Source organism: Anguilla rostrata, chromosome 11 (assembly GCF_018555375.3).
Source record: "Anguilla rostrata isolate EN2019 chromosome 11, ASM1855537v3, whole genome shotgun sequence".
Lineage (NCBI taxonomy): Eukaryota > Metazoa > Chordata > Actinopteri > Anguilliformes > Anguillidae > Anguilla > Anguilla rostrata.
The window spans coordinates 11,763,143-11,814,126 of record NC_057943.1 but is presented as its reverse complement, the minus strand read 5'-3'; the positions used below and the strand labels follow the sequence as shown (position 1 = coordinate 11,814,126).

Sequence of the window (50,984 nt, the reverse complement as noted above, 5' to 3'; positions counted from 1 at the left end):
CAGCAGTGACTGCTTTGGCCTGTATCAGTCTGTTGTGAGCAGAGCCATAATGCAAAGGATTATGGCACTTGCATAATACAAAGATTCAATGCTTTCCCAAACAACCAAAGAGATATCCAACAAATCAAGCTGCTTTTATGCAACTTGTATACTTCCCCATGGCCATCCTGGTAACTCTTCAAAATAAACCTTGCTAGGGCTCTTACCCTGACTTTGCATTAAAAATGCAAGGCTATATACATATTGAGTTCCAAGAAGGCAATATGACTATTCTCAAAACACTCATGATAAACACTTCAAGTATAAGATTGGTAATACTGATTGGTGAGTTAGGCTTAGATGTGCAGGGCCAAGTAAACATTGTGGCGAGAAAGTTATTCCCAGTGAGAAATCGCAAAGAAGCTTAAAACTTTAAGGTGCAGTATTCAGTACACACTCAGAAGGTTCCAGCGGATGGGAAGTGATGTTAACGGGAGAAGACCAGCAAGATCAAGAGGCAGAAGAAACAGGGAGAACTCAATGCAACTAGAGAGAAATCAGTTTCCCTGACTACCGTGAAATGGTAGAACTCATCTTTTTTGTGTTATTGTAGGTAGAAATAAAAAAAAATGTTTATAATTTGGTTTGTTACTATTATTAATATTATTATTATTTACCAACAATTCGTTTAAACAGCAGGATATGTACTAAAGCAATTCAGGTTAAGTCCCTTACTGAAGTATCCAAAACTTGAGTGCTACCTGTGAATTTAACCAACGACCTTAGAGTAGCAAGGCTTGATTTATTTATTTTAAACCAATGCAGTACTCGTTGCCGCATGGTCACTCTTGGTGTGGGGTCAGACTGAGGGAGATTTTACAATCACTGCCAGTGCAGTAATGGCTTATTATGGGAAGACAGCAGGTGGGCATCTGTCATGATTTGTCATTAACGAGGACTGAAAGCACATCAGAGGTAATTAGCAGAGTCACGGTGACCCCAATAGAAAGTGTGGCCGGCACGCTCTCACTGGGAGCTCTGCTGTGATCACTGACAGACAGGTGGGACACGTGGCAGTCAAACCTGACTCCTTCTTCCCTTCTTCCCGATCCACTCCAGTGCACACACACACACACACAGACGCTCCAACACATGCACAAACACACACACACATACGCACATGCTCCCACATACACACACACATGCACAACACACATACGCACACACACACTCCCACACCCCACACACGCACAACACACACATGCATACACACACACACACAAACACATACACACACAGAGTACAGACACATGCGGACAAGCATGCATATATACACAGGCATAGACACAGATAAATGCACACACACACACTCAGGCACATGGACATGCATATGCATACACATAGAGAGGTGTACAGGCTGTATCTGAGCCCTTGCTATGGAAACAGCTGGCATGTGGGTCATTCTTCCCCGTGGTTTTTCCTCTTCACTTTGATGTTTTCAAACCACACGCAGGTCGTTGAATTATGGAGCTGTAGCTCTGGATCACAGTACACAGGGATTTAAAATTCATGCTCAGCAGGTCCGGTGCTTCTGAATTCTGTATAAATGTATGAAATAAGCATAAATCTGTATCGATGATAGGAAAGAGATGACCCTCTTCACAGTACTGTCAATTTTGCCTCAATTTCTGTCTAACCAACCTGACCAGCTGAAATAAATTTTGTGATAAGTCCTCCCTGCTGATCGTCCATGATTTCTAAAGCATATTTGCTTAGATATAATTCAAGATCATTAAGGAGTTTGATGCTGGTGCAGCAGGATGGGTTTTTACTCATTTGAGATATAGTTCTGAAGGGAGTACCACACCCAAAGGAACCTGACAGTCTGAGGAGCATCTGGAGATGCTTTCCCCTCACAGTCAGGATGCACACGGGGACGTCTGTCACCATGGTTCTCCGCTCCACTGTGACATTTTCAAAACACAGGCCGGTCCCAAGGCACAGTTCCCAAGCGGTGCAGTCTGTGCAGGTGGACACCGTGAGCACAGGCTAGATATTGTATGCTTTGACAACAGGGAGAGTCACAGCCAGAATCAGTGATTCTGGGTGGGGAGAAAATACTGCACCATCCATGGTTTTGTTTCAGGAAAGATTTGTCATCACCACTGTGTGGGTCAATAGGGTGGGTTGTGGAGGACTTACACATTGAAAAGGTCATTTTTACAACGAAAGTATGATTATATACTGTATAGAGCATGGAGAAAATATTAGGTCACTCTCCCAAGCCCCCTCTAATTTCTTACCTCTCTCTTTCATTTTTATGCTCAACGGTTGTTTTATCATCAACTGTTCCTGCGTCAATGCCTCTGTCCATTAATATCTGTGGTCCAAAGACAAAATCAGCTAAATCCATCAGTACATAATGTACCAGAAGAATATAGTTTTACTCTGTCATCAATCTTGACTTTGTTTGTGCATCCATGTTCCGCTTCCTCTGCACTCATCCTTAACAGCGTCATATCATTCTGTGCTGATGAACCCCTCATAATTAGTCACCAAAAGTATAATTATTCTGTTTTTTTGGAGTGTCTACAGCAGGGTCAGTCAACAATATGGCATTCCAGTTCATATGAAAATATGGAAAAACAAATGAAAAGAATTGGGGTTTGCATTTTTAAGCTCTTGTGTGCTTGTGCATTAAAGCAGACACAGGAAGATAAGCCATTTTTATGACAACAACACTTCTTTACAGCTTAATTGAATTATATAACTTTATTTTGTAGACTTTTCAATGGGCAAACGACATATATAACAGTCAGTTCTTTAAACAGACAGCTTTTTATACCTTTGATTGCAGAACACAAGATACACAGTGGTAAAAAAAAAAAAAGCTAAAACTGCTTTGACAAAGCCATCTCACATCATCAAATTGTAATTCACCAGGAATAATACAAAACATAATCTGGTAGTATTTAATTATAATTTTATAATTATCACAATACATCATGAAAATATACACATTGCTTTATCTGTAAACAATCAATGGGCAGACCTCCTAGCCAGTGTTCTGTGATGATAAAAGTGATGAGAGCAACAGGATACTGTAATCTGAACACCAAACAGCAAATTTAACCCATATCAACAACCAAAACATTTACGTATTTGCATTTGCAATGCGAAGACCAGAAGAAGAAAAAAAAAACATTAATGAATAAATTTGGTTTTAACTTAATAATTTCAGGCTATGATGTGTCTTACTTGTGTTTTATTTGTCTCTGTTAGTAGAAACGTTGTGATTACTAATTTTTTTATACCACCCCCCCCCCCGACCCCCACCCCAGCAGCAAGCTTAACAGGCTGTGCTGAGTTCCACTTGTGCACAATCGTGTTCTGATTAGAGTGCAGCCCTGGCACCTCTTCTATTATCACAGAGAACAACAGAGAGCTCTCAGTCTGCCCGCAGGAGATAAAGCGCTTCAGCCGCGAGAGGATACTCACATTCATCCGTTCTGTACAGTTTATCAAGAGCTCGAGGGACAGACGCTATCAAGGTTTTGAAGGGGGCTTCACCCTTTTGCTCGAACGCAACAAGACTTTTTTTGCGGCATCACTGGTCTACAGTGATCGTGTATCTTTTAAAGAACACGTGATTTTTTTTTCATTGTCTGTTCACTGTTCAGGTTTCCGATTATGTTTCAGCTTTCAATTCCCACGTTAGTCAGTCGAGCTGTTAAAATCTAAAGAACATTCCCTGTCTTTTCCTGATCTCCTCATGTTCTACCCAGCAATGAATGCCGAGCATTCTCTGAGAAAGCACAAACGTCCAGTGTCCTTACATGCGCTTAACAGTAAAAGCCATTGTCACAGGTAGAGAGGAAAATTGAGACGAAGAGCAACGTGAGAGAGACAGGGCATGCAAGTACATTCAATCAGCTGGAGTCTCAGTAATGAGAGATAACAGTCTTGTTCCAAGGCCCATAGCAACCAGGCGTTCTCAGTGACTGCACCAAGCTTTTAAAAAATTAGCAGAATAACTATTCTTATTAATCAATATATATTTGCTGTGCGGCTCTTCAAACCCTGCATTTGTTCTGGTCACTCTGTCATTTTTCATGTTTGACCTCTATTCTTTTTCCTTCTGTTTATTCTGTTAAAATGGTTTGAACTCACAGGCCTGCTCCAAACCAGCATGCTAACAAGCCATTCTTTTGCTAACTTTCCTCTTTAAATCACCTTAAAAAAATATTCATACATTTCTTCTCATGTACATGTACACTGTTTTTTCAATATGTAGATTTATTTTACAAAACTCACATTTGTAGTTACTGATGTTTCCATATATAACTAAAATTAAATAATTGTGAGCAAATATAATTTCATTTAATGTTGTTGTTGAAATAGATTTTACAAGTTATGGAAACACATTATATAAATGAAATTCATGAAATTATATATTTCCTGATGCATTCCTATGCTGAGCAATTCAAAATATTATTCCCTTACATATTTTTCTTTCATGTTTTAACATAGGATATACTGCTTTATAATGGGGACATTTTTACCAGTAAAATCTAAGCAAAATAGCCTCCACTCAAATAGTTCATTAAAAATAGGTGTTAAGATGTATCATCAGGCTACTGACAGCGGCACAAGTCCTGATCTCTTGTTTACAACTGCTCTGAGAGTAACAGGCAGCATAGCGCACAAGAAAAATTCATTTGTGGCCCTCCGCTTGTTTTGAGGGTTGAACTGTCCACTGTCCTTTCAGACGCAGTCCTGCCCTTAGGTGTTTACCATTATTAATGGGGTACCAGGATCAAAGTGCCCAGTGTTACTTCTTTTTTCTTCCTCGTGTGCTTGCGTTTCCTAATTGTGCAGGAACACTTTTTGGTTCCATGCATCTGTCAAATTGGTGCTTCTGTTAAGAAACCGGGGTTAAATTTGTTTTCCTCAAAAATAATTACGGAGTTGTATTTCTTTCTATCTTTTTTCAAAGGATCAAAGGGCTTATTGACTAGCCATCTATAAGGGCTTGCAGCACTGCATCTTCCTCTCATTATATGAAATGTGACTGATTTTCTACCTGTGAAAGAAGTGAATCCCTCAGTGCACCTATGGGCAGCCACCATGCAGGCCGGGAGCAGGTCTGAAATGCTCGTTGCAGATAGCACAACATAAAACTGCCTCATAAACTCATCTGGATGCCGAAGGAAAAAGAAATGGAGTTTGATTGTGCATTATGAATGTCAGCTCTACTTTCAGTGACAGAGTAGTTACTGGTTCAAACGATATACTGTAAGGTAATTCCTATGGAAGTCCTTATGGGTGCTGAAGCTAGGTGTATCAGACTGGTGATCTGGAAGATAGCGGATATCATCCAGATGAGCGAGGAGCAAACTGAGGAAGGAGGTTCAGGTATGTGTCAAACGAGAGCTGGGACAGCGCTCAGTAAACAAGGGCCGCAGGACGTGGCTTCTGTGGTATTTTTACAAACTGCCGCCGTTATTTTTAACGGGAGGCTTCCTTCCTACCGTGGCAAAGGCTCTGTTATGCTGTCATCTGGGCAGACTGTTCCTGCCTGTGTTGCGTAGGAGGCGCAGCTACACTCCCAATCTAGCCCCCCCCCCCCCCCCCCCCCCGTTCCCCTGGGATCCACGCCTCGCATATGCCAGCAACGGCACACAAGACCCTGACGCGCAGGTGAAGAGGCCATCCAGCTCACCTTTCCAAACACAACCTGTGGATGTTGACTTTAAGCACTTCCAAAATCAACACAATGGGCGGTGAACATTGTGAATTTGGCTGTAAACAAAAGGGGCTTGAAGGCTGCATTATCTGAATGGGGCGGGGGGGGGGGTGAAGATACAGTTCTTGTCAATCATTGTGCGTTTACAGTTCAACCCTTAAGTCCTTTGTGTTGCGCGACTGCTTCAGTTTTATTTATTCATGCACAGGCGGATGTATGGATAGCAGATTGACAGGTGGGGCTGTATATGGGAGGGGGGGTGGGAGGGTGGGTGTGTGGGACAGAAGTGTTGGAGCAGTGGAGCGCTTCTCAAAATGAGGGAGGACAGCTGCAGGGTTGTCATAAACAGCCAGAATAACAGAATGCAGAGCAGATCACATCCACCAATCAGAAAATTTCAGGTGCTAATGGCAACAAGCTTGTAAACTCATATATATGTTTATACTCATATGTAGGATTATTAATACATCCTTGCTTTGCTACCAAATAAATCCTCTCAGCATTCACAGGTGATATTAATGGTTACAAACCCAATCAGAGGTTTTTCTTTCTTGGATATATGCATAATTTCCCTGTATTTATCTATTACTTGTCTAAAAATGATTCATGATCTGTCCAAAAATCAGGAAGAAAAAACAAGTTAAACCAATGTTTGACTGCCAGCTGGGTAGGGAGACAGAGGTAAAGTGAAACAGAAATACATAATAGCTTAGACACACAAACAGCTGAAATACAGTAATACACAAAAATCCCTGTGTGCAAGAAAGCCATTGAACCTCACCAAAAACAAACGTGATTTACCTGTCAACATTAGATTATACAGTGGCCTCTGGAAATACCATGTCAAAAAGCCCTTGGCAATCAGTCACAAACTGAGTTTACATATTAAGTATACAAATAGACATTACAGTTAATCTTCTCAATTTACAAATACATATATGACCAGTAATACATGTGGCTTAAAGAGAGAAGCTAAATAAGACTGTTTTTCTCCATGGTGTAAATCTTCAGAAGGATATTGTAAATTGTCATGAAGAAAAAAATAGAAACTGATTAGGGAAATAGCATTAAAAGGTCACAAAATTTCCCCCTAAGTGTGATTGTGCACCGATCAGCCAGAACATTAAAACCACCTACCCAATATTGTGTAGGTCCCCCTTGTGCCGCCTCTGAAGGTGTCCTCTGGTATATTTGGATTTCTGTATATATTTGTATCGACTGTATATTTGTATCTGATATTTTGTATCTACTGTAAATTTGTATCTGATTGTGTTACTTTGTTGTCTTTGATGCTGCAACAGTGCAAATTCCCCCCGGGGTCAATAAAGTACACTACTACTACTATTACTACTTAATACATTATTGGTTTTTATTACATAAAAAATTATAAATGGATTACATTGTTAGAGGGTGAATTATTTCCACATGATTTTAAAAACTCTTGACGGGTCAGAGCTGTTTTGGCGGCACAAGGGGGACCTACAAAATATTAGGTAGGCGGTTTTAATTTTGTGGCTGATCGGTGTATATTAACAATAAAATTCAAACCACACCCAAAAAAATAGCATTTTCGCTAAACGAGTAAATATATTACTTATAGATTATATTATCTGACATAAATATTTGTATTGGTAACAATATATATTCATTTATAACAGTACTATAGTTTCTTGGCATACTTCTAAAAAGGCATTTTTTTATCGTGACACCATTTGATGCCATCCTATATTTTATCATGTAAACTGTACATAAAACACATTAAAGCTAGCTTTCAACAGTCTTAAAGTCATTTGTCTTCACTTAATAGCAGTGCCTCACGTAATTCCAGCAAACAGTGAGTTAAAAAAATCTTACACAAATCCAATAAAATATGCTGTGACCTTCAGAGGTGTAGTTCAGTATGATAAAAGTCAAGCGGTTTCATTTCTTATTTGATCGGTTCGCAAGCCATGAACATGTCGTTGTTCATTAACTTATTGGCATAAACATCGTTGAGAGTCAGAAGTTCTTTCTCAGCTAAACTCTAAAGGCCGTTTCAAGTAAAGCAAAGGGTTTTTTTTCTTTCTATTTTTGCCAGCATAGCTTTTTCGGCATGAAAATACAATCAAAAGACAATCAAAGCCATTGCTCTGTTAACAACTTGTAAATTATCCTTTGTAGTGTTGATTGTGTGAATATTACAAAATGTACTCAAACATATTAAAACAAGCAAAAAACTTTTATGAAGGAGCAACAATGCCTATAATTGTTTTTTCCATAGGAATTGGAAACTGACATTAAGCAATTTTTGTGTTTTTGTTTGCTTATTTTCTGTTTTGTTTCTTTCCCTGCATGCACTGGGGCCGGCTATCTTTGTGTTCTGTGGATGAGACACAAGGTATGGGCCAAGTCCAGTTCCAATCAGGATATAACCTCAGTGTAGGTAGGTGTGCCCCCCCTCTCTCGGCTACCATACCCGACATTTCACCTTGGGGTTCATTGGGGTACCTTTCTTGCAGTGGAACGCCTTTGAAAATTCCTCAAAGTTTTGTAGAGAGCCCATAACTCTGTGAGAGGACAGAAACAAGAAAGATTTGGGAATATTTCAGATATGGATGGAACTTCTCGTGATGGAACTTTTCATTAACACATGAGGCCTGTTGCAAGCCGTAACACACTGGTATTGACAGGTCATAAAGTCACAATTACCAAAGCATTATGCAGGCTTAATGCTCAATATTTCAAGTCAAGTGTTACCTTGTATTCTATAATATTCTATTATATTGTGGGCATTCCCATGTAAGGTGATTCTCACTTCTGCTGTAATACCTTACCTGTACTCCAGGGGGCTATGCGAGTCTGTCTTGATGGACTGGCTAGCATATTCAGGTCGATATGAGCCACACCACACCTGGAAATGCAAGAGATCCAGACACACATTCAAATTTTAGACACTCCAGTTGGTCGGCACTATTCATAAGTGAAAGTAATCCCATTCACTGAACTCTCACCGCTGGCTGTCAAAGCCAACCTCTGTTAAAGTTATATTAACAAACAGAAACCATAATGAACGCTGTCCCAGCCCAGTGAGGGTCTAATGCGCTGCTGCTGGTTCTGAAGAGCAGATCAAATTTATAATCACTTCAGAAAAGCCAAAGGCATTGAACGTCACCTGAATTTGCTTAATGCTCATGCCAGGCAAAGCACAAATGTATTATGCATGAATCCTTAGTTGACTGTTTGCTATGTTGAGTCCTCATTTTGCAATTTAATTGTTTGGTTGTAGTGCATTTCTGCATGCAAGCCAGACATCTGATATGACCCGTGGTTTTAGCGCCTGGGTCAGGTGCCAAATCAGCTGCCAAACCAACAAAGACTTTTTCTCTATGGTGCCCCCAGCTCACCCCACATACACACACATATACAGGCGCGTGCATGTGTACACCTCACGTCCACTAACCCAGAAAATGTAAATACTTTTAATTAGGCACAGCATGTCTGCTGTCCATATAGTACATAGATCGGCCCAGGCTGCATCAAAATAGTTCTCTTTAATATTATCAGAGAAATGCATACTTTCTACATCATCCTGCCCTGACTTCTGACCTCTGACCTGGGCAAAGTTGAGGAAGAAAAGCTGTTTGTGGTTCAGGTCCAGTCCAGGTAGATGAGGCTCCTCCCCCTCTCGCTCCACCCACTTTAGGTATGCCTGTTCAACACACACACACACACACACACACAAGCTTGAGTCAGCAGTCTGACACCTTTCATTGGTAGAACAGGAACATATAATTACCGGAATAGGCTATATTGCAGATGGGCTGAACCATCAGAGTCATTAAAACACATAATCCGCAGAAAATCCTTTTTTGTTACCATGGTTTCTTTACTCGCCTTGTACGCTTGCCGAACTCCTCCGTTATCTGCAATGTTTTCCCCTAAAGTGCTGATGCCGCTAACCTGCAAATCACGGTGAGTAATAATACATCAATGCAAACACTGAGACAAACACAACCTACGCGTCACCCATACTTCCCTTTTTTAATCTATGAGACAGAAACAAACCGTGTATCAGACACAATTTATCACATACAGCATGCCGTATTTACTTTAGCAGTGTTTTTTTAAAAATTCCAGGAGGATCTGGAGTGGCCCATTTATGTGAGTAATAAATATTTTTTTGTCTGTCTCTTACATTCTGTTCTCCTGCCAGCTTCCAGGTGAAGTTGCCGTACTGGTGGACCATGCACTGTGATTGGTCTTTGAAGTGCTCAGCAGAATAGGTGCTCCACCAGTTGTACATATTCCCGTCTTTGTCAAAATTCCTCCCTGTGGTAGTGAAGTGAAAAAGCAGTGAGGTAGGCTTAACTGGGTTAAAATCATTTGAGCTGTGTGATTAATGATGACTTAATAATTTAACTTAATTTTTTTCCTCCAGTTTTGTTATCTTGGACTGGCAATACTGTGTTTTCAGTGATATTGGGCAGCACACCAGTCTCTGTACCGTTATCATCAAAGCCATGGGTGATCTCGTGCCCGATCACCATCCCAATGCCCCCAAAGTTCAGAGCCTGGGGCTGATGTTTGCTGAAGAAAGGAGGCTGCAGGATACCAGCAGGGAAGACTGGAGTGAAACAGAAAGACAGACAGGTTGGGACATGCATGCAAACACACAGTGGAAAGTACAGACATGGATGCGATCATCACTGCACTGTGGTTACTATGGTGACTACAGGTATCTCCCTCACCTATCTGGTTCCTGTTGGGAGAGTAGAAAGCATTGACGACAGCAGCTCCAATAATCCACCTGCAACAACATAAATGCAGAAAAATTGCATGGATGGACTCCTTTTACTGCAGGATTTGACAAACAGGAGAAAAAATAGGTTAATTCAAACACTCAGTAGTTAAAAAATACAGTATATTCAGACATGGGATTCGTAAGGTCACAGAATGGGATTCCTCAGAGCTGTACAGAATAACAAATACACAAGCAAGGAAGAAATTACATTACAGGCATTTAGCAGACACTCTTATTCAGAGCGACTTACACAACGTTTTACATTGAATCCATTTATACAGCTGGATATATACTGAAGCAATGCAGGTTAAGTACCTTGCTCAAGGGTACAATGACAGTGCCCCATCTGGGAATTGAACCTGTGACCTTTAGTTTAGAAGCACAACTCCTTACCCATTATACTACACTGCCATGTCAGTGGATATGTTTGTAGTAACGTGTATTACTCACAGGTCGGGGTCGACTCGCTCCCGTAGCTTCCGCAAACTCTTCTGGGCCCCCGCATGCAGGTTCTGCAGAATGTTCTCGAAGTAGTACTCCTCACTAAAGTTCAGCTGCAGGGGGGTAGGGGAGGTAGTTGGCAAAGGTGTTGGCAAAGGTCAATAGAATCAGCCAATGCTAATGACTGAAATCAACAAAGGTGTTGGCAAAGGTCAACAGAATCAGCCAATGCTAATGACTAAAAACAAAAAATCTGCCTGCATTGCTTATTATGTTCTGTAGCTATTAGCTAACGTGTATTATTATGTATTCATGAAAAAATTACTAATAACATCTCTCACACTGTACTAAAACAGCCATTTGGATTTTTCATTTAAAGCACATGGAGGCATACAATATTGTAGCTCTTTCATAATCAAATATTTATTACACTCTCTGAAACATAAGTAGAATTATGAAACTTAAACATCAGCCAGTAAGTTGTTTGTCAAGGCAGAACCTTTTCTTCTATTTGAATAACAGGGTAAAAAAAACAACAATGATTTAACACCGTTTTTTCCCCCCAAAAGAGCATGCTCGCAAACAAAGCAGTGGTACTGTATTATAAGAATCCAGTTTGAAATGGCCCGCATATTAGGGGCAAGCGTCTTACGTGTGCGTACTCCTGGTCCAGTTTCAGGTTGGTCTCCTCCAGGATGTGGTCAGGGTAGCCAATCTGCTCCCTTATGGCCATAACCTGGGAGACCCAGCATACAGGTGAGATCAGGATGTGCTGAGCAGTGCATTTATGTCATTCCCATGAGCAATCAATGGCCAATGATTATGGTCTATATTCAATCAACATTTGTCCTTAACTATTACTTACAAAATAAATACAATTTCTTCACAAACTCAGTTTGACAAGCTTGTTTTAGCAATTGCAGAATGTCCCAAACTGCATTTGTGAAGAAATTTTTTTTAAATAATTTATTAAATTTCATTTTAAATGTAGTTGTTAGTCAGTGTCAAGGACAAAAGTTGATTGAAACTCAAGCAGTACCTTTCAATCCAGAAATGATTATGCCAATAGATAATAATGAATGAAATGAACACGTGGTTTGGCTTACCAGGGAATGTAGTGACCATTTTGCTTGACTTAGTGAAAACGTAATCCCTTACATGTCGAAATGTTGCATTTTGGCATATATTTTGTTCATGGGAGAAAGTGTTTTATCAATATCATTATCCCAGAGGTGCGGATCTTTTTCAGATGAAGGACATATTATTTCAGATCCCTGGCACAGTACTCAAAGGTGCTTGTGACAGATTACTCATTGTTTCAGTGAATGTCCAGGGGGACAGATGTATGTCATAAAAAAAAATGGGGCCTCTTGAATGAAGAGGTTAGGGTGGTCTATATGCAGGCTGATCTGTGTGAGAGCACTGACCTTCTCCTTGGCCTTCTCCTTAGACTGGGCATCCATCCAGCTCAGTTCCTCGAGAGTCTCTACATAGGCCTCTTGGATCTTACTAATGAGATTGCTCACCTGTCAGAATATAGAATATACACTTACTTATATAATGATATAAGTGCATAAGTGTGTAACCTCTATATACACTCTCCCTATCGCAGCAGTGCAGTCCCACACATACACACATACACACACACACACACACACATATATATATATATATATATATATATATATATATATATATATATATAAAAGGATGAGGGAACTACTATGTCTCCTCTTTTGGGGTTTTTGAGACTGGAAATCATTTTTTCATTTGTTCTATTACTGTGGAGTCATAACTAACCGTCTAACAGACTAAATTACTCATGGTTGCTGTACCTGATTGACTGCCTGTCTTGTGTTTATAGGGAGCTACTCACCATGCGCTTGCTCTCTCCAGCAAAGGTTTCCCTGACATAGAGAGCTCCCACCGCATTCTCCATGCTGCTCTGCACATAACGAACACAGTCCCGCCAACGGGCCTCCTCCACGGTTGTCCCATACAGTGCCTGACCAAAAAGCACACAATATTTCACAGCTATATCGGTATTTCAAATCCAGTTTCATACACTTTCAGAGCCATTTACGAATCTTGTTATCTCCAAAAAACTGGACTGCCCCCATTTTACATTTTCTAATAAGCATTTTTTTTATCATTTGGAGTTTTGAACCAACTTCATTAGGTTTTGGGTTTTGAGCTCTGACGGTACATAAAGCACATACAGCAGAACATATATAACTTTCAATGCACTGTATAAAGCACATAGAACATTATACAACTTTCAATGTACTGTATATTTAAAAAACACTGAAAAAAACTGATAGGAGGTATCTGCCTGATGGAAACAAAATGAACTATTCTCAAGAACACAGCAGTAATGCTAATCCTTGAATGATGTGAAATGTTTTCTGAAAAAGTTTTCTGATTTTGTACCAAAATCATTAATCCAGAAAAAGAAGGGAAAGGCAGTTAAAGTTGTTGAGGTAGCACATCAGCAGCTTCAGAAGCAAGATTCAGACAACCTTCTGGCCACAAGAACAGTTGTTACACCTCTACGACATACTGGTGATAAACACCATGCTACACTATAAAGTTATAGGGGGAAAAAAAACAAGAAAGATGAGTTCCACACCGTCTCCGCAGTCAACTGCCTGCCTCACCTTCCTGTAATGAGCCCTGGCCTCTTTGAAGCGACGGCTGAGACTGCTGACTCGGTCAATAATCAGGTGCCAGGTCACGTAGTTCTGCAGGGTCCTATCAGAGGGGGCAAAGTTGACAGTAAGAAGAACTACGTTAGTCGTATAATGGATAAGGAACTGGTCTTGTAACCTAAAGGTCACAGATTTGTTTCCTGGGTAAGACACTGTCGCTGCACCCTTGAGCAAGGTACTTGTACCTAATGTACCTAATTTAAAAAAATTAGGTACAGCAATGATGAACTCAATTAATAATGAGATTAGATTTATGAGCCATTATATTCCTATTGTAAATCATTCTCATCCACTTTGGAAAACTGGACATTTTTCATTTGTGCTGCATATTTGTTTGCTGTGCAGATACACACATACACAGCAGCTTGGCGAAAACATTATTCGCTGAGGCCTCCATGTGGATCTGACCTGGTGTTGTACTTGGCGAGCACATCACCCAGCCTCTGCAGGTAGGGGGCGCCGTATACAACAACTTCTTCTTGCGGGTGGAGGTCAATGGCCACGCTGGACAGCACACCTCTCACAAACTGCGTCCAGTTGAACCCCTATCAATTTGAATATGCAAATTAACAACACCCGAGAAAGAATATGAGGAAAACACACACAGACATGCACACATACACAAACACACAGGACCAGCACCACCAGCACACACACACACAATAACTCTCCCTCCTCTGCCATAAACACATAATCCACATTTATGAATTTTAACTAAATTTAAGAACCCACTGTCTCATTCCTAAGACAGAAATGCCTTACCAACATAAGACATTGTGTAGCCCAAACCTTCTCTTAAATTGTGGGGGACAGAGACATACTGAGCTGCCACCCCTGTGATGGCAGGGTATCTCTCTCTCTCTCTCTCTCTCTCTCTCTCTCCTCACCTCAGTTTCAGGCATGCTGCAGTGCATGCTGGGAGATCACTCACATTTAGGAAGAAGGCTTCCTGTACTTCACTCAGGGTCATCTTGTTGTAGAGCAGAGTGACGTCCTGGCGCTCTTCAGCAGGAGATGTGGCCTGTACACAGTGGGGGGGGGGGGGGTGACTGCTGTCCATATCATCATGCCATATCTCAGTCATCACCTAGCAACCGTCTGTGATAACATCTTGAGTGTGTCCATCATCTTCTGTGATGGGTGTTTGTGGAATACACACATTAATCGCGCTATACAATGAACACGGCTGTGGCTGGAATTAGAAAAGCATGCTCTCGATACTGAGTCACTTTCTCTCTGTATGATAAGATCGACAGCTGACAGTTCCTCTGAACACACACACACACACAAAGGGTGTCTGGTACAGTACATTATTGCAATGGAAAGTTCCAAATGCCAATCACAGCAGACTGTCATCATGGGGGCTTCAACAAGTATTCACATTGCACTGTCAGAGCTGACAGCTGCTGCACACAGTTGCAGTGGTCTACAGCACTAGAAAGAGACAGAAAACAGGTGCAGCGGATGCATGCGGTGGCCAGTCACAGTGCAGTGTTGCAGAGAGTAACAGTGAAATATCCGCAGGAGTGGCCAGTCACAGTGCAGTGTTGCAGAGAGTAACAGTGAAATATCCGCAGGAGTGGGCAGTCTCAGTGCAGTGTTGTAAAGTACAGTGTCTGCAGCAGCGCACACTCACATTGGCGATGTCAGTTTCCAGCTGCATCACTTGCATCACTTCTTCCCAGACGCGGTCTTCGTCCCTAGTTAGATTCCGGTCCTCACGCGCCATGAGCACAATGGAAAACATGAACTGCAAGTATGCCTCCCGCACCTATCAGGGAAACACACACGCACACATACACACACACATGCACACACACACATGCACATGCAAACACACATACATACATATATACACACACACGCACACACACACACAGGCCAAATAAAAACACAAACACATGGACCAAGAGCAAATACACATGCACACACACACACACACACAAACAAGTGCACATAAAACACACAGAGTTCAATGTCATTGAGACATATCATACTATTGAATCACAAAGGACAGTGGACACACTCATTATGATGTGTACCTGAGGATTAACTACCTTTTTGTAGTTCCCATCATTGAAATAATAGTCCCTGGAAGGCATTCCCAGCCCCGGCTGGTCAATCTGTCCAAACAACAGAGACTCACAGCGTTCCTGCTCCATAGAATCATTTCAGGATAATATAGGATGTTATTTCCAAAAACAGCATTATCCTAATCAAAAATGAGGTGCATGTTCAAACAGCCAAGATTTGCTTCTCTAAATGTTTAAAAACAAATAACTTATGTGAAACACTCACACCTGAAAACAAGTTTTTCTCTGAACCAGTGCTCCACCACAGACTTCAATAAAATGCAGAAAAAGTGCAGGTGTCCTTACGTAGATTATGTGGTGGCTGGAATCGCGATCGTCTGTCCAGACAAAAATGTCCAGCAGTACTTTCTTGTGGAAACGTGAGGTGAGAGTGGCCAGCGCATCCTCCATGCTCCACTCCTTCCCTGTTAGAACAGGATGACCTTGAGATGCGCACTTGTGCTTTTTTATCCACTGATTTGACTGCCTCATTCAGGCAGCTCTGATGGACAGAACATTAGCTTTGCTTCATCTCTCAGCCGATTTGAGTTAGAGCTACATTACACGTACATTGCACCTTGTTAATAACAGCGGTTGCCGATTAGACTTTTCTGGATTATTACAACTAATATGCTGTGATGCATCTCATGCCACTGTACCAACTCATGATGATTAGCACTGAAATGGCTGGATGTAGTTGAACATAAACTTGAAATGCAAAGTGCTTGATGTTTCCTTGGATACAGCCATCCACTAATTGAGCAAACAGTGGGAAGTAAAATTGCCTTGCGCAACAGCATTAGCAAAGCTAACAGAAACTCAAGCAAATGCAATTGTCATTGTTTAGGTGTTATTGCCAGGGTACATAGGCTACCAGCTAACAGGGAAGCAGTCTAGTCCAAAAAGGCTGCTCACCCCTCACCCAGGGGTCTGCAACCCTGGTCCTGGAGAGCCCCAGGGTCTGCTAGTGCTTCTTTTCAGCTTAAACAGAACAACCATTTCAGACCCAAATATCAGGGTGAGATGAGTTGACTGTGTCCGTTGTTTTTAATTGATCATTTAAGTGCTGAATAAAAACAAAAACTTGAAGAGCTTGCGTTGTGCCTCTCCAGGACGAATGCTGCATGCCAAAGCACCAGCCTCACTGCAGAAAGTGATCATGCAGCTGTCAGCATCAGGACATTTTTATGGCTTTCATTATGTGAATAGCCATCACATTCTATTGCAGTTGTATTCAGTTATACTTAGTTTGGTGCCGAAAGGTGGGAGATGCCGTCAATGCGGAGGCGGAACATCTGACAGACCATGCTCGTAATGACATTGCTCATCATCGACCATTAACTCACTTCTCATTTAGCCCTACCACCTCTCAAATTATGGAGGCAGCACCACTTCGGCTGTCCAGGGCGTGGTGATCCATTTTATTTTAGTTACATTCGCTCGGCCCGGTACTGTAGCCCTCCTTCACGGAGTCGAGTCTGGACGTTCCCTACCTGCAGCAGTGCCGTTCCAGTCTTCCGATGCCACGGGCCAACCTCCAACGGTGTCGATGAGCTCGATCAGGGGCTGAGAGTCACGTTGCTCAATCAGACCTACAGGGGGCGCCGCAGTCATAACACGGAAGCAGGCAGCACAGGAGCCGTTTGTCTGAGGCTCGATCTAATCTGTCTTCCCGTTGTTGTCAGTGACTTAATCTTCAGCAATGTTTAATTGATCCACCCTCAGGTGGCCTTTGCATACTTGAGGTGAGGCTGTTAGCCTAACATTTTTTTTTATTGTGTCATTAATCATTTTTCCCATATACGGCCCAGTAATTTTGAAATGTAATTGCAGAAGATAGCTCAGGTAAATGCCATTTTACTGATTGATTGGTACGTCTCTCTTAGCACAGCTAGCGGCGTGGGTGACTTACTCTCATTCATACAGGAGTTGTACAGGGTCTTCGCTTTGCAGAAGGCCTCCCTATCCTGCTCATTCTTGGTCTCCAGAACTCCTAACAGAAAAAAAATTTGAAACAAGTAGCAAAACGGGTCAATGTGAAACAAAACACAATTTTTTTAACATATTATCCTTTTTTTATTCTTCTAAATAAGCACTTATGCCTATTTACTCAGGAGCCAAAATTCCTTCCTCCCACACTGGAGCCCCTCACCCTTCAGGATAATCTCCAGCTCATCTCTCAGTATGTCAAAGACACTGTAGCGGGAGCTGGTCTCTGGGATCACGTGCCGGTCCAGCCAGCCTCCACAGGCGTACTGGTAAAAGTTCTGGCACGGCTCAACCATTGAGTCCATGTTCTGGATCAGCCGTGCAGCTGTCAGACAAGAGAAGGCACAGCGGAAATTATGGATACATTTAAACAGGGAATTAAGAAACTACTTACACTGTGTCAGTGTTATATGACAACGAGGGGCAGGGGAAAAATGTGATGTACAAGTTCTGAAAAAACGCTGGAACAACCAGTAACCCCCATGATTCTGAAACAACTCGTAACCCCTATGATTCTGAAACAACCAGTAGCACCATATGATTCTGAAACAGCTGGTAACCCATATGACTGAAACAACTGGAACCCATATGACTGAAACAACTGGTACCCTGGATGACTGCAGGGTTCATATCCAAGAGGGCCAGGAGGATTCAGAGGCTCAGTGCAGTCAGTGTTCTGTCACTCACCCGCAGTGACACACCCAGGTGTAGTGCACACAGCGTTGCTGTTGGGCCGATACAGGGGCTCTGAAAGGGGCAAAGACACAGAATTAGGCCTTTAATTCTATGTACTAGCACACATACAAATGCACAGCACATACACACAGACATACGCACTCACACGCACAACACATACACACACACACATGCACTCATGCACGCACATATGCACACACATGTGCGGCATTTATGCTATCTCTATTACCTTTATATGAACTTAAACAAATAGAAAAAACATGCAATAAATGTAAATATTAAACAAAAATTAATGAACTGAAAAACAGAAAAGGTTCCCGCCAAAAAAACAAGGCCCTCTTCTATGCTGAAGAAATAATAAAATGTCTTTATTATAAGGAATGTCCTAATGAACTTCAAAAACTTGATATAATGGTTCATTAGAACCTGTTTATTTGACGGGTCAGTTCATAACTCTGTGGTTTGTATCTCTGGGGTTCTACACTGCAAATCAAAGTTGTGAATGTCAGACTTCCCATTTTGTTTTTGGTCAAATCAATTTGGGGGCATAGACTGAGGAGGGTTACATGTTTTTTTATGATTACAGCTTTATGAATCACAGCTTTAAAGACTATGGTGTGACACTGCGCCACCTGGCGGACAATCTGACAAGGACATGGACGGACGGTGCGGTACAGAACAGCCTTGAACACAGCAGGCAGTGGGCAAGAGCGAGAGGGGGCATTTCTGGGTATCGAGGCGTGATGGGAATTGGGTCTGTCAGCTATGCCATTGTTTTCTTGTGCTCTAACTGCATTGCTGATGAGGCAGTAGATGAGATCTGTGCTGGTGAGAGGTTTGAGTGAGGGGGGGGGAGAGACTGAGGTGACCCCCAGCGAGGCAACAGGCTGTTTGTGTGCCCCCACTGTGCTACAATAACAATATCAAACTTTACAACCATCTTCACCTCAGTTCATAATGCCTGGGCCCAGCTACAGCAAAATGTGTTTATTAGTACTACGCTTTGTACACAGTACGCTAACAGCGAAGTCCGGCACACAACATTCACCTTCAATCGCTCCGGCATTCCTTGGGGTTCCGGTTCTGCTGGATCGCTCTGCACGGGCAGGGGAAAAAGGAAAAAAAAAAGAGCAGGACTTCCTGTTGGCCCCTGGGGTTGCGTTTCCTAAACAACGTTCAAATGTTCTGTAGTATAAAATGAAGAATTCTTCGGGAAACTAATGCTATAATGCAGCCAGTGGTCATCTGTGCTGCCAGTGGTCCACTCTGCAGCTCTGAAATGCCTGTTATCAACATGTTGTCCAGATTAGGTCTGTTGGAATCACTTGAGTGCAGGGGACTAGCAGTGCCCTGTGTCGCCAAGACAGGCAGAAATAATTTCTCTGCAGATGTTTTTCTCTGATACCTCGATTACCCAACCGTCCAACAGTAAATAGGAGCATGTGCCACAGCAGAAAACTCCTTATTCTGTTACAGGTGCTAAAAAAATTAAATCTCTTAGCCTTGATGTTTCCTTGTCAAAGGCAAATTAGCACATGCTTGGTGCTATACACATGAGAAGAGATGACCCTCAGACATAACACCATTGGCATCTTACTTATTTAGGCGGTTATTAATTTATCAACACGTCTCAAACTCAAAAGAAATTTTTTCATGTTGACTTGGTTCATACCACATACAATAGAGTCAGCTTGTTTTACACATCTGACCAATGTTTAACAGCACATATTTAAAAATGCAAGGGGCTGCACCCTACAACTTGCAGCAAACATTTACTGGAATAAGAACAAATGTATGCGTCACCACTTCTCAGGAAACAGGACACAGTTATAATTCCTTAGCGTTTTCGCATTTTATATAATTAATTTCACGTTAAATTCACATTAGATTTACTTGACTTTATAACAATTAATTGAAAGGTAAATGCGTAATAGAAACGAATAAATGTTACATTAACATGAAATAAACTCGTAACCGTGGTGAAATTTGTATCGTGCATTGTATGTTGTGCATACTTATATTTGTATATCAGTGTCTGATTTATGAAGATAAAAAGTCAAACTAATACAGTCAGTCCTTTCGTTTATTTTTTAACGTTTTCACATGCACAGTTATTAGCAGTGATAGTCAGAATATCAATTGGATTTGCATGTTCGCGTCGTAGTCTCTTCATCAAAGATCATTAGTATTAAAAAGCTTTTGGATAGGTCACTGCGGTAAAGCAGTCGGAAATGTAAACTTATTTTACCACTAAGATGGTGTTAATTGTTGTGATGTTCAACATTTCATAACCTGTCAGCGGCATTTTACGTCAGAAGCTTCCTCAAACAATAGACGCGTAGAAAGTACAACTATTAAACCAACGTTTGATTAGGGTGGCAGCCTGAAACCTCTGAAATTCAAAGGATTTGTTCTCTTACCCTTCAGAGCCGATGCATAAAGCACGATGAGTCCGGCCAAAGCGCAGCTCACCAGCAGCAGGAGGACGGACAATCCGATCTCCGTCACGCTCCATCGCCGCTTACCTGGCTTGGTTGATTTCTCCACAATGTCCATTTGGCTTTCCGATTTACCCATTCTTGTCGCTCTGAAAAGTTGTATGGAGGGGAAACGGGCAGGTTTAGTGTTTGTGTGGTGCCTGAGGGCGAAACGCAAGCTACATCACTTGTACCTAGTCTACCTATCAACCTTTAGACCTATTTGGATAGCCTATAATACAACTAGATTTGAAAATCACACCAAGAAAGGTTCTTTAAAAATATCGAAAGCATGTTACATGAATAAAAACTATTTTATAGCACATTGCGTAAAATTGTTGGCTATTTGCAAATCTGTGTAATTAAACGCATCGGGTGCAGTGTTTCATCTCGTACCCGGCTATGACTGGAGGCTGTGTGCGAGGAGCACAGTTGCAGGACAGAGCTTCACTGTTGTGTTCCCGTCGTGAGGCTCTTCTTAGAGGAAACCAAAACTGTCAGGTTTATGATGAGAGGTCAAAATTAGCAATGGGTTGAAAGAGGTAGTTATAACTATACAACATTAATATATATGTACATACGCTATATTATTAATCACAATTTATTTTTGTTGTTAATAGTTATTCATTTAAAAAAAAACTCAAAATACGGCGGAATCGAACCTACGTTTGGGCTAGGTACAGGCGTTTCAACTTTTTGAAATGCCTTTTCTTATCAAACTGCTGCTGCGCGCTCTCTCGTGTTAAAACTATTTTATTACAGTCTATCAAATATAGGATTTTGTTAGTCAAAATGTTTCCCACACTTTTTGAAGTGTACGTTAAACAGCCGCAGGAGGAATGACAACTGCACTAGACCAGAATTATTTTAACGTGAAAATTGAAAATTGAAAGAAAAAAAAAAAAAAAACATAAGAGGACGTGATCCACAATGTTGGCCGTATCAGCAACACGTACGCTTATATTTAAGAGATTATATTTATTGTATGCATAGTTTAAGTTAAGTGATAGTTAACGCATTTTTTAAAATAAAGTAGGCCTTTTCCTCCAGGAGGTACACCACTCGAGGTGACATTGTTTCCCGGGACATACAAACAAGCTATAGGAATTAATGAGGAGTAATATTTCTTTGGGTGAACACGCATTACTGCCATAATATGTTGGCCTATACACTGTTAAAAATCAACTGACTTTTAGAGGATTTAACTAACGTGTAACAGTAAAATATTGTAATTGGCATTTTTCTCTGAAATCAGTGGTTACCTGGATTTTACCATTTTTAACAGTAGACCTACAATTTCACCAATATTGCAATCAGAATTTTACTGTGAAATCAGATTTACCTGTATTTTACCTTATTTAACCGTATTATTTCACAATGTAATCGTAATATTACTGTAACATGCAGGCCACAGCAATATTACAGCAAAACACGGTGAATTTTGAATTGAACTGGACCGCGCAAAATTATGGGATATGGCGGCTGTGATAAGCCAGTGAACCGGCCGCGATGGCAAATTCGGAGTCGGCTACCAGGCAGATACAGTCAATATTGAGCTGTATTAAGTTTGATTTCAGTGTTCAGATCAATCTCACTAACAGTTGCTTCCCATTTATGACTTTGTAAGCGACCGACATCCAATCAAAGCGCTAATGTAAAACTATTTGGGAAGCGGGCATTGTGTGGTTTTGCGTTATTTTATTCTGAAATTATTAGCCAACGTGTCGCGTTTTGCCACAAAAATGCTTCTGAAGAGCCATGTTTATTGGGGTGTGTTGTTGCGTGATGAAATGAATATGGCATCAGATTCACTTGGCTTTCAGTAATTTTATTTGTTGTATTCCGTGTTTGAAGGAAAGAGGCATTATTGCATGTGCCCTACAGAAACAATGCCAAAAATGTGTTTTAAACAGAAAGCTTTTGTCTTGGCCTTTTGTTTACATGTGCTTCTTGGGCATCAACCCAGAGAGGGGTTAAAATCACAGAGGGTGGGCTTCAACTGGAGAGTTTGCACTTTTCTGAGAAAACTAGTTGATTTTGAGTGGACGTCAGAATAGACATAATTTAATGCATGGAGTGTATACTGTGTTTACATTGGAGGTTTTATAGCTGCATTATGGACTATTTTGGTGTTAGTAAACTTTGATTATGTATTTTGTGGGTGGAGCACTGGAGCCAAGCTGGTGTGGTCTCCTGTCTGGCCTCCCAACCTGGCTCTCTGAACTTGCTTCGTAATCATCCCCTGATTTAACTGGCTAAAAAACTATTCTCTCTCTCTCTCCACTTCAGTTGATGTGTGGTGAATGTTCTGTTGCAAAATGGCGGCCATGCATCACCCTGGTGGGTGATGCACATTGGTGGTGGTTGAAGTGAGTTTCCCCCTCATCACTGAAGTGTGAGAAAAGGGCTATATAAATGCAATTAAATATTAATGTTATAATAAATGGCATGAAATGGCCATATTTGCAGTATTTAACAATATTAACAATCATTTTGCAGTAAATTACTGGATACTGAGTTGCAATACTTTTACAGTTCATACATGAAAGTACAGTTGATTACTGTAATTTAGAAACAGCATATTTTCTGTAATACTACAGTAGCATACAGCTATATCACAGTAATCCAATCACGGTATATAGTTGTCATTTAATTGTAATTTACTGTGAATATGCTACAGAAAATTACTGTGAATAGGTGAACAGTAAATTACGGTGATGCTAATAGCCAGTAATTTACTGTTTTCTTTTTTATTTAATGCTGGTGTATGAATTACAGCCAGCATTTAATCAGGAATCATGTGATTGCGCTACATCGGTGGTCAGCAATTCAATTTGCGTGGACTGTAGGTACGTGCTGTTACGATTACTGCTGGCTCGGAAATATTAGTGGGTGAAAATCATGTTTGTGTGCCCTATTACATACTTTTCCCAAAAAGAAAATAGGTGATGGAAGTACACAGTATATATAACAGCAATGCTGCAGGGATCCTGATTTCTGCCAGGATTAAACAAGTTAAATGGATTTAGTTAAAGGATAGAGAGCAAGGGCTGTTCTCACTCCTATGGACAGTAGGTCAGTCCTTCTTTAACCCCACTTCCCCTCAGTTGGTGTGAAATTATTATTATTTTGTGTCTAGTGTCTGGGGTTATAAGAATTTAAGAACCACAAATATATAAATAATATATATATGCCACAGATAGTTTGACATATATAGATGTAAGATGTAACCAAGCAAGTCTGTTCAATGAACATGTTAGACCCACTCATAAAAAAAACATTTTATTTGTATTTATTTGTTTATAGAGGAGTCCATTTTATAACTGTCACCACAAAAATTTGGACCTGTTCCATCCCTATTGGCCTGTTGAACCCTGGTGATTACAGAGATACAGGATTATAAATCTTTGCTGTGTGCCACAGGCCATTAATGTCTCTCATTAGTCTGACCTGATGAATACGCATGAACACACATCTGGCAGCAGCGTGATGGATGTATGTGTCCAAAAAGGGGGCAGTGGGGGGGGGAGGGGAGGGTGTCAGTCTGCCACTGAGACATGGCCTGCCACACTGCTCCCTCTCATCACTCAATCCAATTGGTCAGTCTAGTGACACATGCTCGCACACCTCCCTGAGAAAGCCCACCTTAACAATATGTTTGGGCTTCAAAACGTACAGTCTTAAATCACACAAAAACATACAGGGAGAGAGAGACAGAGACAGAGGGGGAAGGAGAGACAGAAAGTGAGTGAGAGACACAGAGAGAGATTTCTTCAACTTCAAAATCCACAACAGTGCAATGGCAGGCTGATATTTCATTTAAATGCTTTTTTCCCATTTTCACCAGTGAAAAATGTGCAGATACAGTGAAAAAACATTATCTATGAAACAGAAATCATGAGGTAGTCTCCTGAAACACAGTTTATCACAGAAATGACTGTAAAGAGCATCTGCAATGTCCAAATCTGTGTCAACTTCCATCAACTGGGAGAGGAGAGCACAAACAGATGGCTGAAGAGCATGTTTCCCTGTAGTTTGCATTGCTTTACCGTAACGCTTCCATTTTAACCAAGTTATCTTTTCAGAACAGGGTCACGTGCCAGAGCGAAATGTTTTTATTTATTTAGCATTCATGGAGTCCCTAGAGTGGAAAATAAAATATTTTGATAGTGTTGATGAAATGGATCTCTCGCTCTATTTGTCACTTTAGGGATTAGATGTAAGAGTCAGGTGGATGGTACTTCACTAAATCCACAACACAGTCGGAAGCAAATTGGATTACTCTCCCGTGCCTCCAAATCAGTAGATTAAGCAGTGCGTACCGGCCTTGTTCCATCAACACTATCAACAAGACAGGAAAATTGGTGGACCCTTGCAAGATAACCAACCCGAAGGTGTCTGTTCATATAAACGAGTCAGAAAAATAATGTTACCATTACCTGCAATCATAGATGCTTTGTCACTTTCTTCCCCGGAGATCACTATAATTGTCATGCACATATAATCATGCCAAATGTCAAACCATGCAGTGGCTATGCATAATAAATCAAACCATATTTCAGACTGAGAGGTTATTGAGAAAATATTTTCAGCCTACTGTGCATGCAGAAAGATACGCTTGTGAAGTCCTCGATAAGTAGATCACTGTTAACGCCGAAGTGCCTTCAGCCCGAGCTGATTAACAGCTCCACCGCTCTCATGTGTAACGGAGTGAGGGATCTGTGCGGAGGTCAGCTGACCCCCCAGCTCCAAGAGCCCAGGAGTCTTGTGATCTACCTGCCACTCTACTGGGCTCTCGCTCGCGTGCGTTTGTGTGCTAAATCTGGCCGAGCGGAAGGCTCCTTACCTGCTCGCTGAACGGCGAACTCGCTCCTCCCTGATCAGCGGGCGCGCCCGCGCCGCAGGTGCCCACCGGACGCCTCCCGCAGGTGCTCAGAGCCGGCGCCAGCGCACCTCTGCTGCTCTCATCACGAGTGCCCAGAGTGTGCGCGTGCGAGCGGACGTGGGAGATGCCTTCTGTGCGGAGCGAGGGAAAGAGAGACAGGGAGAAGAAGGAGGGTGGGAGAGAGAAAGAGAGAGAGAGGGAGAGAGGGGGAGAGTGGGGGTGGGCGTGTGGGGTGGAGGGGGGGAGGCTGAATTGTTTTTTCCACTCTCTGAGCACCAGCGCGATAGTGACAGCAACAAGCAATCAGTAGAAGCCTCATGGAGGTGCGAGGAAGGGCAACGTGTGCTGTGCGCTATATAATTATATAATACGTGTGTGTGTGTGTGTGTGTATGTGACGATTCTCACTGATAACAAAATGAGAACATAGCAACAACACAAATAGGAATTATGAGCCTGGGGTCTGAAAATGAAAACAGCAAGAGATAACCAAAAGAGTGATTAAAAAAAAACAAAATAGAAAGAGGGAAGACTGGAGTGGAGAGAAGGAAAGGTTGACGGAGAGGGAAGGTAAACAAGTACGGTGGGGAGAGACGGTGGTAGATAACTCGCTGGCCCGCTTATTGGGAGCAGTATTCTATCGAAAGGGAGCGAAACTTGAACCCCTCACAACCTCCAGTGGTGCCCTCTCCTCTCTGGCCCAGTGGAGCATGGCCCGTGGGTAATTGGTAGTGTCCCGAGCTGGCTGGGGGAGACAGTAATCCCACCCAGGTGTGAGATTGAAATGGCAGGGCGCGGGGACCTGCCGCAGCCGCGGTATCACAGGTCATTAGGCACTTTATTAGCCGCTGTAATTAGCTCCCATTAAGGAGCCGGGGAGCGCTCAAGGCCAACAGCTCGTTAACGGGTGCAGCTATCTTGGGGTACGTGGAATGAGGAGTGGGTGGGTGAGGGGGGGGGGGGGGGCAGAGAGAGGGGGCTGGGGCAGAGAGCCGAATTCTGGTGCAGGGACTATGTTTTCATGGGAGCACTTGCGCTCTCTCCATATGAAAAACCACAGCGGTTTTGCGGTGTGACATGGTAGCCTGCAGCATGGAAGTCATGGAAGACTTCTGATGCCGTGCGCTAAAGCCTACTGTAAGAGAGGCAGTCAGTCATGGAGGCAGCTCTGTGGAAGTCTGTCTAAAGGAAAAGCGCAGGATTCACCAGGCATTCACCTAATCTTAGCTGCAGCGTAGTTACGCTCATTGCACACAACCATGTTTCATTCCAATGTCCATGTAATTGTTTTTCCTGTTACGTTCAATCCCTGGTCAGTGGCTGAAAATGGCTGTGAATGACCTGGGAAGACACAGGAGCTGAAACAACAATATCCTGCTCAAATGTTGAATTTAATTTCAATGAGTTAACACTTGGAAGTTTACAGAGGAGAGATTTATTTGCAGAAATATCCTATTTTGCAGCAAGTCATTGATCATAATTCAGCTGTCAGTACCAAGGCATAAACAGGCTGAGTGAGAGACCACCTTTCATTGCAACCTGCATGTTCTTCTCAGGGCTTCTGTTCTCAGTGATGTCATATACAGTATGTCATATATCATACATGTGAGTTTTTTTTCTGTGAATTTAAATATATTTTAAGGAAAGCTCATGTGTTAATACATACCAGCACATTTAAACTTTACATTCATAACTAGCTTAGATTTTTCATCCATCCATTATTTATACATGCTTATTCCTGGTCAGGGTTGCAGAGTGCTGGAGGCTATCCCAGCATGCATTGGGCGAGAGGCAGGAGTACACCCTGGACAGCTTGCCAGTCCATCACAGGGCACACACACCATTCACTCACACACTCATACCTAGGGGCAATTCAGACACTCCAATTTAACCTAACCTGCATGTCTGTGGAAGGAAACCGTAGGAAACTCATGCGGACACAGGGGGAACATGCAAACTCCATAAAGGCCCCAGTCAGGATTAGCTTAGATTTTATTTATGAATTTATGTCATGAATTTAGTTTTTACATTCAAAGACAATACATTCATCATCACGCAAGTCACTTCAAATTATTTGTGAAGTACTCTGTAGGTGTTTCAGTCAAAGACAGAGAGAAAACTGAACTTCAGACTCAGTGGTCACAGAACAACAGCAGTCTTTCTGTGATAAGAATGGTGTAAAAGCTCTCTGCATGTGAATTCATTCGAAATTCAATGAAGCCTTTGTTTCAGAGGTGACATTGTGATCAATGCATTTAATCATATTCCTGGAGGCATTTAACCAACACAGAAACAATATCATCAATGACAGAATAATCATTTTACAGTGGACAATGACGTACCATGTTTATGTTGGATTTCCAATCCTCCTGTTGTCTAGAGAAAGTATTCCCATCCTCAATTTCAACTGACTGATAAGGAAAGACATGGTCTTGTACTTCCTCTAGATATGCGAGAAATTAATTTCATTTTTAATGTTAAAAACCCATATTTAACCTCAGTGATAATGAAAACTACTCATGAATAATTTTCAAATGGTGACCACACATTATCCATACAATGTTATATTCTGTGCATACATTAATGTGATGTGATAATTGTTTTTAATTATCATATGTATGCTAAAAATAATTACAGTTGCATGCTTGTATTTTAGCATCTGTTGCTGTGTGCTCTGTACCTGCAGATTCTTACAGTTATATGGAATGCTTTTAAAAGTATCTTGTAATGATAGGCTCTAGATCAAGTGGGCAGTTCCCTTTCTGGAAGGCTGGTGTTTATGCAGGTTTTTCTTTCCACCAATTAGCCTGGCCAATTATATGATTAGCTGTGCACATCAACACAGTTAGTCCACAGTAAAATATTTATATGGGGACAGGAGAACAACCTTCAGCTGTCATTCATGAGCCTGTCAAGAAATGTACCTAAAATGTGAGATCAGGCTTAAATAATCAAGAGTAAGGGTTAAATAATCAAGAGTGAAATCCAGAAACAGTTAGAGTCACATTCTTTCCCACCTCTGCTCTGAATGACAGTTTCTGGATAATAAATTATAATAATGAAGAAAAAACCCCAAACTCCTGTCTGAGAGATCAGAAACACTCTTCAGGAGGCTGGTGCATATGCGTCAGTGACTACTGTCTGTAGAAGATTTGCTAAGAAGTACCTAAAAGAGCCTGCAAAGTTCTGAAAAAGGTCTTGTGGACAGATGAGACCAGGCTATGTATAAAATATGCTGTAATTTCTACAAAGTGAAACCAAAGTTTATTAAAACAAGACCAGGTCAAAACCTAGTACATGGCTGGACCTAACACACTTCATCCGACCGACCAATGGTGTAACTTCATAACTGGGTCGACCAATGATGTAACTTCATCACTCACTCAGTCAGACATTCGCGTTTATAGGGCTGACCCCGCTATTGCGGTCCAGCCAAAAAACACTTAAATAAAAGCTGAGAATATGCACTTTAACATGTCGATTGTTTGATTACAAATCTAAAATTAAGTCCAAATGAAGAAAAAATGTCTTTTTTTCAAACATTTTGGAGCTCACTGTAGGTGCAATCTTCAGTTGTAGAAAATGTCAGCTCAAGATGATTGACATATTAAATAATATTAAATAATTAACATATTAAATAATTAAGAGCAGAACTTGAGACAAACAACTGCGACGATTGGTTCTAGGTTTTCTAGGTCTTGTCTTTAAAGTGACCAGTACTCCATAGCTGTACCAAAAAGCAAAAAAGAACAAGCATTTTACTTGCAATTACCGAAGTCCCCTCACAAGTGAAGTAACATTTATATGCATGGGTTTAGTGCACACCAGCATGCACCCTCACGAGCACCTTCATGCTGGTGTATCTCTTTGGATTTCACCTCAACTTGTGTCAGCCATGCTATCCCATGAGTCCTAGAACCACAAATGCAATCACATTATTTTAACAAGCTATTAAAGTAACCATATCCAGAAACATCACCAGCCTGTATTACAGCAAGAAAAGCTAGGTAAGCTATTAGCCACCATATTAAACATTGCATTGTAAAAATATATAAGTGAGGTAAAAGCTTAACAACCAACTCCAGGTACGAGAAATTCTCACAATATTTCTATACATTTCCATTAAAATTAATAACCCCTCTTTGATGGGCTTTACCATTGCCACTCTATTAGATATTATATAATATAATACACTCAAATTATATCCTTAAATTTATTTTTTTTATTTATGTACTAAATTGAGGTAACAGTAAGTGCCTAATTTAAAATAATGATTTTCTTCTTTAAAAACTGCATAGATATGCCACTATCTTCCAAAACCCAAACCCCTAACTGTATTGTAGAGGAATACAGGAATTACTTTCATTACTCCTGTAATGTTCATGGTAGGCTGTCGAATAAAGAATTATTCAACTCGATTTGTTGTCAAAAAAACAACTTCATCATCAGAGAGCACTCATAGGCTACGGGTAATGCACTAGGACTTCATCCCCCATGCACTTTGACCACTCCTTCCTGGTCATAAAGGATGTCCAGCTGGCCTGGGCAGGAGTTACCCCCATCTTAACTATCTATTTTTATTTCTATTTTTTATATATTTCACACCTAATTTATTGCAATGTGTGAAGTATGTGTATTGAGTATGTCTATTAGTGTTTTTTGTGACGTTATGATGAAATGCCTTGTGATTATGCTGCAAACCAATTTCCCCACGGGGACAAATAAAAGTATCTATCTATCTATCTATCTATCTGAGCACTAGTCTTTGGTAGAGTGACACGCCCCATAGGACAGAATTCCAGCACTGACCAACTGACAACTGACAACTCCAGCTGGCAGCCCCATGAAGTAATACTGTACATACCTGACCAAAGCAAAGCACCGTCTATGGAAGGAGGGTTTCAGCTCACTCAGATTTCAAACTGTAATAAAAACTTTAATTAAATACGCCGAGGTAAAGTGCAGCTCTTTGTTGATTTAAGACGATGAATATACTGCAGTTAAGTATGGCTGCACAGTATTCACTTCTATTAATATACAATATTGCCATAAAATGCAGGAGAAAAAGTAATTTGCTGACTATCTAATAAAAATGTAATAATTTGTTGGGCCACTTAATTTGTTGCAAGAAAGAAGTCTGTTGAGCACCATAATAGGAGGGTAATAATAGTTTCAGTACTGAGTCTCTATGGGGCTTTGTTTCAAGGCTAATAGTCCATCAATCAATCTGCCTTCATTTCTGTATCACATCATTTACAAACAGGTTGTCAAACTGGGCTTTACAACTAATGTCAGTGATTCCAGAGGGAATTTTTTTTTAAACTCCCTTAAAAGGCTAATTAAGGTAAAATACTGGAAAATGGTAGGTTGCAGAAAAGAATAGCTCAGTACACACAAACATGATGGGCGAAAGAGCACAGCCCTTGTGATGGCCAGATTTATGCGTCACACAGAAGGATTATGCTAATGAGGCTATGCAAGCTATGCATATTGCATGCACAAGCTATGCATATTGAGGGCCCTTATTAGATTCCTGATTATAGCACTATCTACTGACAACAGAGCTTAACGTTCCTTGTAAACACCAGGGCAGCACTGCAATTCTGTGTAATAAATCATTGCAGTATGTTTAAAAGTAAAAAAGGGGTTCGCATCCTTGGTATTGCCATTTATCTAAGAACCTGGCTTTTTTCCGTTTAAAGACGGTTCTCGGAAAAAAAAGCCCTGTTTTCTTCTGTCTCCCATCAACCAGGATACAGAGAGGCCCCTGCTGTTTGTTCCCAAAGAACGCCTCTGCAGTAATTACACACTGCTGCTAGGGTAACTAATTCAATAATTAGGGATTTATTAGATGTTCAGAGTATATGCCTGTTCGTGTTTCTGCTTGCCCAGGTGGTGACTGAACGCTCTCAACGAATCACAAATGAGAAAAAAAAAACAACAAAAAAAAAAAAGAAGCACTGAAAGCTTTTTCATTAAACGATGTCTTTGGGGGACGAGTTTGCAGAAGTGTGTTAAAAGCCCTGGAATCTTATTTGAGCTGGTACTGAGGGGTGGTTACATGAAGGGAGATTGTATGTAGGCGAAATGGTAGCAATTGAAACTGAGTCTCATTTATCTGCACCGCACAGTGGAATTCTTATGTGATTTTCGCTCTTATATCAAGCATCTCTGTTTCGTAAATGAGCAGCCAATCACAGTGTGAACTGTGTGCATGCTCGTGAAGCCAGAGTCCTTGCCGTGACCCAAAGCTATGAATACTCAGCCCAGCTAGCCCAAACTTCCCAATCTGCACTCACATTACGTCCATGCCCCCTGGAGGACACAACAGCACATGGAAGACAACTTTAATACCATGCATGTTATCAGATGTGGCCGAGGCCAGCTTTACCGTGTCTACTAGGGCACTCTCAGTGATGACAGACACACTGATACGTCTCACCAGTCTGACTCCACAGGGGAGCTCTGACGGGCTCTGGGCCTTCAGTTGCTGCTGTGGTGTTTTTTGGCGGTGCCGTGAAGGATTTCTGTAACCAGGGAGCGTGTGACAGAGCGGCTGTGAGCGCCGCGCTGGCCACCGGGTCGGGGACACGAGGAGATGCCGTCCGCCAGGCAGGAAGCCGCCCCCAAACGAGCGGCGGGCCCGGGGACGAGCTGTCAGCTAGCCGCCGTCTGGGCAGACGTACGCTCCCTTGTCCCCGGTACGCTGTCGTCCAGCGGTCACCGCCCCGCTCTGATTAACGGCCTGGCCACCAGGATATTTACGGCCCGGAGCAGCCGAAGCCCCGCCCCTGCGTCCGACGCGTTCCTCCCCCCGCGGGGCCGCGGTCGCCGCCGCCGCAGCCGGCGCTAGTGCACGATGCAGGAGCCGCTGAACTCGCGCTTGAGGCGGGCCCTCAGCCGGCGCAGCTTGGCGTGGCCGCCGTCCACCCTGAGCCCGCACTCGGCCAGGCGCCACGCCCCGCCCAGCTGCCGCTCCCCGTACTGCCGCAGGGCGCCGCGCAGGAAGCAGTCGGCCAGCCGCGGCCTCCCAAGCCCCGCCTCCACGCAGCGCAGGGCGTGGTCCCGGTGCAGCTCCAGCGCCTGGGCGAAGTCCTCCAGCGCCGCCTCCTCGCGGGAGCACAGCACCAGGCCGCGGCCGCGCCGGCACAGGTCCGCCGCCCGCGCCTCAGGCTCCGCCCCATCGCCGTGGCCGCGCACCACCCGGTCCAGGTCGGAAACGGCGCGCTCGTGGAGGCCCAGCCGTGACAGGCACGCCGCCCGCTGCCGGTAGAACTGGACATCCCCCTCCCCTCCTGCCCCCACTGCCACCGTCAGCAGAGCCAGCGCTGCCTCCCATTGGCCATGCTCAGACACATGCTCCGCCTCCCGAGCAGCGGCCTGCCAGCAACAAAGAGTTTCTGAGTAAAACTCCTTCCTTGCCCTCCAGTGCTGATTGGTCAAAAATACATGAAACAGCGATAGTGCATCCTTTTTTTTTAAAGGTCAGCAGGACAGGCAATGTGCTCTATTCCTATTTTCTGCTTTTTTCAGGCAGTTAGAAAGCAGAGAAGGTAACAGCTAGAGAAGGGAGCACAGCTGAGAAAGTGCCATGGCGGGAATCAAACCCCCATCCATGCAGGACGATGTGACTCGCCTGGGAGTCTGCCGTCCGACGGACTGCGTCCCACACCATATTTAAAAATGGTCTGCGCATCCATTTTAAATACATATATCCAGTTTATCAAAGGACAAAGCAGCCAACAGTTACAAGAATAAAATTGCAAGATACGCTTACAGGTAACACTACGACAAACAAACTTAGCCAAAATGAAGAGGGGGAAAAGTAGTAAGAGGCTGCTGTGCGGTCGACAAGCTTGCACAGCGCTACACAGTAATTATGATTTATGCGCTCTTTGTGGTTCCTCCCTCTTTTCTCAAGCTGAGTGCTTCTGTAACATTTTTCACCTCCATACAATCCTTCCAGCGTAATTATATTAATGATAAGCTGTGACAGCAATTACTGAAACGCTGAGGCCATGGGGTCCCACAGCATCAGAGGGCAGAGCAGCACTGGGCTCTGTACCTCTGAGTCTCACTTTAGACACTGTGTGTGTGTGTGTGCGCGCGTGTGTGTGTGTGTGTGTGTGTGTGTGTGTGTGTGTGTGCATGTGTGTGTGTAGGTGTGTAGGTGTGTGTGTGTGTGCGTGTGTGTGTGTAGGTGTGTGTGTGTGTGTGCGTGTGTGTGTCTGTTCGTGTGCATGTGTGTTTGTGTGCATGTTTGTGTGTTTGTGTGTGCATGTGTGCGTGTGCGTGCGTGTGTATATCTGTGTGTGTGTCTGTGTGTATGTGAGTGTGTGTATATCTGTGTGTGTGTGTGTGTGTGTGTGTATATCTGTGTGTGTGTGTGTGTGCGTGCGTGCATGCATGCGTGTGTGCGTGCGTGCATCCATGTGGGTGTCCTCCCTAGGGCTGCTGCAGCCAGATCTGTGCATTACACAGCTCTATCACTGGGCCATGTGTTACCTGTGCAAGGAGACCCCTGTGAGCTGAAGTGATCAGATCCAGCAGGAAGTCCAGGGTGGAAGAGTCTCTCTCTGCGATTCTGCTCAGCCTCCTGCCTGCAGCTCCAAAGTTCTGCTGCCATGACTCCACCACCCCCCACCTGGCCTGGGCGGCTGCTTCCCGAGGCTCCTGGCCAAAGACCTGGCCCAGGTGAGCAGCTGCTGCCTTCACCGCACCTGAGAACACACGGGAGTTGGAGACACACTGAGACACTGAATTTTGCACATTTTATTCAACTCTGCACTTGGACCCGAAAAACGGGTAACAGAAAATGTCATAAGCACACTACGATGACAATGAGACTACCCCTTCCCCAGGAAGCCAGTAGCTAACAGAAAAGAAAAACCATGTCTCAGTTTCTGTCTCACCTTTGGCAAGCAGGGTGTCTACGTACAGGAGATGCCATCTGGGGTCTCTGGAATCAGTTTTCATTAGGGCCCCACCAATCAGAAAGGCTTCTCTTAGGTGCTCCTCCTTGCAGGGAACTGGATTGGCCGCTATGACGTCAGAGAGATTGGCCCTGCAGTACTTCTGCAGCCAATCGCAGACAAGCTTTCTGCCTGTGTCCTTCAGGGACAGGATATCCTGAGTGACTGCATTACAGTCCACCTGGAGAGCTGCCAAAATGTCTCTGGTGCATTCCTGGAAAATGACACACAGTATGTCTCACTAAGAAACATATCTACATACAAACTGAGGCTTTTCCCTTAATGTGTAACAGATTTAGCATAGATATACAGTATGTATATCTATGTGAATGTGTATAGGGTGTGTGTGTCTGCTAACACCCACTAAGCATTCTTACTTGAAGGTTGAATCTAGGTTAATGACTGGAGGACTTAATGTTTGTGAAGGCAAGGCAGTGCTCACATAAGCAGTGTTCATCTCAGCATCTAATATATACTCATGTGGCCCTTTTCAGTCTGTCAATCCAATGTGACTCCACACACCTCAAAAACAGTGGGCTCAATCTACCAAAACAGAGATAAAAATAATCTCTACGATTATCGCCCCATGCCCATAAAATGATGCCAGAGGTAAAAAAGGAAAAAAAAAAAAGAACTTTCAAAGAACCTTCATCATTTTAAATGCAGGCAGCACTGTGTCTTTTTATGTTTTATTCAGATAGCTGTCCCTGTAGAATCCTTTTTATCAGGACAAAGATGCATAATGATTCACCATCCTCCTGGCTCCTGTGCTGTTCCCCAAGCTGAACGCTGTTCCGCCTGTAATTCTCACAACCCTGTGATTACACTCCTTTTGTTACTGTGCGCAATCTGGAAAATCACTCAGGGCTCAACATCAAGCCTTCCCACGAAATGCACACAAGCACACAAACACACACACACACACACACACGTACATACACGTACACGCAGGTACGGACGCACGCACGCACACATATTCACACACACACACACACACACACACACATATTCACACACACACACACACACACACACACACACACACACGTACATACACGTACACGCAGGTACGGACACACACACGCACGCACGCACACATATTCACACACACACACACACACGCACACACACATATTCACACATGCACACACACACACATATATATATATATATATATATATATATAAGCACTCACAGGCACACCCACAGGCGCACATACACATACATAAATAGAACACTCAAGTTTCACCCCAGACGTAAGAAAACCAAAAAGAAGCAGAGCTACAGAACAGTCATGACCCCTCTTGGGCACTGCGTTCAGCTAAAGCAATGATGTGCCCCACGGTCTGGAACTGAAACCTGCCAACGCCCTTGAGGACTGTGACTGTGAGCCCTGGGACAGCCCTGTACAGGGAAGGAAGATTTGAGTACGCTGGGTTGTCTCCGCCTCATTCCTCTAAGCTGATGCCTATAGAACATGTGTGCTCCTCCAAAGCTCCACTGCTGAACTACAGAGCAAAGAGGAGTGGTGGCCAGGAGCCAGTGCATCAGTGGACATGCTAATCTGTGAATAGACAAATTGGTGGAGGATACCGTAGCAATTGGACAGGCTTACAAATGCGTCCAAATCTGTCTAGTGAACTAGCGTTACATAGAGCGTCCAAATCTGTCTAGTGGAACTCACAATTACACTCTAATAACAGTGAAACTTCACTGACAGTAAGTTTTGGAAAGACTGCGTAGCTAAGCTTTCCAGATCTTTACTCCTGTCTCTGTCTCTCTCTTTCTCTCTCTCACACACACACACACACACACACACCTTTTCCCTCACTCTCTCACTCTCTCCCTCTTTATGTCCCCCACCCTGTCTCTCACTCTCTCCCTCTCTCTCTCCTCTCCCTCTCTCTCTCTGCATTCTGAAGGCTGTCTCAGCCCTTCCTAATCCCCCTTATCTTAATGGCATCCGCACACTATCAGCGCCACAGCAGGCACAATCAACTTTCGCCGGTCTCTATCAGCGCAGCCATCCCTATTCAATACCACCCCCCCCTGCTTGCCACACAGGTGTCTGATCGCATCTGCCCCCCCCCCCCCATCCTACCTGCAGTACCCATCCGTCCATCAACACTCAAATGCCAAGAGGCTTCAGCAAGCACAGAAGGTTATACAGTCTACACAAGCACCTGATCACAGCAGAGTTTTAGAAGAAGAAGAACAAAAACATTATCATTTGGACACTAACGAGTCCTGGAGATCTGATAAGAACTTAATTTATAAATGCATGCTTTGCTTGTGTGTTGTTCTCCATCACAGCACCAAAAAGGAAGCTAAATTCTTAGCGTACCTTCTGTTGGTTTAGCATGAGGTAGGTGAAGCCCCTCCCACACAGAGCCTGCACATGCTCAGTGTGCTCCTTAAGGATGGCACTGAAGTCAAAGATGGCGGTCTTACGCTGGCCCAGAAGCACGTAACATCGGGCCCTCGCCAACAAAGACTCCGTCGCCTCACCACCTATAGCACGTTTCAGAAAGCACAGTAATTACATTCCTTGGATTCATCTCACAAGTATCACACGTTTCAGTTAAAATAACCTCCTAGTCACAGTATGACAGTCTCTTTCAGTTTGCGTGTGTTTTTGAATGTTAATGAAGTGCTGATGCAGTCTTTACATGGGTCTCATGCTGTACCCTTTGTAGAGTGTCGCCATTTCGTCCTGGTTTTTGTTGACTCATGCTGTCCTGCTTCAGTGTTAATTCAGCAAGAAGCAAAATGGCACACCATTATCATCCAAATGCTGCTGAAACAATTGTGCTTTAAAATCTGTGATATCAAAGACGTTTTCTCAATGGCGTGAAAATGCACATCACCGCTGGTCAACACCGGACTGTACTACACGTCACTACCTCAGCTCTTGGCCTGAAAATCCCCCAGCAGGGCAAATATACAGTAACTACGTAAACCAGTACGTCCCCTGTGCCAGTGACGGTCAGTCAGTTCACACTGGGTTGGGGAACCATTATTCATTCCAGTATGGGTTTTAACACGAGTAGCAGTGAATCAAATGAATGGGTATTGTGAAGTTCACATGACATGACTGATGTCAGACACACACATACTGTGCACACAAACACGAGAGTCACACGCACACACAAAAGCACACATACACCGAAATACCGTACACACGCAAAGGCAGGAGCGCACTTAAGGACAATCTGTGCACACACACACACACACACACACACAAACGGACACACACAATCATACACACGCGCATGCACACACACCCTCAAATGCACGCAGTGTTCCTTCTCTAATGGTTCTGAGAACTGCTCCCCGCGTAAGGTTACAAACACACTCCCGCAGGGTAGCTGCGATTCCCTGACATTTCAGAGAAATGGGGCGTTTGGTGTCATCCAGCCAGGAGACATTAAGAAGTGATTTAGCGCTGGCCTTTCAGACGGGCAGCGGGAGAGGCGCTAAATGTCCGTGACTCCATTTTCCGTTTTAAGGAACGGTAACTCTTGCTCGAGGCTTCCGCGAACTACGCGGCAACCGCCGGGGTGACTTTACTAACCGGTTTTTAAAAGCCGCGCTAAATGCAGAAGAGACTTTGCAGTAAGTGTTTTGACTAAGCATTTGCAAACCCTGTGAGGGGATTTATCAAAAGATTTAATTAGCTTCCTCTGAGTGTTTTCTGAAAACCCAGATGAACGAAAACAGAAAGAGGAGAAACCCAGAGGTAGTTTAGCGGTTTAAAGGCAGACCATCAACAGACAGCTGTTACTGTACGGTCAACATTTGCAATCTCCCACAAAAACCAATGAAGAGTCATTATCTGTCAGTCATTATCTGACCTCCTTACTGCACATGTCAAATCAAGAATCATTAATGCTCTGGTTACTGGGGGAACACTCTGCTCTGTCTTCAAAAACAAGTGGCTATTTGCTGCCATGCCACTGCCATGGTTTTACCTGGAACATATCCACAGAAAAACAACTATCCAAAGATAATGCACAGGCCCCTTCTGTGATAGTGTCGAACATTCAAAGATGACATGCTAAAAACAATGCCTGAATTTCCTCACCTAAGCCCAAAAAAAAAATTAAAAATAGTCTTCGGTGAGGGAATAACTGGCCCTGTTGTGACGAGATATGTCATAGCATGTCACAGAGGAAGGGAGTCTGGGTATCTGTTAAACGATTGGGTTAACTATTCTTGCATCTCACTATTAAAATCAATAAAATGTTAAATATTATTTTATTTATGTATGTCTGGCAATATTGTTTCATCATACATGCCAAAAAAGCTCTTTGAATTGAATTGAACTGCATCAAATCTAATTGAACTGAACTGAACTGAACTGAATTGAATCTAATTGAATTGAATCAAATCAAATCGATTCGAACTGAACTGAACTGACTAAGGATGTGATGACAGTGGGCAAAGTGATGAGTCTACTCACGGTCATGGTCTGGGAAAGGCACGCGCTCACCAGAAGCCATGATGGCGATGGACAGGTAGGCCACGGCCTCCCTGACGCCCGCATCCTCCCGCTGGCTCTCCAGGATGCGGCTGGCGGCGGCGTGGCAGTGCCTCTGCAGCAGCGCCCGGTCCTCCGGCGACGCCACCGTCAGCAGGGGGCGCAAGCAGCTGGTATCACCGCACTGGGTCAGTTTCTTCAAAAGCTGCAATGGGATGGGATGCACTGTCAAAGCTCTCGCCAACATGGTGGAGATTACGCAGTCCTTTTTTAGGAAGATGCATTTTACTATCTGGATGTATTATAAAGAGCCTTTACACGCCCATTCATAGCAAGGACATTTTACTTTGGTTTATATAACATTTTCCCCCAGACAGAAGTGAAGCCATGCGGTTTTCTTCTTCATCTCTTTCTTCCTCTACATGTAAATGGTAAATGGACTGCATTTATATAGCGCTTTTATCCAAAGCGCTTTACAATTGATGCCTCTCATTCGCCAGAGCAGTTAGGGGTTAGGGGTTAGGGGTTAGGTGTCTTGCTCAAGGACACTTCGACATGCCCAGGGCGGGGTTTGAACCGGCAACCCTCCGACTGCCAGACAATCGGTCATACCTCCTGAGCTATGTCGCCCTATGTGCCCTTACTCACTGATACATCCCATTACTTTAAAAGTTTTTAGACATTTTAGCAGATACCCTTATCCAGAGCAACTTCCGCTTGGTTCAGACTTAATGTGATAATTTCCCCCATTTTAAGCCTGACTGGAGCAAGAATCGCACTAATTATCCTCTAGCGTAAAAGGACTCAAGTCTCATGATTTTGCCAACCCCCCTCATCAACAAAAATGTTGGCCATGATCTTGTTGGCCGAGAAACAAAGACAAAAATCTGAGACCAACCCTGGCAATAGCCAATGGGATTTAAGCTTAAGAGGAAGATAAACAGAACAGGCAGGAAATTAACGCACTTTAACAACTTCCGCAAAATTCTTAAAAAGTTTGAGACAAGATGTAAAAAGCAGACTATGCATGATTTTTAGCCTTGCTCTGGTTCTGCGTTTACAATCAAAGAAAGCTCCTCCTCTGTCCCCAACCCTATCCACTCACCCCCCTTTTTTATTTTTTACATCTGTTTACACAACATTGTTTATATCTCCACTGTTAAATAGCTGCCCTCAAGGAAAATACATTTATAAGGTAGACTCTGGTTTTGGAACCATTTCAGGGATTGTCGTTTCAATTCGCTGTAGTTTTGGTTCTTCACCTATGCCACTGCGGTAGCCACAGCTAGCTACAAATGCTCTGCTGAAACCAGATCCCATCCCACAGACTCCGTGGTCACACCCACCCCTCCCCACACAGAAAAGAGTGTCACACCCAGAAGCATCCCAAACACATCCTGAAAGAAGACATACAGGCAGAGGAGCACAGATTCAGCAAATGTGTGCAAATACAGAGATTGCCAGTGCATTGTAGATATGACTGAGCATGGTTATTTTATAATATTTTCAAGGTAAAAATCCAGCATATTATGCCTTTAAGAATCTGGCTAATGAGTCCTTGTGTGAAACCCTCATTCTGTTCCCAGTTTCCTAGTGTGTGCACCATCACGACAGCAAGGCAAGACCGATTGTTGGCAACAACTGGAACACTTGCTAAGTGTAAATCAAGCTTTACAGAACTTACAATCTTTATATACAATCCATTTAAGCGGCAGGATATTTACTGAAGCAATTCTAGTTATATACACTATATGACAGAAAGTATCTTGACACTGTTTGGTCTGGGGCTGTTTTTCATGGCTTGAGCAAGGCCCCTTAGTTCAATTGAAAACGAATCTTAACTTCACAGCATACAATCACATTCTAGATGATTTTGTGCTTCCCCACCAATTTGGGGAAGGCCCTTTCCTGTTTCAGTATGACAGTACCCCCAGTCAGTAATGCTCCAACATCTAGTATAAAGCCTTCACTGGTTGGAGGTTGTTAGAGCAAAGGGTGAACCAACTCCATATGAATGCCCATAATTTTAGATGAGATATTGGATGTCTGTAATCCCAGCATGCATAACAGACACCGGACTAAAGCAAGGCTGTTAAAATTATTTAAGAATTAGCAAACAGTGCTCTCTGCTGGTAGATAGCTCAAGATTGAAAAACACCTAGGTGAAATCCGCAAAAAGATATTTTACCAGTTTTTAGCAGTTTTGTCATTTGTGTCCCTTGTATGTACTCTACAATGTTTTTCACATTGCGTAATTTTGCTCATGTTGTTTCCATCTTGTGTATGTTGTATGTCTTAATGAAAAATGTGTCTGTGTCTTGGACAGCACGTATTGTTTGTCGGAGACAAATTTCCTCAGGGACAGTAAATCTTATCTTCTTGCCTGGTTGGCGTCGTAGAGGAAGCCGCGGTGGAGCTGCAGCATGGCGAGGCGGGCGAGGACGGGCGAGCGCGGGGAGCTCTTCCCGATGGACAGCAGGAGGCGGTGCGCCTCCTCCACTCTGCCCAGGCAGTAAAGCGAATCGGCCGCCAGGATCTGCGGCCCGTCCGCGCCAGGCTCCAGCTCCGCGAGGAGAACGGCCAGGGCGTGCACTCCAACGGCCGTCCTGCGACACACAACGCAGTCAGGCGCACATCACAGCCAAGATATGCATATAAGTGAACGCAGTAACACGGGTACATACGTAACAGGTTTGTGCAAAGCCCGTTCTTATTCAATATGTGATCATACACGCAATCCGCACACAGTGCATGACATGCTACTAAAACAAATTTAATGGTGCCAAACAACATTGAAATCCACAACAGTCTAGCATTGCAAGATATACCTGGTGAAGGTCGTTGTCAATGAAAACATTGTTTGGCACCATTAAATTTTCTTTCGAAGTATTTCACAGTATGTGATAGTTCCTTTTTATTCCACATCAACCCTATTCGGAACCTGTGAACTTGGACAGATGTCTGTGCACTACTTCTCTTTTTATATACCTCAACATTTGCCTTCACTAAGCATATACATTACAAAAAAAGAGGAAATGACTACTAGCATAAAACTGATGCCACATTTGGTCCCTGAAGTAAGCCACAGATCTGTGTAAATGCATATGCATAGGGAGAGACAGCGGTTACTCTTCTTTGTTGGTGGAGCAGCTCTCTCTCCCCTGTGTGGGTGGGGGTTGATGTCCCTGCTGCAGAGGGGAGCCTGGGGCGGGGTCCTGGTTCTGAGGCCCCTCCAGCATCACCCGGCCTTGCTCCAGGAGCACGGTGCAGAGGAGCCCCCGTCGGTTCCAGGGCACCAGACAGCGCACGGTCAGCGCGGCGTCCTGCGGCTGAAGCCGGCTGGCCGTCACGTAGTCCAGGGCCGTCAGGTAGGGCGACCCCGCCAGCATGCGCAGGAGCCCCCGGCCGCAGAGCGCGCGCACGCAGCTGGACGGGTGGGGGGCGCTGTGCTCGATCACCGCCTGAAAGTCCTCCGCCGCCCCCTGATGGTCGTCGGAGAGGAGGCGCGCGTAGCCCCGGAGCACGTGCACGGTGTTCTGGTAGCTCTGCCCGGCCGGGGAGGCCGCGGCAGCCAGCTGGCTGCAGATGGACAGGGCCTCCTTGAACTCCCCGCGGAGGAGCAGGCAGTCAGCCAGGCGCACCCTCAGCTCTCTGCTGCCCCCTCCCGGCTCCAGGTGGCACAGCGCACGCAGCTGCGCGATCACGGGGTCCAGCTGCTCCGCACCCATGGAGGAGCGCAGGTCGGGGCGCGCCAAAACGGCCTCCCTGTGCTCCGACAGGGCCCTCTCGGCCTGCTGCCGCAGCTGCGCCCGAGCCGCCTGCGCCGTGCCGCTGTCAGAGAACAGCCTCTGGAAGTGCAGCCTGGCGGCGGCAGGGTGGATCTCAAAGGCCTGCCCCAGATCCCTGCAGGCCTCGGTCGCCCTTCCGCCTGCCATGAAGCTGGCGGCAGCCCTGCCGACCAGGAGACAGCCCTTCCTCTCCGGCGGCAGCGAGTCGGGGGCCGTCTTTTCCGCTACCGGGGGCGTCTCTGTCCACGTCCCGCCCCCCTGCAGGGCCCGGGAGTAGGCCTCAGCGCTCTCCTCAAACCTGCCCTTGTGGAGCAACATTGCCGCCCGCACTTCCTGCACACGCGTGTCCTCTGGGCACACAGACGCCAGGAACCGCATGCATTCGGAGGAGGGTGCCGGGTCCGGCGGCCCGCTTGGCCGCGCCCCTTCCCGAGCCTCGTTCTCGCCTTGGGACGCAGGGGTCAGCTGCACCAGGTACTGCAGGAAGGCTTTCACTATCCTGGGCAGGTGCAGCGCCTGCCTGCTCTTCAGCAGTCTCCCAGTCTCCGCCTCGTTCTCTCGGAAAGCCCTGAGGTAGAGGAGTGGGCCCGTGGGGCTGTGGGGCTGGGAGAGCAAGCAGGCTAGGGCCCTGGTGAGCTCCAGGGTCAGGCGCGCGGAACCTTCCACCTGGGGAACACCGTTTCCATCCAGCAGGGCAGAGCAGCGCACAGCAACCTCCTCGCAGCACTGGCCGCCGCCCAGGAGGACGGACTCCATCTTGTACAGGGAAGCGGCGAGGTTGTTGGGGCTGAGCGTTGACAGGAACACAGCTGCCAGGCCTTTGTTGAGGCCCTCTCCGGCGCCACTGGCATCCCCCCGGCCATCCAGCCAGGCTTCCAGAGTGGAAATCACCCCCGCCAACCTGGCCGCCCCCAGCCCCCTCACGTGAGACAGGGTGGAGCCGGCGTGCGTCCCGAAGGCAGCGACGTAGAGAGCGGTGGCTCTCTCTGGCTCTCCTTCCCCCAGGAGCTCATCGCCTTCCCTGCACAGCTCCGAAACTCCAGCCCCCTTCCGTAGCGCCATCACAACCAGGCCACTCTTTTCTCCTCGTTCTCATCACATTACACCCCAGGGAGCCAGATCCTGTACACATCACAAAGACAGGGTGGGAAGCACAGGAACAGCACACAGGGCAGGGGTGGGGGGTTGGGGTGTCCTCTTGAAATATCTCATAAACAGATACAGAAACTAAATGTGAACAGGAAGCATTTCAGCGAGAGCGTTGAAGATTTAAGATGTGCAAGGTTTCTTCTTTTTCAATTCAAGGAAATTAACTGACTGGAGGCAGCTGGTTTTTTTCTGCATAGCCTGGACTTTCTCGTGTCAATTATGAATGATCGCCCTCTTTTTTTCTCAATGAATCCAATTAGCATTGAATGAATATAATATTGCACCATAAAAACAACTCTGCTTATTAGTTTATGGCTTCTCTGATGCCAAGTGGGCTACGTCAGTACATATTATTGATTCAATTGCATATTTCGGTAAAGAGGAGCAAGGAAGCCAACGTGTGATGCATTGTATTCCCAACAGTAACATAACATCAGGAGCACAATAAAATACCATAATGTAAATGTACACTAAGAAGATTACCAGCCCTATTAATGTTGAGTGAGTATAATACAGCAATCCTACATAAGAGCTGATCAAGCTAATCTCACTGGACAGACACTCATTACTCAGTACTCATTAGCCATGCCTGGAATATAGTGTGGGTAGTAACAGAACAAACCACGCAGCAGGGCTGCCCTGCTGGAGATAAGGGCTATAAATCAGACCACACTTCGCCTGGCTCATGCCACAGTGTATACAAATGGATGCCTCTCTAACCCACTTCCACCTGCAGACGTTGGATTGCGTTGTTTTTTGGTAGGTGAATTCAACCACAGCCCGCATGACTTTTCAGCTGTCTCCCATATTTGAGTTGCTACTTTATGTGATACAAATCACAGAAACAACTTCTTTGAAATTTAGAACTGGCCATGCTTATAAATAGGCTACGTATAACTAAAACTGCGTGACCTCGAATGAATGATTTATCCGACACACACACTGCCCGCTGCCCACTATAACGCTCCGCCAGTTACCAGAGATCGCTGAAGCGTACTTCACCAGATAGTTGCAAACAGAAATCATCCAAGAAATCAACGGTAACGTTAGGCTACTTGGTGAAAAAAAGGTTAACATCCTTACACCAACATACATTAATGCATTTAACAATCCTTAACATAATCCTGAACGTCGCGTCTGTGAATCTGCAAATTATATCTTATCAGCCAGTCTTCATTTTTATATGACTGAAAAAGTCATTCTTTTCCTTTTGGAAACACAATACGCAGATCCCATACTTGCTACTTTGTAATTTAAGACAACAGCAATGTTAGCAGGCGAGCTAGTTGGCTAGCTAACTTACCTTTCTACGTTTTCTTAACATGCAGTCGAGTTAGGTTTGGACTTAAGTGCTAGCCACATAGTTTTACAACATTTAAACGTTTTCTTATCACATCTTATGACGTCCACAATTACAAAGAATAAAAAGAAGAAAATCTCACGAGGAAGACAGAAAAAGGTGTTCACTGTTTGAACTTTTCGCATTTCAGGAGAAGAAAGGGGCGGACCTTTTTACTTTCGTGTACAAGCACATGTGTTCGGTTTCTAGGGTAACGACATACACTTACCAGAATGAATACATTCAGCCGCAGCGCAGCACTTCAAGACATTACATTACATTACAGGCATTTGGCAGACGCTCTTATCCAGAGCGACGTACAACAAAGTGTATAACCATAACCAGGAACAAGTATGACGAAACCCCTAGAGAGAAGTACCGGTCCAAGTACAGGGAACAACCGCATAGTTCAACCTGGACCCTGGTGGTTAAACTGATTAACACTAACAACGAGAACGGCAACAACGCAATCTATGGAAAAATAAAAATAAATAAAAATACAAGTAGTCGTTAAGACTGGCGCATCAACTAAGTCACCTATTAAACAGCTGCCTAGTTACAACCCTAAGTTTAGTCATTTACAGGGGGGGAAGGGATGGGGAGAGGTGCAGCCTGAAGAGGTGGGTCTTCAGTCGTTGTTTGAAATGGGTCACAGTCTCAGCTGTTCTGACCTCCACAGGGAGGTCATTCCACCATCGTGGGGCCAGAACAGAGAGGAGACGTGTTCTGGAAGTGCAGGTGCGAAGAGGGGGAGGTGCTAGGCGTCCTGAGGTAGCAGAACGGAGGGATCTGGCTGGCATGTAGGGTTTGAATATCTTTTGAAGGTATGCTGGGGCTGATCCCTTGACTGCCTGGTATGCTAGAACCAATGTTTTGAATTTGATGCGAGCTATAACAGGCAGCCAGTGGAGGGTAGTGAGCAGGGGAGTTACGTGGGAGTGTCTGGGTAGGTTGAAGACCAGACGAGCCGCAGCATTCTGAATGAGCTGCAGGGGTCTGGTGGCAGATGCCGGTAGTCCAGCCAGAAGAGACCCGCGCAGATTATTGCTGAAATACGAACTATATAAAAAGCGTTGAATCTTCGTTGGTGTTACGTCCCAGATGGTGGTCTAGAGGAAAGGAGGGACAATAACTATCCAAGTGAAGAAAGAAAAATAAGCTGACCGGACTTTTCAGTGCAGGGAGTTTATTTACAGTAGTGAAGGTGTACAGGTGCAAATATATACAAAATATACAAAACCCTGAAGCGGGCACACATGGGGAGGGGAAAGGAGAAAAGGACCGAAGGTGGTGCCAAATCAAAGAAGTCCTACAAAGTGCATTTTTCACTCAGAAAGTTTATTTATACTCCAATATACGCACCTCTGTATAACCTAATGTCAAAATGAAATATGCATTTAGATGTCTTCAGAAGTACATATAAAAATATGAAAATGACTTTAGAAGGACTCCCACCCCCCCCCCCCCCCATCAACAGCCTAAATTGGGCTAAGCGTATTCCATTTTCATGAGATCACATCAACTAAAGTAACAAATTCCACCTGTTGAGTTCAACCCCACTTATATTAAACTGCCTAAAGAAAAGCTGTCCAGAGGCCAACAGCAGCATTTCATTGATTTGACATCTTAGGGAGTAGCTACCTGCAAATAGAAGTCAGTTCTGAGAGAGACCAACAGTAAATTACACTAGGGGTTTCACCATATGACAGATTGGGAGATTTTAGATTTTTGTGAGATTTTGGACCAACGTGTTGGACAGCGCTTTCCACCACCATCATCAAAACACCAAATAAGAGAATATCTTTCGGAAGAATGGTGTTCCTTCCCTCTCATGTGAGTTACAGATACTTGTAGAATCTATGCGATGGTGCATTGAAGCTGTTCTGGGGGTTCATGGTCAAACACCTTACTAAGACACTTCATGTTGGGTTTTCCTTTAATTTGTCACCCTTCTGTGTGTGCGTGTGTGTGTGTGAGATATAATATATATAAGCTTTGTTTAAGCCTGACACCAACTATCTAGAATGGTAGATATTGTAAGGAGGACGATTATCATCCATTAACAGTGGATGATAGCCAAGTAATTTCACATATTTCTCTCATAATGTAACAGGTATATAACGCAGGCAAGGAATAATTTAGGCATTTCCAGAGTAAAACTGCTGGCCACTTAGACTGTGGGTGTACGCGGTCAAAAGTCAGAGTTCCGCTGTCTTGTTTTTTTTAAATAAGCTCGCAAGATGCAGGCGAATAAAAACCAAGTAGGCCTAGAATATGGCAGTATGGGTTTAGGGACAGTCTGTTCATTCACTCAATGCAAAGTTCAACCTTTTAATGAAATTTTCCACACATGTACAACTAACTTTGCTGAATTACTTCCTTCACATAACATGGCACTATGAGCTGTAATTAATGTAACATAATTTAACATTCTCCTTCTCTTTCTATGAAAAACAAAACATTTCTTCTTGAGAGAGTTTCTTATGTACATAGAATTGCTTATTGTGCAAAGTTCATTATTACAGCTCCAGCAATTATCATTATCCATGACTCACAGTTCTCAGTACTGAAGAGGTCCCCTTCTTGGTAAAACTGTCAGCCAGCTGGTCATCTAATGCTGACCGCACAATTGTCTGGATTTTCTTGTCTTGAATTAGTTCTTTGAATCATCTAATCTCAGGATGCAGCCTTTCTCTGTGACAAATTTTGAGGACATGATTGCATCAAAAAGTGAGTAATTATCAGTTACACGGGTGAGTGGCAAAGATAGAGTGCCTCTGACATTACTCAAAATTCGTTGGAATTCCATCCAAGAGGTGAGAACTCTCCTTCTTTTCCCATTAGCACATCAAGATACCTGCCTTGTGTCCCTATATCCATTAAATTATCAAAGAAGGCATTACTAAACACAACCAGCTTCAAGGAGTTCTCTTTGCCCAAGTGCTGGAACCTAAGCACCACATGCTCTGATTTCAATATCAAATAATGTTATTAACCACATTTATACTTTGCACGGCTACACATTCCACCGATGAGGCTAAACTGCACACATTAAACATTACATCTGGTCTTGTGTGACATGCGACCCATAGAATCTAACTCATTTTTGACCCAAGCTGATCAGATTCAGCTGCATTCAATATTGATGGCTCTAGCTAAATTGAGTGTAGATTCTTGCTGTAGCCATGGTGTTGCATCTCAATGCATCAGTATTGGCCAGCTCTATACCCACAAAAAGTAGAATTTATCCACTTTTTCCCATCCTATCTCAAAAGTGGTTTTCAGGTTTGGAATGACAGTGTTCTCAAATTCAGATAAAATCATCAACTTGACTGCCTAAGGCACAAATGACACAGCAGGTTTTATCCAGCCATTAGAACACTGCAAGTCTGACCTCCCTGGCTCCACAAATAGGATCCATTCTGAGCATTCTGCTTCCATGAATGCCATAAATTCAGCTATGTACTCACTGCCATATTCTCCAATGCTGGTGGATTATTTGAAAGGACGGATAGGCGATTTGGATTCTGCCCAAAAACAGGTTGGTAAGGACTGTAATCATGAACATTGTACATTGAGTTTTTTGCCACTATACCAATTAAGAGCTGTGTCCTAGTCACATCCAGTGCTGTGCTTCAGTTTCAACAGAATCTTAGTCAGTGTTTGATTATGGCGCTGTAAAAGACCATTACTCCAGGGGCTATAAGTTGCTGTGGTTTTGATTTCAGTGTTGAAAGTTTCAGCCAAATCCCTTACTTCAACATTGTTGAATTCTCCCCCATTGTCACTAAACGGTTTCTGTGGAGCCCCATGGACTCATATCCAGCTATGTATGAAGCCCTCCACAATTTCAGAGGCTGTCTTCCTAGTCAAAATATCACCAGCACTGAAATGGCTGAACTGGTCGATAATGTGAAGATACCACAGCCCACGTTGTACTTCATGAAGATCCACTGCCACTGTCTCATTGTACCTTGAAGTTAAGGGAAACCCCTGGGTCTGGGTTTTCTGTATCTCAGGCATGCTTCACAATATTTAATGTCTTACAACATAGAGGTGTTATCACTGGTTTTACCAACATTTGTGAGAAAGCAGTGTCTAGTCTTTCCTCTCAGGCATGTCCAAAGTGCTTGTGTAATTTCTAGCATTCTAGCATTATCTTTTCCTCTGCTTTGGCCATGTTCTCTGTCATAACAAAAATTACGCTTCCAGGTTATCTGTCTGAGAAGTTAATACACTCAGGGTAATGCAACAATGACTTCCATAAATCCGACCCATCACAATCTCCACACATGTACAACTAACTTTGCTAAACTATGGGTCGTAATGAATGTAATACTACGGACATTAGCTAGAATAATGCCTTAACTTTAAAAAAAAACATTGCTAGCAGCAGATGAGAGCAGTGTTAGCAGGGGGGAAAGTTGCTGGGATTGACCAGCAAACTAGTCTAGGGAGATTAGGAGAGGAACCCGCTGGGTGAGAGAGAGAGAGAGAGAGAGAGAGAGAGAGAGAGAGAGAGAGAGAGAGAGAGAGAGAGAGAGAGAGAGAGAGAGAGAGAGAGAGAGAGAGAGAGAGAGAGAGAGAGAGAGAGAGAGAGAGAGAGAGAGAGAGAGATAATAAGGGAGGATCCAGCAGCAGGTTCATTGGAAGGGCAGAGCACAGGTCCGGCAAACAGGAGGGCAAGCCGGGAAAGGGCCAGGAGGTCGATGAGGCTGCGTATCAGGCAGAACAGGCCGGGCAGAGCATCAAATATACTATGGAAAAATACAAAGGAAAAGTGAATTCGAGGAATTCTGAAAGCATGAACGAACATTCACAAAATGTGATTTGAAAGTTGGCCAACATTTAAGCCTTTGAGGGGAAGGATCTCATGACGCCCATGTTTTCAAATTGTTCTCAGATTATTGAATAATGCTCGATTTAGAATTTTAAACAAAGCCCTATTCAACATCAACAAACAATTTTAAAAGGAATATGATTTTATAATGAAAGGTGGTTCTATGTAGAACCCTTTTGCCTCTTACATAAAATTATTTTACACTCCAAAGAATCACTGAAGAACTCTTTCTTCCAAAAAGGGTTAAATTGTTTCCTAGATCCATTTTCTTACAACAAAATGTTTGAGGAATGTTTTTTTAAAATGGTTCTTACTCTCCAAACGAATGCTGTTGTAAAGCCTTCTTTCTAATAGTTTACTTTTGCTAGTAAATTAAAGCAAATTAAAGTAAAGTAAATTAAAAGCCCAAGAGCAAAATACAGTCCAGGAAGAAAAGCTGTAAAGCCCACATTAACATGTTTTTGTGACCACAGCAAGTTTATCTTTCACGGATCATAAGAGCAACGAGCAAAGTGACCTGGAGTTATGTTTTTGAAAACATTGTCTCATAAAGATAGAAAGTATTCCAGTAACCCTGTATAATTCAAAGGATTTGAATATTCACTATGGAATATTCAAATAGTTTCACTATGGAGTGTGGTAAT

The 50,984-nt window shown here is 43.6% G+C and overlaps 2 protein-coding genes across 2 annotated transcripts; both read right to left on the bottom strand.

Moving 5' to 3' along the window:
* Nucleotides 1-2,736: 2,736 nt before the first annotated feature.
* Nucleotides 2,737-25,940, bottom strand: mmel1 (membrane metallo-endopeptidase-like 1). The gene is made up of 25 exons (XM_064297921.1): nucleotides 25,735-25,940; nucleotides 21,285-21,382; nucleotides 20,832-20,998; nucleotides 19,460-19,507; nucleotides 18,403-18,462; nucleotides 17,879-18,040; nucleotides 17,639-17,719; nucleotides 17,220-17,318; nucleotides 16,033-16,151; nucleotides 15,712-15,777; nucleotides 15,291-15,425; nucleotides 14,586-14,675; nucleotides 14,063-14,199; nucleotides 13,604-13,697; nucleotides 12,823-12,951; nucleotides 12,374-12,472; nucleotides 11,599-11,682; nucleotides 10,956-11,059; nucleotides 10,453-10,511; nucleotides 10,209-10,328; nucleotides 9,900-10,033; nucleotides 9,599-9,664; nucleotides 9,318-9,413; nucleotides 8,539-8,615; nucleotides 2,737-8,271 (listed from the first exon to the last, which is right to left on the bottom strand). Exons 3-25 carry the CDS (start codon nucleotides 20,986-20,988, stop codon nucleotides 8,172-8,174), a joined length of 2,316 nt encoding a protein of 771 aa, XP_064153991.1. The 5' UTR covers nucleotides 20,989-20,998; nucleotides 21,285-21,382; nucleotides 25,735-25,940; the 3' UTR covers nucleotides 2,737-8,171.
* Nucleotides 25,941-27,746: 1,806 nt separating this feature from the next.
* On the bottom strand, nucleotides 27,747-45,690 carry ttc34 (tetratricopeptide repeat domain 34). The gene is made up of 8 exons (XM_064297920.1): nucleotides 45,465-45,690; nucleotides 42,354-44,134; nucleotides 41,608-41,830; nucleotides 39,237-39,429; nucleotides 37,089-37,255; nucleotides 34,685-34,958; nucleotides 34,278-34,492; nucleotides 27,747-33,152 (listed from the first exon to the last, which is right to left on the bottom strand). The coding sequence occupies exons 2-8, from the start codon at nucleotides 44,072-44,074 to the stop codon at nucleotides 32,622-32,624; spliced, it is 3,324 nt and encodes a 1,107-aa protein (XP_064153990.1). The 5' UTR covers nucleotides 44,075-44,134; nucleotides 45,465-45,690; the 3' UTR covers nucleotides 27,747-32,621.
* Nucleotides 45,691-50,984: the final 5,294 nt, after the last annotated feature.

Coding starts and splice junctions, on each gene's coding strand:
- mmel1 (XM_064297921.1), bottom strand. CDS start 20,988: ATGGGTAAATCGGAAAGCCAAATGGACATTGTGGAGAAATCAACCAAG. Junction 15,778..16,032: donor CCAGCCACCACATAATCTAC/GTAAGGACACCT, acceptor TTGTTTGGACAG/ATTGACCAGCCGGGGCTGGG. Junction 10,512..10,955: donor GAGCGAGTCGACCCCGACCT/GTGAGTAATACA, acceptor ATGTTGTTGCAG/GTGGATTATTGGAGCTGCTG.
- ttc34 (XM_064297920.1), bottom strand. CDS start 44,074: ATGGCGCTACGGAAGGGGGCTGGAGTTTCGGAGCTGTGCAGGGAAGGC. Junction 39,430..41,607: donor TCCTCTACGACGCCAACCAG/GCAAGAAGATAA, acceptor ATCCCATTGCAG/CTTTTGAAGAAACTGACCCA. Junction 33,153..34,277: donor ACAGGGGTCTCCTTGCACAG/GTAACACATGGC, acceptor TGTTGCTGGCAG/GCCGCTGCTCGGGAGGCGGA.